This window comes from Monodelphis domestica, chromosome 3, assembly GCF_027887165.1.
Source record: "Monodelphis domestica isolate mMonDom1 chromosome 3, mMonDom1.pri, whole genome shotgun sequence".
Classification (NCBI taxonomy): domain Eukaryota; kingdom Metazoa; phylum Chordata; class Mammalia; order Didelphimorphia; family Didelphidae; genus Monodelphis; species Monodelphis domestica.
The window spans coordinates 114,448,641-114,520,729 of NC_077229.1; positions in this window are offsets into that span (position 1 = coordinate 114,448,641).

Below are 72,089 nucleotides of genomic sequence, written 5' to 3' on the forward strand. Positions count from 1 at the left end.
CTGACTGCTTTTCCCTGCTAGTTAAAATGTGTCAATGATACTCTCCTCTCTCTTCTTTCCTTCCTTCCTTCCTTCCTTCCTTCCTTCCTTCCTTCCTTCCTTCCTTCCTTCCTTCCTTCCTTCCTTCCTTCCTTCCTTCCTTCCTTCCTTTCTTCCTTCGTTCCTTCCTTCGTTCCTTCGTTCCTTCGTTCCTTCGTTCCTTCGTTCCTTCGTTCCTTCGTTCCTTCCTTCCTTCCTTCCTTCCTTCCTTCCTTCCTTTCTTCTCTCTCTTAAGTAAAAAAAAAAAACAAACTAAAACAAAGCACTTGTAAGAATTATGCATAGTTAAAACAAATTCCCATTTTGCCTGTGTCTGAAAAACAAGTTTTCATTGTGTGGTTGGTGGTAACTCTTGAGGGGCACTGTGGTTGGTGATGGAATTATGGTTTCTCTTTCTTGATTTTAGGTAGCTGCTTTTTTGAATGTTCTCTTCCATTCATCATGGTTTTCCAGCATTTTGGCTTTTCTCCCAGGTAGGAAATGTGTTCTTTAAAAGATGAATATAATCGGGACTTTTTTTTGGTATCTGGTAGATAGGGATATGTAATATGTGTATATATATGCCTAAAGATGCTGATAAGTGATATGACAGAAACAGTAAAAACTGGAGCCACAGACATTATCATTTTGCTCTTCAGATACAATTAATTTCTTCAGGCCTCTAGAATGTGTATGAGGCTTTTAAGATCAACACATATGTACAGGAAAGGAGATTAAATATAAATGTCTTAAGGTGATTTAAACTTAACCACTAACAATTTACCTTATCCTAAGGTACCATTTAGTTTTTAAAATTTCTATGTTAATTGTCAGGTTTCAAACACTTCTTCTGAAATCTTCCTTTTACTCATATATAGTGTGGTATGAAGTTATCTATTAAAATTACAAGTTGAGATTTTCCAATAAGGGATAAAGTGGCCAGTTATATGGATTATTGGGGCAGAGGGAATAGGAATCTAATTTAATTTAATTCAGTTCAAATATTAAGTACCTATTTTGTGCACATGTCCCAAAGAGTCTAATGTATCATCATACTGTCATGGATTCTTGAGGCCAGTTGTAAAATGAAAGCTCTGTCAGAGTTTACCAGACTAAGAAGCCTTCAAATAAGGTCTTGGTGGCAGAGAGAATCTAATTTCTAAGGACCAATTTAAATAACTCCAAAGAATCTCATTATTTCTTCCTATTAGGTGGTGAATTCTTGATCCCAGGCCTTAGTACCTTTGTACCCGTCCTTCCAACTCTAGAGTGATGGTGTCAGAATAGTAGGAGAGAAAGCAGAGGTTTTTATAAATTATAGTTATTAGATTATAAGTATGATATTTATTCTCTTGGCATTCTAAATTCTTATCTAATGTTAATTAACTAACATATTAGTGGGTTTCTAAAAATGAAACTAGAAAATATACAGGTTTTGTAGGTACATGGAAATATAAAAGAGGTTCTTGGAAAAGTTAGTAAAAGTCAAAATAACTATTCCATGGAACATTTGGTCATCATGTCTTACAATGGACACAGTGAGAATAATAATAATAATAATAATAAGAAGAAGAAGAAGAAGAAGAAATAAAAAAGGAAAAGGCTGCTGTCCTCCATATCCCTAACTGTCACAGTTTGTGACTAGACTACTTTCTCAATCCTTCATTTAGATTAGGGACTTCCTCATCCCTCTTACCTCAGTTTCCCATCCTGTTATCCCAATAAACCCTTTGACTTGAGAAAGGGAAGGAAAAGAATATCTTTATAGTTTACTCAAGTGGAGAGGGAAGGAGCCAAAGGCTTCAAGAAGAACAGGGTGGAGAGGGTTGGTTAAGGGAGGGAGTGAGGGAGGAAGGAGGTTAGGAAATAGATTGATCCATCAGCTATCAGTAGGGATCAGTAGGCAGATCCCAGAGTAAACCTCAGAGCAGTCTGCTGTGTGGCAGTATTCCTGTGTGGCATCCCTCACTATTTCTCATTTCTATCTCCATTACAAATAAACAGCTTCAGGTTCCTATAGGCAGCCCTCTCTAGACACAGCCAGCCAGAGAACAGCAGTCATTGTAAGGAGAAAACTGTTTCCCTTTAGTTTACCTTCACTATTTCAATAAGTAATAGTGTTCCTTCAGTTTACCTTTTCTATTTCAAATATTAATAAAATAACACAATGAAGATGATTACAGCTTAGGTAGTCACACTTTTGCAGAAAATAAAGAGGTAGAGAAATTCTTTAAGGACTTCAGCAAGTTTCTCTGAGATAAATAAATACTTTGCTATTCAATGACTTCAGTACACAATGATATTAGTTGAGGACAATTAGATAATATGGCACAGAATCAAGAAACAAAGAACAAGATTTATCATTTTCACAGAAATCTTATAGGGAATATTTTGAAAAATGTTTAAATTATTTCATTGATATTTACCCATTAGTTGTAAAAAAATTAACAATCATTAAAAAAATTAGTTCTGAAGAAGACAAGTCATTTGATATCATTTGTAACCATGAAGTCATTCAAAATAAATTTCCATTGTAAAAGAAAACACAAAATAAACCAATAAAGTAAAAAATATATGCCTCAATTTGTACTCAGTTCAATTCTTCTTTCTATGGAAGTGTATAGAATTTTTTGTCATGAGTCCTTTGTAATTGTCTTGTATCATTGTTTTAATTAGAATACCCTAGTCTTTTACAATTGATCAGCCTTACAACAGTGTTATTACTGTGTACAATATTCTCCTTGTCCTGCTCACTTCACTTTGCATGAATTGATTATGAGGATTTTGTGCCCTAATGCATAGTAATTTTTGTGAAGGTCATATATAGATAGATGAGAAAATGTGTATTCTTTCCTATTCCCATTCATTTTTCTCCAGGAGCCTGCCATATTTAACTTTTCTAAGATTATATTAATCTATCCTTGACTTCTCTCTTATTTATTGAAATGGGAAAGTTGAGGTGTTCCATTAGCATAGTTTTACTTTCTATTTCCTCTTGCAATTTATTTAACTTTTTAGGATTTTGGATGCTATGTCATTTGCTGCATTTCTGGTAGTCTTACTATTATTTCATTCTCTAGTTTCTTGTCATAAGTTGTAGTTTCTTTGCCTTTCCCTTTTAATTAGATCTAGTTCCGCTTTTGCTTCATCTGAGATCATGATTGCTGTTCCCCTCCGCCCTTTTTTACTTCAAGTGAAGCATACTAGATTTTGTTTGAGCTCCTTATTTTAACGTTGTGTGCATGTGTCTCTGTTCTAAGTATTTCTTTTAAACAATATATTGTGATTTTGATTTTTAATCCATTCTACTAGCCACTTCTGTTTTATTGGTGAATTTATCCTATTCACATTTTTGAATGCTAACTATGAATTTGTATTCATCCTATTTTCTTTTCTCTCTTTTTCACTCTTGGTCTCTCCTGTTCCTTCTCTAAAGTGGTTTGTTTCCTTGATCTGCTGTTTTTGACTTTGGCTTTCAAGTAGCCCAATGATTCTTAGATTATCCCTCCCTAACCTACTTTTCAAGGTCAGTGAGATTTTTTCACATTTCCCCCCTATTTTGTCATTCTTTTGACTTTGTTTTTATTATTTCTTGATATTGCATAAATCCTTTAAGTTCTACTCATCCAATTCTAAATTTTAAGGAATGATTTTTGTCAATACTATTTTATATTTGGCCAATTCTTTTTATTTTCATCAGTAAATTTTCATACATTTTTTAAATTTGGCCAATTATGTTTTTTAAAATGTTATTTTCTTCAGTATTTTTGCACACCTTTTACTAATATAAGGGTGATATTAGAAAATAAGTATTGTTTTATTAGTTTAGAGATAAGAAGTAAAGAAGCTGGCTTGAAAATGAATTGCAGTTTGAATTAGAGCTGAGAGTATATCAATTCCAAATGCTGACAGTTATAATCCTTATTCTGTGTCAGTTACTTTCTTTGGGAGTGGCAGTTGGTCTCTGGCAATTGGAAGAGTCACACATACAGAGATTCTCTCTCAGGGCTGGAGGAGGTAACATCTTTGCCTCTCTCTGTGTCTGAGGGAAAGATCTGAAGGAGCTTAGTGGGGTTTTTTTCCAACTTGGGAAACACTATTGACTATCTATTTCTGTCTTCATAAATTGAGAAGACCAAAGAAAGACCTGGTATTTGGTCTGGACTCTGAGTCTGTTAAGGCTCAGAGTCCTAATGTGATTCTTGTTGAGACTCAACCAGCTAGCCTTTGCTATCTTATAATTTGAAGTTGAAGTTAAGATTTATAAGGATGATAGTGGTATTTTTCCTTAGTACAAATTTCAGTTAGTCAGATCAGGAGGATTAGTGTAGCCTGTGAAACACAGGATAAGTGATTCCTTGCGGAACCAGGGAATTTATTTGGGGATTTAGAATTCCTTAGAATTAGAAATCCTTTTTGTCCTTATATATTTCAATAAATTATTTTATTTTTTATAATAAGAGTCTCTTTAGCGTCCTTGCACCTGGCCATGAAGGGAAGTTCACATTTGAGCTTCACTTCATTTTATCACTGAAGATACTTTTGATTACATCTATCAAAAGTATCTGAACAGTTTTGAATCTGTATTGGCATAGTTTCCCCATCTATTTTTATAACTCTCCATTATTATTTTTACACCAAGCTATTCATTATCTTTTCATAATTTTCTTCCTTTGCTTTCATTTCTTTACCAAAGTTTTCCTCTACCACTTTTCTTCTACCATTTTATAATTTGATATTTGATAATAAGAATAATTTTATATTCTTCTAAGACTTCTTGTACTGTATACAATTAATATTTGTTTACTTTGAAGATTATAGTTGTTTAGACTTCATTGTCTTCTGAGTTTATGTCTTGATGTTTCCTGTCACCATAGTAGAATTTTATGGCCAAGATCATTTTGGGGAGTTTGTTTTCTCATTTTTCTACCTTCTTTCTTGAGTTGAAACTTTATGCTACTGTTGGGCACTGTTCCTGGCATGGTGGGAAAGGGGCACTGTTTCAAGCTTAAGGCTTTCTTGAACTCAAATTTTCAGAGCTAGTTCTGGGGAATTTGAAGTTTTTCCAAAGTGATGTGATCTCATGAGAGGTGCGGTCACTGCTTTCTTGGTGTAAAACCTTTCCCAGCAAGGACCACTGATCAATGGGATTACAATCAATGCTACTTCTCAGGGCCTTCCCCCCCCCCCCCAACCAACCTCAGGACCAGAAGTTATAATATTCATTAGGATCTCTGATCCCTTGAGACTGGAAGTGATACTTCCCCTCAGAGCTTCCACTCCCTCTTAACCAAAAGTGCTCTTCCATGCCCTTGAACTATGATCCAGAAATGCATATTGGCAATGGAGTTGATAACAATGACTGATTCTGAATCCAGTGATAGCATAGGGATGCTCTCTCATAGCTTTCTAACAAGCAGTAAGGATCCTTTTCAATCTTTGGCTTGAGACATTCTGAAACTACTGCTGCTTCTGTCACCACCCCCACCTAGTCCCACTACTGGTGCTTCATCCATGTGGGTTCCAGGCCAGTCTCTTCCTTACTCCTGTCAGAAGTCTCTCTTTCCAACCTCTTTTGTTTCTTGGGCAGCAATATCATCTCACTCTAACTTTTTATTGATCTTGCCACCCTAGAAATCAATTTGAGGCATTATTTTAAAGCTGTTTGGAGGGGAATGTTGAGATATAGAATGTATATCCAAAATTCAGCCTTGGATTACTCTTGCCACCCCCTGTCTTCAGTCCTACTCATATGCTGATAAATGAAGTTGGAGAAAATCATTAAACCATGCTGACTGAGTCTTCTACAAGTTTATGCTACATAATTGCAACTAAGCCCTCACTGTGGCTTGGGATTCCTTTTGCATTGCCCCAATCAATTCACCATCCCAATTACCACAGGGACTTTGCAGAGCCTTTTAACTTTCCCCCAAACCTCCCATAACTTCCCATCTCTCTACCCTCTCAACTAAAAACAATTGCTTCAGATTTCTCTGAACAACTAAGATTATTCAAAAAGTTACCTTTTCTCCCCATTCCATATCTTATTTTTGCCTTCAACAATATTTTACAAAAATAGCATTCCTTTTGCCAAGACAAGCATTTCTTCTGCTAGACTTTTTTTATGTATAAGTGATCCTATTCCATCCCATCTTCTCCAGCATTCTTATTCCTCTATCATCACTTCTCTATTGCTAACTTTGTATTGCTTCCTGAAAATGTAATCTTGGTTGGTTTTCACAACAACCATAGAAAATAGGTACTGTTATTATTCCCATTTTATAGTTGAGGAAACTGAAGCAGACATATTAAATGGTTTGCCCAATGTCACATATCTAGTAAGTGTCAGGAGAGGATTTGAACTCAGCTGTTTTTCAGTCTTCTAAAAGGGTGCTTCCACTTTCTTTCTTCTGACTCCCTTATCAACTCTTTACAGTCTGACTTCTGACCTTACCATTCTGTTTTCTAAATGTAAAGACTTTCTTAATTCTACTTCTTCTTGACATTTCACAACATCCATTGACCCATTTTCCTTGAAAGATGACTCATAAATCTCTCTGTCTAATGCTAAACTGTCTTCTCACCTCCAGTGTCATCTTCAATCACCTAGTAAACATCTCATACCGAATATCCTGCAGACATCTTAAATTCCATGTTTTCAAAACTGAACTCATTATTTTTTTTACATAAACTCTCCTCTCTTCCTGTGAGTGTCAAGAGTATCACCATATTCCCAGTCACCAAGGTTCACAAAGTAAGTAGCATCTTCAATTTGTCAATCTCACTATACCTTATAACCAATCAGTCACCTGTTCTATCATTTCTACCTTTGCTACATGGCTTGTTTTACCCCCTTCTCTTTGGCACTGCCACTTTCCTGCTACAAGCTCTCATAGTCTAATGCATGGGCTATTGGAATGGTTTATTTGTTTCTTCCTTCACCTACTTTTGAGTCTCTCTCTACTCTTATCCATTATCCACTTGGCTATCAGAACAATAGTCCTAAAAGCACAAGTCTGCCCCTATCACACCTCCTGCTCCTAAACTTCAGTGACTCCCTATTACTACTGGGCTCAAAAATAAAATCATGTTTGACTTAAAAGAAATGATTGTATTTTTCCCCAATTACATTCAGAAATAATTTTTAATATTCATTTTCTGAAATTTTGGCATCTGAATTCTCTCCCTCCCTTTCCTCCCTCTCTGACATGGCAAACAATATAAGTTTATGTGTACAATCAGGCAACACATATTTCCATCTTAACCATGTTGTGAAAGAAGACACATATCACACATTTAAGGAAAAACTCACAAAGAAAATAAAATGTAATGCTTTGATCTGCAAGTAGATTCCATCAGTTCCTTATATGGTAGTGGGTAGCTTTTTTTGTCATGGATATTTTGTAATTGTCTTGGATCATTGCCATGATTAAAGTAGTTAAGCCACCAATGATCATCCTACAATACTAGTAAATATTATTCTCCTGGTTTTGCTCACTTCACTTCATCAGTTCATATAGGTCTTCCAGGTTTTTCTAAAACCATCTTTGCTATTTATTTATTTTTTAAAAATTTGAAATATTTTCCATGATTACATGATTCATTTTTTTTCCTCCCTCCCCACTCTCAGAACTGGCAAGCAATTGTACTGGGCTATATATGTGTTATCACTTGATACCTATTTCCATATTATTCAAAGTCAATTACATTTGATCATTCCACAATATTCAGTTTCTGTGTACAATGTTTTCCTGATTCTGCTTATTTCATATGACATCAGTTCATGGAGGTCTTTCCAGTCCATAAAGAAATCAAGCAGTTTACCATTCCTTATAGCACAATAATATTCCATCATCATCATATACCACAATTTGTTTAGCCATTACCCAATCGAGGGACACCCCCTCATGTTTCCATTTTTTTTTTTGCCACCACAGAGAGCGTGGCTATGAATACTTTTGTACAACTCTTTTTATTATGTCTTTGAGGTATAGATCTAAAAGCGGTATTGCTGGATCAAAAGTATGCATTCTTTTAAAGCCCTTTGGGCATAATTCCAAATTGCCTTCAAGAATGGTTGGATCAATTCACAACTCCACTGGCAATCTGCTTGCTGTTTCCTGTTTCTTATAGCTCAATAGTATTCCATTCTAATCATATACCACAATCTTTTCAGCCATTCCCTAATTGATAGACAGTCCCTCCAACTCCAATTCTTTGCTACCACAAAAAGGTGCTATAAATAGTTTTCTATAAGTAGGTCCTTTTCCACTTTATTTGATTTCTTTGGGGATATAAACCCAGGAGTGATCTCTTTGACTACTAAACTCCATAATTTGGCCCCATTTCCCCTTTCCAATCTTACTATACCTTATCTCCACCTACTTTTCAGTCCAATCACCCTGGCCTCTTTGCTCTCTCTCACATGTGACATCCCATTTCCTAAGTCCAAGGATTTTATAGTCTGTGTCTCATGCCTTAAATGCTATTCCTCCTCATCTCTGATGCCTAATTTCTCTGGCTTTAGGTTTAACTCAGTTAAGTCCCATTCTCTTTAAGAAGTCTTTCCCAGTTTTCCTTAATCTTAGTGCCTTCCCACTTAGGGAACCCTCAATTTATTCTTACTTTCACATAGTTGTTGCTTCCTTAATTAAACTGTGAGTTTTCTTGAGAACAGGGATAATTTTTGCTTTTCTTTTTAACCCCAAGACTTAGTACAATGCATGACACATTGTATGTGTTATTAAAAATCTAACTGATTAGCTGGATTGCTGCTTATTGACCAAGTGAGACTCATTGGGATATGTCACAAGGACACGATATTAATATTCAGAGATATATTCACTTATCCAAAATTTAAATGCCTCATAAGGTCTAGAAATGGGAGTGTCAGGAGAAATGTATAATGGCTCATTATCTGACAAATGATGGATTGGGAATAAGGAAGTTGTTATTTGCAAGAAAAATAATCTTGACTTCTGAGATGGTAGAGTAGGTAATACAAAGGAGAAATTTTCAAAAGAAACATGGGCAATAATGATACAGTTTGAATATTTAGGTCCAAAGCCTAGCAGTTATTTATAACCACATGCCTTTGTCAGTATCTAAGGTGCACGAAGCATCTTACAACCATGAACAATTTTATTTTTTTTTTCACTTGAATACCTTTGTTCTTCCTGGGAGAGTTGTCTTGTTCATTTTTTTTTTTTACATACAGGTCAGCCATCTCTTGGTTTCTCTGATTTCTCTTTTTAACACTTCTTGCCCTACTGGCTCATGTTTTCACCAAAAGAGTTTTATTATTTGCCCCAAATCCTAGAGAACAGGACACATTTCATGGATAGTATTTGAAAATGCCATTGGATTCTACAGAAACATTGCAAATCATCCATTGGCTTCTGGTGCTAAGCTACCTATGGTAACACTGGTGTGTTCACCCTCAGACTCTTCCTTATATAAGTACAGTGTTCATAGGTTTGGTTATAGCAGAATGGAGGATGACTAAAGCCATTCTTGAGTTTGCTTTTGGTTGCAGAAAGGATTCAACTAGTTCTCCTCCCCAAAAGACCAATACTGTTGAAATAAGGCAGAAACCATCTACTTGTTGGTACTTCTTGGATTTTATTTCCTAGATCTAGCAGTGATAGCTTGGTCCATATTTTTGCTACAATATTCTCTTTTCCTGCAGATTTCAAATGCTTAGTTTTATGCTTTCTGTAGATAATAAGACCCCAATGCAGCTTGTTTTTTCAGTCTATATTTCTTTACCTACAGAATCAGACTCCATTTTCTCTATCATTAGGTAGAAATTGCCCCATTCCAACTTGAGTGTTTTTCTAATTATACTCAAATATTCTCTTTGCCTTAGGCATAATACTACATCATACTTCCATCCATCCTTCACACTGCCAAAATAATCTTCCTAAGGCATATATCTCACCTTGTAACTCTCCCACTCAGAAACCTTCAATGGGTAATTTTTGCTTATAGGTTAACATGTTACTTACTTCCTTTTGCTTACATTTAATGCCTTCCAAGCTCTCTCTTCAAATTTCCTTTCAAGTCTAGTTAATCCAGTCAGTATTTATTAAGTGCCTACTAGGTACCTGGCAGTGCTAGGCATATAAAGAAAGGCAAAAAGATTTTCTGCTCTCAAGGAGCTTCTCTAAAGTAGGACACAACCTATCAACACTTCTGTACAAACAAAATACAAATAGGAAAATAGTAGACAGTTTGTGGAAAAGCACTAGCATTATGGAGGATTGGAAAGGCTTCTAGAGAAGGTAAGATTTTAGTAGAGAACTGAAGAAAGCAGGAGGAGGAAATGAGGAGGGAGAGAATCCCAGGGATGAGAGACAGCTAGTGTAAGTGCATGAGTTTTATTTTATACTACTGTCTTTCATCTAGTTTTTTACTAGACTAGTCTCATTTCCCTGGCTTCCTTCTCTTCTATTATGCCTGTATGTCAGAATGAAAGCCTTCCCTAGGTCTGAGAATGTACAGTATCCTTATTCCTGTCTATCAAAATCCTTTACTTCATTTATGACTCGTCTCTTGTGTCACTTCCTTTGAAAAGCCTTACCTGATTTTTTCATCTAAAAGTGGTCTTTTCCTCCAAAGAGTTTCTCAGAGTACTTTTTTATGGCCCTCTTCTCCTTCTTTATCAATCCTATCATGCTGTTTAATTTATAATTTTGTTATAACTTAACTCTGTCTCAGTTTCTCCTCTTCAAAATGAACTAGAGAAGGAAATAGCAAATCATTCTAGTATCTTTGTTAAGAAAACATCAAATGCTATCATGAAGGATTGAGAGATGGCTGAAATAACTGAAACACCACAACAAAATTCTATGTTATGCTTTAACTTTTGCAATGCACTTTATAGACATCTTCTCCTTTTGTCCTTACAACGCTGGGAGTTAAGAGCTATTATCTCCATTTCACAGATAAGAAAACTGAGACAAACAGAAGTTAAGTGATTGGCCCAGGGTCACATAGCTAAGTAAGTGCCTAAAGCTGGATTTGAAATCAGGGCTTCCTGACTTCAGGGAGTAGCATTCTATTTACTTTGCCACCTAGTTGTCACATTTGTCTTATGGCACAAGTATGAAAAGAGTATATTTTATATATACATATATATAATATAAATATAAATAAAACATATAAGAATAAAAATAAATAATTAAAATATGAAATATAAATAATATATAAATAAAATAATATGCAAATAAAATATATAAAAAGATATAAAATATAAGCATAAATAAAAATATATAAGGATATATATTTTATATATAGTATTGATATCACGGCAAATATGTTTTCATGTATTAATCATGTATATCTTTTCATATAATGATTTATTTCAATTATCTAGTTTCATCTTTGCTTGCTGGTTTGTATATATATGCACTCATATGTTTTGTATATGTATATTACATGTACATAGATTTTTTTACATTCTTAATTTTGTTGTTGAATAATTATATGTAATATTCTTTAAGATTTTATTTCTTCCCCTAAATTTGTGGTATCTCTTTTACCATTTATAATTTTTCTCTCTTCATTTTATCTAGTTCATCTAATGGTTAATTGATTTTATTCATTTTTAAAAAATCAATAACTGTTTATCATGCTTATTAATTCAAGGTCACTTTTTTTTTCAGTTCCACTCATTTTTCCTTTGATTTTAGTAATTTCATGGATATTTGAGGATCATTAATTTCTCATTTTTAAAAATTCAACTGTTCATTGATTTTTTTCATTTTTTGTTTATGTTAACATTCAGGGGAATAACTTTGACTCTAAGAATTATTTTGGCTGTATGCAATATATTTTTATTTGCTGCAAGTTATTGTTACAGATATCCTTCTTTTGCTTCTGTAATTTAGAATTTGATGCAATTTTCTTAAGCAAGTCACAATTTAGTGTCTATTAAAGTCTATATTTTAATCCCACTTCCCTTATTGATTACTAGACAAACTATTTTCTCAATAAAAGTTTTATTTAAAATTTCGTTTTTGCATTTATTTAACTGTTCCATATGGTCAAGACTGTTACTTAATTGTGGCAAATATCACTTGTACATATGAATGAAAAATAAATTGTCCAATAAATCTCTTCAGTTTTATCCATAAAATCTCTTTTCAGCACTTTGTACCTTTTAAAAATATTCATACTTGTTTAACATATTATGTATAAAAGGGAGATATTAAAATCTTTCACTATTGATGTTTGCCATCTATATATTTTTCTAGTTCAGTTACTATTTCTTCTAAAAATCTATTGCTATCATTGGATACCACTATAAATAATAAAAATATAATATTAATGTACTTGATATTGTTTTCTTTGTGATATAATTAAATCCTTTTTTTCTTTTAGTGCTTTTAAATTCAATAGTTTTGCCCCCCCCCCCCCCCGAAATTTTAAATACAAATCTGGCTTTTTCAATAGTCTAGATATTTATAATCATTTTTTCACTGTCATTTTAAATGTATTGGTGGGAGACTGATTAAGAGAGACAATGATGAATTTAATTTCTTTAATTGATAACTACATTTATTTAAAGGGCACCTCCCTTGGAAGTAGGCATGTGTCCTGGCACCTTGCTGAGAGGACACAGAGAATGCAACTAATTTATTCCCACTGAAAAGAACTGCTTCCAAAGGAAGAGGCTGTTGTCACAATAGCTTCCCCTTTGAACCTAAATTAAAAGCATTCTAGGGGACTCAGGTCATTCTAGGTGGCTCAGTGGATTGAGATCCAGGCCTAGAGAAAGGAAGGTGTCTGCCTTTAGACACTTCCTAGCTGTGTGACCCTGGGCAAGTCACTTAACCCCCATTGTCTAGTCCTTACCATTCTTCTGCCTTGGGACCAATACACAGTATTGATTCTAAGATGGAAGGTAAGGATTTTTTTTTTAACTACTCTATTCATTCCATAATTCTCCTTAACTCTCCATCACTAATCACTTTGAAGGCAGGCCCACTTAGTAAAAATCAATGAGAGGCATCTATAAGGTTGTTTATTTTTTCAGTTTTGGGAAACATTTTATTTATTTTGTCTTTTTTTTTAATATTTTTTTTTCAGCACTGGTATACATCTGGGTTGTATTTTTTATAGATAAGCCCAGAGAAGTTTTTCATTCAAATGGACCCACAATATTTCCTGTGTTTTATCATTAGATTATCTCCAGTATTTGAAAAATCTTATCTTCAAATTAATAAAGTTGATATATAGTTTATGCTTTTGTGCAGGAGATTTGGGTTTACTGTGATTAAATGGATAATTGGATTTGGAGTAGAACCTCATGATTATGAATGAATGAATGGAGGGACATAAGGCAGTAGAAATAAAGCTGTGTGTGTGTGTGTGTGTGTGTGTGTGTGTGTGTGTGTGTGTGTGTTGGTGGGGAGAGGGATAACTGTGCCACTCTATTAAGGCATAGGGAAAGTATTCAGCATCTAACTGGGGCCAGTTCTGTCCACCCCAAACTCACCTGGGACAAAGACCCAAGCTGTGTATTTTAAATTATCCAGTGAATCACTTTGAGATCCTGCCTGCAAGAAAACCACCATCAGAAGGGAATAAGTTAGAGATCAGAAAGTGAGTAATAGGAACAAATAAAGAAAACCTTTGGGGGAGGAAGGGACTGAGATTGCTGAAGATCTCAGGAAGAGGAAAACTCAAAGACTTTGAATATAAGCAAATAAATCAACAGCCAAACCATTAACGGTAGAATGAAATATAGCCTCCAGTCCCAGTAAATGAATGCAGTTATCTATGAATAAGTACTTCAAAACAAAGAAAATACTTTATAATATTTAATATATTTTATAATACTTTATAAGATCCAATACTTTATAACAGAATGCCCTGTGGAACTTGAGGAGAACATAGAGCCACATAATACATTGTTCAAAAGAGAAATAAAAATTATGAGAGCCGAATTTATGACCTTTATAGCAAAATAATGGCCAGAATAGAAAAAGTGGAGACTGTTATAGCATGTCTCATCAAATAAACAATCAGGGGTTTGACTTCCACCTGAAAGAGAAGACCTTTTCCCCTTCTTCCTCACCTATCCACCTATTTGTCTGGTCCTGCACATATCCGTCTGTCCATCTGCACTTGGAAACTGCTCGTCTGTCTCCAACCCCCAATTGTCATCTGTCGTATACTGTCTGTTTCCATGTCTGGCCCCCACATGTCTCCCTCTTGTGCACTTTTCCTCTCAATTCCAGCCAGGTCCCCTTGTGGGTGCTCCACCTTCCTCCTTCTCTTGCTTCTCTTTTTCCAGTCCCCCATGTGCCCTTTAACCATTTGGTGGCCCCCTCCTTTCATGGGTTCATGGTCCTTTTTTCCTTCCCCATGTCCATGGACAAATTTGAATTAAATAAAAGTCACTTTACTGAGAGGTCTATTGAAAGGTCATTTATGTAAAGCAAGAACTTATTATTAAGTAGTGAAGGAAAATGTAGAAGACGAAGAAAAAATAACATTAAAATGTTCTTATTATGCAAGGAAAACATACTCATCTTGAGGATAGGTTGCATAGATACAACCTAAGCAGCCTAGGTTTCCTGGAAGAATATGACAGGACAAAATACCTTAAAACCAAAATGAAGTAAATGATAGAAGAGAAGTGTTCAGCACTTTTGAATATAGAAAATGAAAGTGAAATAACAATTGAAATAATTCATAGTCATTAGAAAAAAAACCCATAGCTGCAAACTCCAAGACACAAAGTGTTTAAATCAAGCAATTCAATTCAGAAATAAATTCTGGAAATTGTTTGTAGAAGATCTTCAAATACAAAGCCAAAGAAATTTGAACAAGATTTTTGTGCATCTACCAGAAAAGATGGGAGGGAAAGGAATAATATATTCCAAAGAGCTTGAGATCTAACCTAATTTGAATTATTCTGTAAATCTCAGTCTTACCATACCTTTAAAAGGACATTCAATAATGAAGAGGTATTTGAAATATTTTTTAGTAAAAAATACCACACCTGAAGAGATTTGTTTCATAAAAAACCCAAACAACAGAAAAGTAGGAGGAATGGATTAAGGGCAGCAGCCAAAGACAGCAACAGTAACAGCATGACAGTAGAGAGAACAATAAGAGACTTCTTTCTAAATATATGTAAGGAGACCGGTGTGAATGTGTGAAGGTGCATCTCATGGATAAAAAACTCAAGATTGGTATATTCTGAATAGAATCCAGCAACACTCTGACTACAGGCGAATCGATGTTTCTTATGGGACATTACAACATGGGTGTCTACATGAAAGGAGGAGGTTTAGAGAGGAATATATAATGTGGCCAGGTCAAATCAAAGGTTTCCAACTAGAGGGAGATGACCATTATGTTCTCAGTAAGAAAAAAGACTACAGGAGAATATTCCAGTGAGGATAAAAGGGGGTGATTTAAAAAGGGAAAAAGGACAGACTTCATTTGGTGGTAGGAGGAGATTCCACTGCTGAATGCTCCTTTAGATGAAGAGAGACTGTGAAGGGAAATGGGAACCTTATGTTGGATGTGGTCTGGGGAAGTTGGTGTTTGACAAGTTCATTCATCTTTCATCAGGAGAGGGGGAGTTGGAACTCCTGTGGGCAATTGGTACCTGGGGGAATGGGAGGACATGGACTTTGGGGAGATTTTGAAGCAATTGGAAGAAAAAGGTAACCATGAGAAAGCAGAGACCAGTGATGGGCCAAATAATGAAGGCCAAGATAAGGAAGGGATAGACACTGGGGCAGTATCTTCTCTGACATCTGTAGTAATTGGCATGGTTCCAAAAGTGAAGCATAATGGGAACAGAAAAATTCACAGGTCAAGTTACACAAATAATGGGTAAAACTTCCTAGAAGTGATAACCTAGAATGAATTTCTTAGAAGTTTTAATTATAAGAGGAATCTAGAGAATAGACAGAAACTAGAAAATTACAAGACTTATGAATCATGAAATAAGGATTTTGAGTAGCAGATAGAGATGATGGATAATGAAGAGTGAGAGAAATCATGTTTTGGAAAGAAGTGTAAAAATGAAATTAAAAAAACCCAGCTACTATTGAATGGAAGTAGAGGAGGAGGGAATCTACTTGATTAAGTGAATATAAAGATGAGGGGGACTATAAAAATAGACAAAATCAGGAGATAGAAAAGAACTAAAACCTCACATGGGAAGGCATAAAACTGAGAGAAAGGAATAAAGGCAAAGAGGAAGAGAGCCAGTGGGAATATGGCTATTTTTAAAAGATTAAGATAAAGTAACTGAAGGCATGTATTATTGTGTTTACAGCAGAAGAGACAAAAATATTATGAGTGGAAAAACACAGTAATAGAGACAGATGGAGAAAACTATAAAATTGACTTGTAATTTCAAAAGTGAATGGATTAAACAATCCAATAAAATGAAAAAGAGTAACAGAGTAGATAATAAAATAAAACTTGACAATCTGTTACTTATACGAAATGCATTAAAAAAGACAAAATAAAACTGAAGAGATGGAAAAATTTTATGATCCATCAAATGAATAAAAAACAATATCTGCAATTATGTTATCTGACAAAGGCAAAAGAAACATTTAAAAATAAATAAGGATAAATAAACTGTGTTATGCTGAAATGAACCATAGGAACAAACCAATATTAGTAATAAACCTATATTTTACAAATTTCTTAGTATCCAATGCATAAAGGAAACAATATTTGAGCTATGAGAAGACATAGACACTAACATAATACTAAGAAGAAACCCCAATATTCCTCTCCCAGGGTTTGATATCTAATTGCAAGATTAAAAGGGAAAATATGGAACTGAACAAATTGCTAGAAAAAATTGCTAGAATAAATCGCTAAAAGAATATATACATATATATATATATTTCTCAGTACCACACAGAACTCTTACCTAAATTAATGACCATATATTAGGATAACGAAATATTGCAAACAACTGGTAAAGGGAGAAATGTTTAATATATCATTTATAGACCATAATGTAATAAAAATAGTAATTCATTTAGAACCACAAAAGATAAGATAAACAAAAGATAAGAACCTAAATAGAGACTTGATAGTGAAATCCTAAATATGGAGTAAGTCAAAGAGCAAATCAAATAAATGACTAATTACCATAGAAAAAAATTTAATGATGAAATGACGTACCAAATTTTCTGAGATGCAGCTAAACCAGTCTTCAGAGGAAAAATCATATTCCTACAAAATGTTAACAAAATAGAAAAAGAGAGGATTAATGAACTGAACAGGTATTAAAAATTTTAAAGTTAAATAAACGAATGTAAAATAGACACAAAAGAGGTTTTATTAAAGATTAGAGGGGGAGTAGATAAATTTCTAATCATCTTTAAAGTTGATAAATAAACATAAAAGCTGATTCTTTGAAAAAACTAATAAAATTGCTAAACCCTAGTCTAACTTGATTAAAAAGAAGAGGGTGAAAATTACGTCAATAAAGTAGTTTAAATGGTCAAGGTGAAATCACAATAAAACCAGATTTATAAATATATAGTTTTTATGTCTTGGATATCTAACCTTTTTCAGATAAATTTGATACATATTTTTCCCTTTTAACCCGTTCCCTTCCTATTCTAGGTATTAATTTTGATTGTGCAGAAACTCTTCAACTTCATGTTATCAAAGTTCTATATTATCTTTTGTAATTGACTATATCTCTAGTTTGGTTAAGAAAATATCTCTTACTCATAGCTGTAAGAAGTATCTGATCTCTTTCTCTTCTAATTTTTATAGTATGACCTTTAATATTATGGTCACATATTATTTTAGACTATATTATAGAATGTGGGTATTATTTTAATTTCTATCATATTGTCATAGCCTAGACATGAAAACTGAATATTCCTTCAGCTATTTAAGTTGTTCTTTATTTTTCTAACAAGTGCTTTGTCACTGAATAGAAAGAAGTCTTTTCAGTGCTTTGGTAGATCTATATGCAGATATTTTATGTACTTCATGATTACTTGGAATGGGATTTTCCTTTCTATTATTGCTTCTTGTTCTTTGTTATATAGAAAATTATGATTTTTGAGGATTTATTTTGTATTTTGAAACTTCAATGAAGTTGTTAGTTGTTTCTGTTGATATCTTGTTGATACTCTAAGATTTTCCAATTATACAAACATATTATTGACAAATATGGATAGTCTTATCTCACATTTACCTGTTTTTATTTCTTAAGTCTCTTTCTCTTGTCTTACTGCTTTTGCTAGCATCTCTATATCAAATAATTGTAGGGAGAGTGAGTATCTTTGCTTCACTCCTGTATTTATTGAAGAAAAAGGATTTATTGTATCCCTATTGCATATGATGCTCATTTAAAATTTTTGTATAGATGTTTTTATGATCAAACAATATATATTTTGATGCTCTGTGAGGTTTTTAGCACAAAATAATGTGACAAATAATAGTCACTTAATAAATGTTTGTTGATTGATGTACTTAACCAATGACTCTTCCTGTATCTATTGAGATTATGTTGTTTTTGATTTTTGTTTTTTAGTATGATTAATAATTAATATTTTGATTATATTTCTAATATCCAAACATCCTTGCATACTGAGCATTAATGCCACTTGTTCATATTGAATGATTTCTTTAATACTATATGATTCCCTGAAGGAATTCACTGTATGAATACTATATATTCACTTCATGAAAGATTTTATTTAAATAAATTTAGTCAATATAAATGAACTAATTTTGAAATAAAGTTTCCATTCTGTGTTATCTTTCCCAATTTTAGTTTTAGGACTATATTTGTCTCATAAAAGGACTCTTATAAGGTACTTTCTCAGTCTTTGAGAATAAATTATGAAGTATGGATACTAATTGTTCTTTGAAAGTTTGATAGATTCTCCTGTGAATTCATTAGATACAAGAGTTTCCCACCCCACTCCCCCAATCATGGTAGTTCTTTTATAGCTAGCTCTATTTCCTTTTATAAGATTGAATTACTTACAATCTTTTCCTGATCTTCCAATAGTTTAAGTATTTAAAATTTTTGAAGGTGTTACTCAAATTCCTATTCCAAATTTTGTGTGTTCAGTTTTGTGCAATATATAATTATTCTTTTTATTTCATATAGTTTTGTTGTGATTTCACCTTGATAATAAGCTATTTTATTGATATGATACTCCATTTTCTTCTTTTTAGTCAAATTATATAAATATTTATCATTTTTATTAGCCTTTTAAAAGAATCACCTCTTCATGTTATTGTTTCTATGGATTTTTGGCTTCCAAATTATCTACTTTCCCTCCAATTTTAGAAATATTAGTAATATATTAAAATGTGTGTTTTTTCAGTTAGCAAAAATCTGCCTTCTAATCTTGCCACATGAACTTCCTTCCTCTGATTGGAGAACTAAAGAAAAACATTTTATCAATCAAACAAATGCCCACATTGGGCATATTAAAAAAATGTCTCGTATATTCTGAGTCTTTCCTCTCTCAGTATCAGTAAGTGGGTATCATGCTTTATCATTAGTTCCTTACAATTGTGGTTGGTCATTACCTTTATAAGAATTTTTGTCATCATATGAATTATCCTCCCGTATCTTCTTAATTTGGTTGAGAATCAGATCATACAAGTCATTCGAGGATTCTCTGTAACCATTACTTTCATCATTTCTAGCAATACAATAACATTCCATCATATTTATGCAACTTATCTTGTTCATTTATTCACTAATTTGTGGGTACCCCATCAGATTTCCCTTTTTTGCCACCTGAAAAGATATATATGTAATTTTGTACAAAATTTAGTTTGTTTGGCTTTGGACTCATCTCTACCTAATTTGCCCCCTCTAATTCCCCTTTTCCTCATCTTTCCCTGTTGAATAAAATATATTTCTGCACCTATTTCTGTCTGTTTATTCCTTCCTTTAATCAGTTTCGATGGGAGTCAACTGTTCTCTCCATCTGTCCTCCTCATTAGTATAAACGTCTGCTTATGCAAGCTAATTATGTGAAGTAATTTCTCCTAATCTTAAAAAAACAACAACCTTTATCTTTCATTTTAGAATGGATACTGTATATTGGTTCTAAGACAGAAGAGTGGTAAGGGCTAGACAATGGAGATTGAGTGACTTACCCAGGGTCATACAGCAAGGGGAGTGTCTGAGGCCAGTCAGGACCTCCCATCTCTGGGCCTGGTTCTCAATCCATGGAGTCACCTAGCTGCCCATTCTCCTAATCTTCTTTAGCTCTCTCCTAATCCCAAATATTCCCATTTCCCTTTTTACATTCCTCTCTTAATATCATCAAGATAATACAAAATTATTGTCAGGTCTTGTCTATTGAGAGTTCCTCCATAACCCCTGATGATGATAGAATTCAGAGGGGACACATGTATCATTTCCCTATGTTAGAACATAAATACTTTATCCTTATTTATCAATTATTATTCATGTTTACTCTTTTATGTCTCTCTTTACCCTTGGGTTGAACTTCAAAGTTTCTACGTAGTGTCAATTTTCTCATCAGGAAGTCTGAAAATCTTTTATTTCTTTAAAGGTCAATTTTCTCTCTCTCCTGTAGCATTCCACTTAGTTTTATTGGGTTTTTCTTGGAAATAAGTCCATCTACTTTGCCTTCTGGAATATCATTAAGTTCCCTTTTCTTTTATAGTGGTGGCTGCCAAATTGTGTATCATCCTAAGTGTAGTAGAAGGTCCTTGCATTGTTTATTTGAGGCTATTTGAGTATTTATTTCCTTTGACCTGGAAACTACATTTTGGCTGTGATGTTTCCAGAAGTTATCATTTTGAGGTTTCTTTCTGGATGTTTTCTTCTATTTCTACTTTGCTTTCTAGTTTGAAGAGATTTGGGTAGTTTTAAGATTCTTTGAAATCTTATGGCTAGATGTTTTTTTTTTTGTTGTTGTTATGTTGTTCAGACAGTACAGTAATTTTTAATATTTTCTCCTAGATTTATCTTTGAAGTTATCTGTGTTTTTTTTTTCCTGTGAAATACTTCATATTTTTAAATGTGTTCAGCCTTTTGGCTCTGTTTTAATATTTTTGTTGTCTCAAGGAGTCAATGACTTCTATTAGGTCTATTATAAGTTTTCAAAAAGTTTGTTGCTTGGGCAAGATTTTGTATCTCTTGTGCCATGCTGCTGATTCTCTAATTCTTTCTTCTATAGCTCTAATTCCTTTTCCAATTTTTTCAAACACTCAAATTATATTAAAACATTTTTAATTTGTAAAACTCTTACTTCATCTCAAAATGTAATTTTATTTGAATCTCCCCACCCAAGATATATTATTTCCTAAGCAATTGCCTTTTGATGTTTTCAAGTCATTCTCCTGTTTTGGTGTTTTGAGCCTGTCTGCTATCATAAAAGTTCGTAGTGTGGATCCAGAAAGTCTGGGCTGTTCCTATTGCTGCTTTCTTGGGAGTATTGAACATTGTATTAATCCAGATCTCAGGAACAGGCTGGATCCCTGAAAGCTATCACTACTCCCAAAGTGTTCTGATACAGTACAAAGTCTGATTGTTGTGCCCTCGTTCTGAGATATAAAATCTTGAGTTTTACTCAAAGCAACTATAAATTACTTCTGGACTCAGTCCCCATCAAACAACTAGGAATTTCTTCTGGTTCAAACTGACAAAAGTGCAGAGTCTTCTTTGGTCTAGGATGTCTGCCCTGATTGTTCCTCTGCAGATTGGTCTGCATGCTGGCTTTTGTTTCATTAAAAAACCTCTTCGTGTTATTTGTTTATTACTTTGTTGGTCTCTTTCCACTCCAAATTCTTTGCTATTTTAATTGTCACATTATTTTGTTATTCTGTGTTGAGACTAATATCCTGTCCCTTCAAAACAATGGGAGATCTCACTGCTAGTATTTTGCAAGTTCTGCACAACATTTACATGGGGCTTTCATCTTGTGTCTGTTCCTGTTCTCTCCTTCCCCTTGAAGGGCATTCATGCTGGGTGTGCTAGCTAAAACAGGACATAATTGATGATTACAACTGCAGAGTATAACAATCACTCGACTTTTTTTTCACCCTGAATCACATTCATGATCAGGTCTCACCCTGTTCTTTTACTCTACCCTTTGAAACAATTTTGGCTAATAACATCCCAAATGTTTTGAAAATGCTACAAAAGATTTATTGAGAGCCCTTTCATAGTGGTTTATTAATTCAAATTCAGTGTTTGTCTATAAAATGTCCAAGCATTTCCCCATGTAAATCCTTTTATATAATTTTGTTTTGTTTTCTTCTGCTTCATGCTCTAGCATATAAATTTTATTTCCCATTAATCTATTCTTTATCCAAATTTTCTTCTGTGCTCTCCATTTGGTTTATTTTTTGTTATCAATTTATCTTGTTCAATTTTACTTATAATAGAATGTTACACAATTGACACATTATGTAATACACAGACATTTCTTTTGTTGCATGAGAGGTTCCTTCACTTCCTTAAAAAGCTTATTTTCAAAATTTGATGTTTTCTGCCAGGATCATCTTTGATTCATGGGTAGTTCTTGAAGTCAACCTATTCCTTTTCTTTCTAGTACATTATTTTCAGGATATTGTAATCCATAATACTTATCTTTGAAATTCCCCCCATCTTCCATATCAAATTTCTTTTCTTTCATTTTCCTGAACAAAGATCCTATTCTTTAGTTTCTTTGGTTACTCCCTTTCTTTCCTCTATTTTTTCCCCTTTTATGGAATTTCTGGCTATTTATATAGATGGGGATTGAAAACCTGGGCTCTTTAAAAATCTCTAACTCTTCCAAGCTTCTTCTTTCCCCAATTTTTTAAATTATCTAGTTGATTGCCCAGGAAAACAAGTTTGGTATGATAATAAAGATAATCCCCTTTCTTGGCATGATGCATTTTTATCTGACCTTTACAGCTCAACTCATATATTACTTTTGGGAGAAAGCCTTTCTTGATTGGTAAATATCTTTATAATTTGTTTTTTAACTTTGTAAAGTACTTATGTAATGCTGTGTATTATATGTTTATGGAATTCTTCTTGTAGATGGGTGAGCTCCTTGAGGGCAGGTACCATATATTATGAATACATTTCATCTCTCCCAGAACCTAGCAGCACAGTGCTCTGTTAACAGTGAGTATTTAACAGAAATATGTGAAATAACCCGTTTGAATCCCCCAAATCTAGGATCTTTTTCAATTACTGCCCAAGTTTATATAATGAAGATACCAACAGTAATGCAAAATGAGGAAGAAATTGAGATGACACAGAGAGCATGAGTTTCTTGGTGTCTGTGTTGGCATTCCAAATCAAATACAAGTGACTTTTGAATTAATTATTATTTTTTGTTATTCATATTAATCATTTCCCTTAGAATACTTAACAGGTTTAACAAGTCAAGAATATGAATAATCTCTGTCTGTCTGTCTGTCTGTCTCTCTCTCTCTCTCTCTCACACACACACACACACACACACACACAATCTGGGTAATAGATAATGTAAGTAGCACAAAGGGAAAAACAACAACCAAGGCAAAAGAGTTTATATATGTCTTGGCCATAAAGAACCAGCAAATATCAGTAACCCAAAGTAAAGTCTTGTTTCCTGACCCCAAGTCTAATGCTCTTTCACCTGAACCCCGCTTCCCCTCAATGTAGACCAAAAATAATACTTTGCTTATACTTTAAAATTTTCTAAATCTATTTCTGCCTTTGCTTTCATTGGTTCAATGCACTTTAATGCTACAGGGGAAATCTAATTCCTTCCATTTTACCAAAAAGAAAACTGAAGCCTAGGGAGGTGATGATTCCTTATCTATGAGACTAACTTGAAGCCCATGTTTTTTTTTCTTGATACCACAGACCTATGTAGATAATGTTCCAAACAAATTTTAACTAGACATTAAAGAAGAGATCATAAATAAATTTGAAGAACAGGGAACATGTTACTTATCAGATTTATGGATAGGAGAGGAACTTATGAGTCAACAAGAGATGGAGAGCATTGTGAAATGAAGAATGGATAATTTTGAGTACATTAAATTGAAAAGTTCTGTACCAATAAAACAAATGTGACAAGATTACAAGGAAAGCAGAAAATTAGGGGAAATTTTTTTTTATAGATAGCCTCTCAGATAGAGGTCTCATATCTAAAATATATGGAAAACTTTGTCAAATTTATAATAATAAGAGCTATCCCCAATTGATAAGGAAAAAATGTGAACAGAATTTTTAGTTGAAGAAATCAAAGCCACATATAAGTATTTGAAAAAGTACTCTAAATCACTACTGATATTAAGAAATGCAAACAAAACCAATTCTGAGATATCATTTCATACCTATCAGTCTGACTCAAATGACAGAGCAGCAAAATGACAAATGTTGTGAGAGGATGTGGAAAAATGTGGACACACATTGTTGGAGGAGCTTTGAACTGATCCAACCATTTTGGAAAGCAATTTGGAATTATGTCCAGAGAGTTATAAAAACTTAGAAAACCCTTAAACCAGCAATAACAGTGCTAGATCAGTTTCCCAAGGAGATCAGGGAGAAAATCAAGGAACCTATAAGTTCCAAAATATTCATAGCAGCTTTCTTTGTGGTGGCAAAGAATTGGAAACCAAGAGGATATCCATCAACTGGGTAATGTCTAAACAAATTGGTATGGAATAGTATTGTGCCATAAGAAGCAATGAGCAGGCTAGTTCAAAAACAAACAAACAAAAAAACATTGAAAGAACTATATGGGATGAAATGAGTAGAATCAGAACAACCTTATACACAGCCAGGGAATTAGTAGTGGAAAAATGACTTGTGAGTGTTTCCTCCAGAGAGTGAACTGAAAGGTGAGAACATGAAAGACTTAATTTGTTTGAGCATGCAACTCCTCTTGAAAATACCTTCTGAGATGCAGGTATGATGGGAAGGGATCAGGAATCTTGTGGGTGGGATTAATTATGTGGAGATGAAGGAAATTAAGCAAAACATATAACACATTTGTGATTTCATTAATGTATAATCTTTTTCATTGTATGTGGAAATTCTTGTTATATTTGGTTTTGTGAAATTAGAATAAAACAATTTAAAAAATCCAAAATATTTAAAGAATACTTAGCTGTCATTTTGATATAGGATGGATTGAAATAACATTTATTATACTTTGTACTTGTCTCCGTCTGAAAAATAAAGAGGTTGTATTAAATGATTCCTTTCAGCTCTAAGTCATCTTCTATAATTATGATCATGTTTGAGCTCATGCAGACCCTTGCCATAATTCCTTGCTATAGTTAGTAATATTTTTCTTTGAGAATAGTAGTAGTATGTTCTTGTGCAAATGAAGAGGACATGGGATTTTGAGTGAGAGGGCTTGTATATTTTTTAAATCTTTATCTTTTGTCTTCGAATCCATACTATCAATTCCAAGGCAGAAAATAGATAAGAGATAGATAATTAGGGTTAAGTGACTTGGTCAGGATCACAGAGTGAGAAAGTGTCTGAGGTTAGATTTGAATTTAGGGCTTCTCATTTATAAGCCTGGCTCTCTATCTCCTGAACCACCTAACTGTTGAGGTCCTGGTTTTAAGTCTAATCGTGGGACCTTGTCTAAGGAAATTAACCTCTATGGGCTTCATTTTTTTGACATGAAAAGGAAAATGGTTGAACTAGATAATGTTAAAGATCATTTCTGGCTCCTCATGAATATTCTGTAATCCATAATTCTCAGAAACTCCTTATTTTTGGTTCTTGAGTTATTGGTGTTCATTTTAAAAAGTCATGAAACTAATCTGACATCTAAGGAATGGGCTCATAGGTCCAATGGTCCTATAAGTTGGCAGATTGTGTTTAATGCCTTTTATATCATTTTTAACAGAGACAGGAAAGTAAACAATTTCTCTCATTAGGATACTTTGGTTGGTCCAGGTCTGCTTGTCTTCCATGGCCAGAAACAGAAAATGTAGATTTTGTCAGTAAAGTAAGGAATGATAACTTGGGCATTCCCACAAAATTAGAGAAACACAAATATCTCACATATAGCACCTCCTACATCACCCAGTTTAATCTCTACCAGAAGAGCAATTTTCTCTGCAGCATCTCTTAGAAGTAACATGGCCATTTAGTTTTGATTAATCCATGTATCAGTGCATAGATTAGGAACCTACTTTGTTCCAGGCATTCTTCTAGGTACTGCGGAAACAGAAAAAAAATTTAAACAGCCCTTGCCTTCAAATAATGAAAAAAAAATCACCAAATATAAATGGAAATCTCTTATTGAAAACATACAATGATGGGGAATTCAGTGTTCCTAGTGTTAGTTCACTCCACTTTGTGATACATATAATTGTTAGATTTTCCTTATGTTTAGCAGTGGTAGGAGAATACTTTAATAAGCTTAAAATCAAGTAAAACTAAATGTAGGTCAAATCTATGAACAGAGATCTTTGAAAGGAAAAAAAAAGGAATATAGGAGTATATTGAGGAATACAAACAAAGCAAAGTGAAATCCCCAAATAACAATTGTATATTGCTATGCTAAAATAATACTATCAAATTTGTTTTAAAATCATATCTTTCTATTCAAACAAACTTGTTTTCTTCAACATCATTCTCTCCATCTTCATTACTTTTCTTGTCATTCTGTTTATACAAATTTTCCCATAGTATGGTATGAAAGGAGATTCTTGGTTCTCTTTGTCCTTTCTGAGTTTGCACTAGTGAAAAGGGAATCCTTTGTTCTCTTTGCCTAGTTGGAGTTAACACTCTGGAATAACAATAATTTAAGTACCACTACTTAGTGAAGTTAGGATTAACTCTCTTCTTTTAAATTAATCAGCAAAAGAAAATACACCCATACTTAATTCTAAAGTAAGGGAAGTCCACAAACTCTTACTCCTAGGAGGAGAGTTAACATTTTTAGAGGTAAGAAACCAGCAAAACACTTGGAAGAGCTCAACCCTTCTTTCTAACTTAAACAGACAGAAACTTTTGAATTCTTTTAAGAGTTGACACACTGGGAAACATGTGAATCCAAAGGTGAGAACTCAGAGGTGTAATAATCATGGAAACTGTGATTGGGGTGGGAATAGGAAACCACCATAAAACCACAAAAATCCTTGGGCTGGGAGTCTGGTGAAGTTGAGTCTGGTGGAGAGTGTCTCCTGGAGATAGTCTTTGAGAGAACCTCATTGGAGACTGAAGAGTGGATCCTGACTTCAACTTGGACTCTGACTCCTGGACTACATGGTTGGGTGAGTGAAAAGGCTGACTCCCTTCCTACTTTCCCAAGAGACCAGCTTCCATCTTGGAGGAGGCCATGTGATTACTCACTACCAGCCCTCCTGACTGAGGACTAGTATAGGTATTTTCTCCAACCTCTTTCACATTTCTCTACTTTATTGTTTCCCCTCTATTTTGGTAAATAAACTGTGTCCAACCATTAAATTTAACCTTTACGTTGGTACCCTGACTTTCTCTTTCTCTCTTGTAAATATAAGTAGGCAATATACTTTGAAATCAAAAGTGAAGGATTCAGGAAATATTACTTAAATAATGGCAACCCAATGGAACATAGGGTCCACCTAAAATCTTAATTTTCTTTTTCTGCTTGTATGTGAGTCTGTCCTTCTGATCAGAGCATAATTATTGGATGTTATCAAGGCAACTAGTTAGCACAGTGAATAAACTGTCAGAGTAAAAAAAGACTCATCTTCCTAAGTTCAAATCTGGACTTATGAGTCTATCACTTACTAGCTGTGTGACCCTAGGCAAGTGATTTAACTCTGTTTGCCTCAGTTCCTCATTTGTAAAATGATCTGGAGGAGGAAATGGCAGACCACTCCAGTATTTCTGCCAACAAAATCCCAAATGAGGTCATAAAGAGTTGGACATGACTGAAATGACTAAATAAGAAGTTGGATGTCCACAGGTTTTTACCAAATCAGATTTTGGGGAAAAACATGATCAGTATTTGGACAATTAAACCATCATTTAAATATTTTTCAAATGACCTGACTCACATTTGATGATGAAAGTTAAATGAGAAATTAAATTATTTTCCCAAGATCCAATTCACTGATAGAAGTAGGATCAGAATCCCAGTTTTCTCACTCAGTGACAATAATTATATCTGCCTGTGGGATGCTTGAGAGGATAAAATGAGACAGTAAATGTGAAAATGCCTTATGAGGTTAACAGCCATATGTAAAAATGGTATTATTATCAATAATAGCAATAATACTAAGAATTATAACACATAATCCTGACACCCAACATTTAGTGATGGATTTAATGATATAATTGACACAGCACCTCCTCTTCCATCCTTCTGTTCACTGTATCATTGAATTCATATATATATATACACATATACACATGCACATATACATACATATACACTTATTTACACACACATTACAGATAGACATTATCAATAAACTGGGGACAGAACTTAACGGGGAGAATGAACCTGAGTAAAGTACCTTTAGAAAATCACACAGTGCTTTCAATATATCTAGGCTCAGTGCTATAAAAATATGTCTTGTTAACTAATAGCAATATTTGGAATATTTTGAAATTATGAAATATTATGATTTCAGAAAAATCATAGTCAAAAGTGACCCAAAAGCTAATAAATAGTGAGCTTATTTTATTCCATTTCATTATTGGTATATAGGAAATAGTTTTTCGTACTGAGCTGGCCCTCCCTGTAATTCCTTCTGACTCCTTCATTGTTCTTACTTGTGTGATCTAGTAGTAGTAGAAATCTAAATCCTCTTTTAACCCAACAGCCATTTATTTCTTGAAAGGGATCATGCTCCCCCTGAATTATTTTTTTTCTCCAGGTTAAATACCCTTCATTTGTGTAAAGTAAGGAAGAGAGACCCTGGGGATGGGATGAGAAGCCAGTCTGATGGACAGATCAGTGTGAGAAGCAAGAGAATCCTGGCAATTCTGAAAGCTGGATAGAACTCTGAAGCCAAGGGTCAAGGACTTCCAGTCTAGGAAGGGGAGGAGAAGGAACATTTTCCAGAGGCTGAGAAGGAACTCAACCAGATTTCTCTATATGTTGGGACCTGACTCCATTCAGAGATCCTAAATACCTCTGCTGAGATTCATCAACAGCTATCTGAATTCTCAAGAGGGATTTTGTTGGATTCACTCTGGTCTGAGCCAACCTGAGCCTTTTCCTTGGATCTCTCTCCCTTACCTGTCCCTTGGACTGAACACTATAATCTAATGAGTCCATTAAATATAGGGACAAGAAGCAGTTGGTGGGAAAGGAAGCCAAGTCCCAGAAGCCTCTGGCCTCCAGACTTTGAAAGCCAATCTGCAAGGGGGGAGGGTGCAGACCATAGGGCTATACTTCACCCTCTTACCCTTTTTCCTCATTCCTCAGACATTGCCTTCCCCTTTGATATCAAATAAATTGTACTAGAAATAGATAGATCTGGGTTTGGGCCTGTCTTTATAATTTAAGTAAAGGGATAAGGTTAGACTAGTTAAAGACAGGATTTCAAGCTGAAATCCTGGCCTTAGCTGTGACGACCCAGACCTGGGTTTGTCATACTCTCCACAGAGTATGGCTCAGTACAGCTAGCTAAGGAACACTGTCATCTTTCCTTACCAGTTGGTGCCATACAATACCCCCAAAGGGCTGACAGGTAAAGGGTCTTTGGGAGGTGGGATTGAAAGGGGTCATCTTACCCCACTGAAATATTATGGCTGATCCACACTCAGGGGTCCTGAACTCCACTGAGGGAGACATATTGCCACCTTAACTGAATCAACCTGCTTCACATTCTGTCTCCTGCCCCCACTTCTTCCTTTCAACACCTCACTGGAGTTATATTCTTCCAGTTGAGATGGTAGCTGGTTTACTCTCCCCATTAGTAAGACAAGAGAGAAATCCTCCATTCTTTCTTTCTCTATTTCCTCCTCCATTACATTTGTCAGACCTGGAATGAGACCTTAGTATAAATGGATTCATTTGTTAGAATCTTGATGTTCCAAGGAACAGAAGTTGGGAGAGGTTTTGAAAATGGAGTGTTAAAGTTAGAAGGAACTCTAGAATTTGGAATGCTGGAGCTGGAGGGGATCTTGAAAATGGAGTGTTAAAGTTAGAAGGAACTCTAGAATTTGGAATGCTGGAGCTGGAGGGGATCTTGAAAATGGAGTGTTAAAGTTAGAAGGAACTCTAGAATTTGGAATGCTGGAGCTAGAGGGGATCTTGAAAATGGAGTGTTAAAACATAGAACATGCAAGCTAGAGTTAGTTAAATAGAATATTAGGACATTGATCATAGAATGTTGGAGCTAGAAGGGAACTCAAAATATGGACGTTTCCTTGAAAGTGAAACCTTATAATTTAGAACATGAAATATTAGAACTAGAATGAACCTTAGAAAACAGAATTCTAGAGCTTTAAGGGACCTTGAAAAAAAGAAGAAAGGTTAGAACAATGAAGATGGAATGTTAGAGCTACAGATGCCCACAAATATGGAATTCAGGAACCACAAGGACATTATAACCTAGTTCCTCTCAGTCATGAGAATGTAGTAATAAGCAGTCTTCCCATCTGAGATGTGTTGTGCTTTGGGATCTTTTGAGATTAAAATGACAGTGTAAACACATGGGTACTATTTTGAGGGGGGAATAAATAGATTCTAAAATGAATGCAGAATATTTTTGCCACAAATAGGTGCAGGAGTGATGTCAAATCACACTTCAGCCTTGGGTATGCTTTGCTTGGCTTTGTTCTGGCAAAGGCTGCCTTTGTTGAGGGTGCTGCTCCTTGAACTCTCTCTGGGAGTTGTGGTTTCCATCCCCTGCCTCATGCTACCCTTTGCAAAGGAGAAAGGGAGGCCATTGCAATCCCCCCCCCCCCCCAATCAGACAAAAAGCCCACCCTGGGCAACAATGCCAAATCCATTTAATGGATAAAGATAATCACCTTTAATTAGGTTTCTAGTACTGTAATTTCCATTTGCATACATTGTGAAAATGTTCATATTAATTTGCATCATCAAAGTAGCCTGCAATTTATTATTCACAAACCCTGAATCTATCCAAATGCTTGGAGGAGGCACATACCAGGGAATTCAATGTTTCTAGCATTCAGAGCACCACACAGTGGTTGTGCTACCAATCATTCCATAAACATTTATTAAGTGCCTACTATACACCAGGCACTGTGCTATCACGGAGATTGCTAAATGCTCAGAGTGGGTAGGAGGTGTAGAAAAAGAACCATATATTCCTAGCACTTATCTCAGTGTTTGGCAAAAAAAGATAGGAAAAAGACCTATGATTTTATTGGTATAGAGACTTCCAGAAGAGCAAACTCCGTCAACATAGATACGTGTTGTCTCTACAATTTTTAGTCTTAAAAGTTATCTAGAAAACTCAGAGGTTGAGTGACTTTTTTTTTTGTCACACAGGAAGTATATTATATGCCAGTGGCAGGACTTGAATTCAGGTCTTTCTGGCTAAAAGGCTAATTAATTATTTACTGTGCTGTCACTAAATCAGGGGTTCTTAATCTGAGGTTCAGAGATACCACAGGGTTCCATGCATTGATTTTAAGGGGTCTGTGAACTTGGATTAGAAAATATTGCATTTTTGTTTCAACATAATTAGTTTTTAATAATCTTATTTATTTTATTTTATATGTTTAAAAATGTTATTCTCAGAAAGTTTTACCAGACTGCCTAAGGAGTCCATGATACATGAAAAGGCTATGATTATTGGTTGTTTTATTCCCAAACTTGTCCATTGTTTCTCTACCTTTGCATTGCTCTGTTCTTTATGATTTGCCTTTCTTCTCTATCTCTTGACAAGCTACCCATCTTTAATGGCCCAGATTCATTCCTGGCTCAAGTATTTACTTTTGTGTTATAGTTTTAGACAGAAAAAAGCCTCAAGAAACTAAAATTGTCACTGTGGAGTCAAAACACATACATATATTCCTTCAATCATTCAATAACTATATATCGAGGTCATTGAGCTGAAGATGTTGCTGGGGTTAGTTCTTCCATTTGTCTCATAAAGTTGATGCTCAGCATATCTTTTTTTGCTGGGTTGTGATCCTGAAGGTCACCTCCAAAGCTGGAAGATTACTACTTGCTCCTTGAGATATTAATGCTTTGCTAGTTTCAAAACCCAATCTAGATTCCAGCTCCAGTATTTATGTAACCAAACCTCTCCTTAAATGCCAGTGATTACATTCTCTTCATTTAGAAAATAAAGGAATAATTAAAAAAGCCAAGGACCAAGACTCAGTTTTTATGGGCCATATGGCCTCAGATGGAGGAGAAGGCACCAAGAGTTTCTTTAAGGAGGGAAGAAAAGAAGGAAGGAAGGAAAGAAAGAGGGAAGGAAGAAAGGATGGAAGGAGGGGAGGAAGGAAGGAAAGAAGGATGGAAGAAGGGAAGAAAAGAGGGAAGGAAGAAGGAAAGGAAGGAGGGAAGGAGGAAGGAAAGTAAGGGAGGAGGGAAGGAAGGAAGGAGGGAAAGAAGAAAATATTTTAAAGTATCTATGTGCCAGGTACTATATTGTTTCATAAATGTTATATGATTTAATCTCTGCAATGGTTTTTATTATTCTCTGTACTTCACATTTGAGGAAATTAGTGTAGATAGTTTCAGTGACTTGCCAAGGGTAACACACCTGAAGTCAGGTGATTCAGGCCTTCCAGATTCCAGGTTAAGTGATCTGTCCACTGTGTCACCTAGCTACTTCCTAGCAGAGTATCTTGCTGAATGACTAGAACAGAGTCCTTAAATTAAGTAGAGTGGCAGCTGAAGCTGACTTGTGCCTGTTTTGAAGACGTGCTTCTGCACACACACTCACACACACAAGGGTCCTTCTATCCATGGCCTTTTCCAATTGGACCCAGTTACAGAATATCTATGCAAACTCCATAATTTTTCCAAGATAATTCCCTTACATAGCATTATGAGTCTCCTAGAAGCAAGCTAATAGAGTATATACATATAGCTTATTACCCTGCCCTTTTTTTTTGCGATTGAGACATGTTATTTACCTAAATAACTATAATACAAGTATAACTAGTTTCCAAAGTATGTGTGGATATATAACAAATATATGTACACACATATACATACATGCATGCATACACACAAACAAACATACATACATACATACATGAAACCCTTCCATATTGCAATTTTCCCCATTGTGGTTTATGATATATTGAGGTTTGGTATAAGAAATTAAATGGGAATATTGGGGGGCTTTGCAGAGAGCACAGACAACACTCAAAGGCTAGAGACTAGAAATGGAGAGATATATTAACAGTGACCTACATATAACATGACCAAATGTTTAATACTTATTTTACAATAAGGTACTATAAACATCCCTATAAAATGAAAAGAAAAAATTTAGACATCTTCTCTGGTATGAAGGGAAGGCCAAAAATATTATGCATATATATGTATATAAAGATACATGTATATGTTTATGGAAGTTAGTAATTCTTGTAACATAGTTATATAGCAATAGAGATTATTGTTTTTTATTTATATATATGTCTATATGCCCAGTGTACCTGCATGCATTCTTAATAGAATTAAAAACTCATATATATGTATGTGAACATATATCTACATGTATTTATATACATGATAGCCACACAGATGTATATACATGCACATCTATATGCATAATTGCTTTGAATTAGTTGATATGTAATATGTAATATGCACATATATGCATTTTATATGTATATAAATGAATGTTTTATTTGGAGAATACTTTTACAGCAATCTTGTGAACCCCACAGTGAAAGTATTATTCTCCTTGATTCCATAAGCAATGAGAGGGAAAGTGATTTGCTCCCAGACTCCCAGTTAGGAAGTGATAAATCCATGTTTAAAAATCCAAATCTTCTCAGTGCAAATTGTATTCTTTCTAACATTGATCCTCAAAGTACTAATGCAGATTAGAGGTGTGGGATATTATTTCTGGATGTTGAGGAACAGAGAAAACTTTATGACGAAGGTAGAAAGTGATTAAGGCCTTGTAGAATGAGTTAGTTTTGAATTAAACAATTTTTAAGGTAAGGATTTTTAACCTGACAGTCACAAATTAAAAAAAAAATATTTCATAGTTGATTTCCTTTTAAATCTTACATATTTTATGTATTTGAAAACATTATTCTAAAACAGAATCTGTATACTTCACCAAATTACCAAAGAAGTCCATGCTCTAAGGCTTTTCCAACTCCAACAATCTATGGTCTTTATCAGAAGTCCATGTTATCCTCAATTCTTCCACTCCTACCTTCCCTGTTCCCCATTCCAGGGAAAAAAATTATCAAACAATGTACTCTCACCAAGTCCACATAGATTATAGAGTGAGTGGATGGTTGCCAAAATGTGTTTTCTGTTTTGCTTAGGGGAGAAAAGGACTAGAGAGGTTGGGGGGCAGACAATGAAGGACTCTGAATATCCAACAGGATATGACTCAAAGAAAGCTACCAGGAATTTGGGGGAAGAGAAGGTTGATGAAGTTCATTGGAGAGAAGGAAGATAATATTTTTCTTCGTCCATTTCCAACAACTCTTGGTCTGGTCACTCTGTTTTAAGTGGTTATTTGTGAAATTTAATCTTGACAGTAGAAGGATAAGAAAACCACCACATTAATTAAACAATGGGCATGTTTCCTGCCCTGAAGAACAATTCATGAAATATTTAGGAGAAAGGATGACCTGTTGCTCCCTTGAGCATGCTGTAGCGATGCAGTGGATGGATGCCTGGAAGCCCTGGCCATTTGGTCAGTTCTGCACAAGTGGAGAGAATGATCCTAGCTCTTTTGAGACTGTTTTCCTGACTTTGGAACTGACATTTATAAGGGAAATGAGCCAAGTGCATCCTTTCCAGAAGGGCTGCAATCTGGCTACCCAGGACATGTGGGTACCAGTGCTGAACTTTTGCCACCAGTGGCAAAGCCTCTTTGGAAAGCACTTTATGCTTCTTAAAGTAGTCGCATCTGTTATCATATTGACTCCTCACCATAACTCTACATACCCCCAAAGTATATAGGGTATCTCCACATTATTGATGAGGAAATTGAGACCTACACATCTCTAGGAGCTATGATTACATAGCTAGAAAGCATTGGGACCTTGATCCATGGTGTTTTCCATGAGTACTTTTCCTTTTCAGCCACCTACCTGGTGTAAACTGTCATTTTCTTATGCCTCATCTATTGCACTAGTCTTCTGGTTGGTCTACTTGCCTCAAGCCTCTCATCCTCTACTTGTCTGCCAAAATGATTTTCCTAAAGCAAAAGTTTGCCTATATTATCTTTTCTTTCCCCTTAATAAACTCTACTTTTTCCCTAATACTTACAGTAATAAATATAAAATGCTCTATTTGTCATTGAAAGTCCTTCACAAATTAGGCTCTTATTGTCTTTCTAGTCTTGTATTTTCTCCCCTACACACTGTGACGCAGCTACACTGGCCTACTTGCTATTCCTCACATATGGACATTTTCTTTTCCTTTTTTTAAAACCCTTATCTGGGGCAGCTAAATGGCTCAGTGGATAGAGAGCCAGGTCTGGAAAAAGGAAGTCCTGGGTTCAAATCTGGCCTTAGACCCTTCTTAGATGAGTGACCCTGGGCAAGTAACTTAACTCCAATTGCCTAGCTGTCACTACTCTTATACCTTGGAACCTTAGTATCAATTCAACTTAGAAGTAAGTATTGGGGAGAGGTGTAGTGAAGATGGCAGCTTAGATGCAACAAAAATTTGGACCTCTATAAATCCTTTCTAACCACTTCCAGAGGACTGAAAACCAAATCTAACATCAGGAGAGAACTAGGGAACCCTCCCCATGGACCCAACTTAAAATGTACACCCTCCAAAAAGCCTGAACTCTAGAACAAATGGCTTTAAGGGGAAGGAAGAAGGAAGGTCCCAGGACCCCTCCCCAACCTACAAGGCTGAGCCTTCAGCAGTGGTTGGAATCTCTGGGCAAGTAAGGGCTCTAGTCCAGAGGGAGAACCTTGCCAGAAAATTTATGGCAGGCTCAGGGCTTAGAACATAGGTGGTGTAGAGGCATCTGGAAGAGAAGCACAGAGCAGGCAGCCCAGTTGCAGCTGAAATGTTCCATATTGCCCCTCCCCCCTTTTCTGGAGGTTTTGGCCTCAGGGAACAGCCAGATTTACAGATCAACTCCACCCTGGCTCAATCTCATATAGGACAGATAAGAAGACTTCAGAGGGAAGAGAAGCTTAAGTTCCAACACCCCTCTCCCACAGACTGATCTGAGAGTCTCTCTGACTGAGCTCCAAGGGGTAAAGTTTGCAACAAACTATAGGCAATGACCTTGACCACAGGGCAGGAAGTGCAGCTCTTTCTCAGCTTCTGCTGTCAGCTGGGGAAGATCAGGACTGCCTCATCAAACACAGAAGAGAGAAGTCTCTTCAGGACAGAACAACCCAGACTGACAGATCCAGCACAAAATGAGAAGAGCAAGACTACAGGCAACTACGGGGGTGGGGGGGATATGAGTAACCAACAGAAAAAGAAAAAAGAAATTATAATTGACAGCTTCTATCCCGGCAATGAACAAATGTAACAGAGGAGGACCAAGAAACACCAAGCAAAAACACAGAAACTCCAGCAAATTGGATACAGGCTTTGGAAGAACTCAAAATATGCAATTCAAAAATCAATTAAGAGAGGCTAAAGACAACTGGGAAAAGAACTTAAAAAGCAAAATAAGTTATCTGTAAACAGAAAATAGTGTCTTGAAAGCCAAAATTTATCAGCTTGAAAATGAGGCAAAGGAGATAAAAGATGAGGCAAAGAGGATGAAAGATGATCTACAAAGAAAATCAGAACAGAAGGAGAAGGATGACCAAAAAGCCAGGGAAGAAATTCAGTCTTTAAAAACTAGAACACAACAAATAGAAAGAAATGACTTCAAGGCAACAGGAAACTATAAAACAACATTTTAAAAAATGAAAAAAATTGAGGAAAACATGAAACACTTATTCCACAAAATGGAAGATTTATAAAAACAGGTCCAAGAGAGACTACTTAAGAACCATTGGTCTACCAGAAGATCATGACAAAAGAAAAAGCCTGGACTTAATTCTGCAGGAAATTATTCAAGAAAACTGCCCCACCATTCTAGAGCAAGAAGGAAAATTGCAGATTGAAAGAATCCATAGATCACCTCCTCTATTTAATCCCTAACTGATCACACCCAGGAATGTTATAGCCAAATTCAAGAATTACAAGACCAAGGAAAAAATATTACAAGCTGCTAAAAAGAAATCTTTCAGATACCATGGAAGTACAGTTTGGACAATACAGTATCTGGCTGCATCTACACTGAAGGACTGAAAGGCATGGGATATGATATTCCAGAAAGCAAGGAAACTAGGCCTACAACAAAGAATCAACAACCCAGAAGTAGAAACACTGACTATATTCTTGCAGGGGAAAGTATGGTCATTTAATAAAATTGAAGACTTCTAAGCATTCGTAAGAAAAGACCAGACCTGAACAGAAAATTTGATGCCCAAACACAGAACTCAAGAGAATCACCAAAAGGTAATTAAGAAAGGGAAAACAACAACAACAACAAAACACTTTTTAAAGGTATCCAATAAGTTAAAATGATATGTATCCCTATAAGAAGAGAGGATACTGGTAACTCTAAAAAATTGTTATTATCACCTGGGTAGCTAGAAAAACTATACTTGGAGGAAACAGTGACAAACTGTATAGAATGAAATGCCAGTTTCATATGTGTATATATATATATATATATATATATATATATATATATATATATATATATATATATAACTAGAAGTAGGGGAGAACACAATACACTAGAGGTTGAAGATAGGAAATACTTAATTCTTATGTGCTTGAAATTGACTCAAAGGTGGAAGAACAATCAAATCCATTGGGGCAGATAATTGATTTGAGCCCTATAGAGAAGTAGAAGGGTAACAAACAGACTGGTGGGGAGGGAAGCAATACAAGGGAGGGAGTGGGTTGGGGGGTAGTTTAAAAAGACTGAAAAGAAAATAAGAGGAATTTAAGAAGGGAGGGGGTGGGTAGAAAGGGAAGGAAAATAAGGGTGGGAATTAGGGGGATTGATTAAAAACAAAATACTTGTGTAGAAGGAAATAGTGAAAGAAGAAAGGGCAGGACTAGGAGTGGAAATCAAAATGTTGGGAAGTTGACAGCTGGCAATCATAACACTGAATGTGAATGGAATGAACTCACCCATAAAACACAAGCGAATAGCAGAGTGGATTAGAAAGCAAAAGCCTACCATATGTAGTCTACAAGAAACACACATGGGGAAGGTAGATACACATAGGGTAAAGGTAAGTGGATGGAGCCAAATCTATTGGGAATTAACTGATTAAAAGAAGGCAGGGGTCCCAATCATGATATCTGACAAAGCCAAAGTAAAAATAGATCTAGTAAAAAGAGATAGGGCAGAGGGAAGGAAATTACATCCTGAAAAAAAGGTAGTATAGACAATGAGGAAATATCAATACTCAACATGAATGCACCAACTTTCTAAAGGAGAAACTAGTAGAGCTCAAGGATGAAATAGATAGAAAAACTATACTAGTGGGAGACCTGAACCTTCCTCTATCAGAACTTGTTAAACCAAAAAATAAATCAGAAAGAGGTAAGAGAAGTGAATGAATCCTTAGAAAAATTAGTTAGTAGATATGTAGAGAAAAATAAATAGGGACAAAAAGGAATACACTTTCTTTTCAGCAGCACATGGTACATTCACAAAGATTGACCATGTACTAGGGTATAAAAACATGGCAAACAAGTGCAAAAGAGCATAAATAATAAATGCAACCTTTTCAGTTTATAATGCAATAGAAATAATAATTAGTAAGGGTACATGGAGAGGCAAATAAAAAATTAATTATAAATTAAATAATATAATTCTCCAAAATTGGTTAAAGAACAAATAGAAACAATTAATAACTTCATTGAAGAAAATGACAATGATGAGACATTCTATCAAAATTTATGGGATGCACCCAAAGCAGTACTCAGGGGGGAATTTATATCTTTGAGTTCATATATTAACAAATTATGGAGGGCAGAGGTCAATGAATTGGGGATGCAAATTAAAAAATAAGAAAGTGAACAAATTAAAAATCCTCAGAAGAAGACTAAATTAGAGATCCTAAAAATCAAAGGAGAAATTAATAAAACTGAAAGTCAAAGAACTATTTATATAAGAATAGAAGCTGGTACTTTGAAAAAGACAAAGTACTGGTCAATCTAATTAAAAAAAAGGAAAGAAAAAAGAAGAAAACCAAATTAACAGTATCAAAGATGAAAAGGGAGACCTTACCTCTAATGAAGGGGAAATTAAGGCAATTATTAAAAATTATTATGCCCAATTATATGGCAATGAGTATGTCAATCTAGGTGAGATGGATGAATATTTACACAAATATAAATTGCCTAGATTAACAGAATAAAAAATAGAATACCTAAATAACCCCATATCAGAAAAAGAAATTAAACAAGCCATCAAAGAACTCTCTAAGAAAAAATCTCCAGGACCAGATGGATTCACAAACAAATTCTATCAAATATTCAGAAAACAACTAATCCCAATATTATAAAAACTATTTGACAGACTAAGCAAAGAAGTTCTACCAAATTCCTTTTATTACACAATTACGGTACTGATTCCAAAGCCAGGCAGGTCAAAAATAGAGAAAGAAAACTACAGACCAATCTCCTTAATAAACATAGTTGCAAAATTCTTAAATAGAACAATAGTCAAAAGACTCCTGCAAGTGATCATGAGGGTTATTCAGTATGACCAAGTGGGATTTATACCAGGAATGCAAGAATAGTTCAATATTAGGAAACCATCCACATAATTGACCATATTAACAAGCAAACCAATAAAAACCACATGATTATCTCAATAGATGCAGAAAAAGCCTTTGACAAAATGCAACACTCATTTCTATCAAAAACACTAGAAAGCATAGGAATAAAAGGGTCGTTCCTAAAAATAATAAACAGTATATATCTAAAATGATCAGCAAAAATCATTTGCAATGGAGATAAACTAGAAGTCTTCCCAATAAGATCAGGATTGAAACAAGGATGCCCATTATCACCCCTATTATTTAACATTGTACTAGAAACACTAGCAGTAGCAATTAGAGAAGAAAAAGAAATTGAAGGTATTAAATTTGGCAATGAGGAGATCAAGCTATCACTCTTTGCATATGATATGATGATCTACTTAAAGAATCCTAGAGAATCAACTAAAAAGTTAGTGGAAATAATCAATGACTTTAGCAAAGTTGCAGGATACAAAATAAACCCACATAATTCATGAGAATTTATATATACCTCCAACACATCTCAGCAGCAAGAAATATAAAGAGAAATTCCATTTAAAATCCCTCTAAACAATATAAAATACTTGGGAATATTTCTGCTGAGACACACACAGGAACTATATGAACAGAACTACAAAACACTCTCCACACAATTAAAACTAGAGATAAACAATTGGAAAAACATTGATTGCTAACGGGTAGGACAAGCTAACATAATAAAAATGACAATCCTACCCAAACTAATTTACTTATTTAGTGCCATACCCATCAAACTACCAAAAAACTTTTTTTACTGAATTAGAAAACAAAAACAAAAACAAAAAAGTTCATTTGTATGAACAAAAGATCGAGGACATCCAGAGAAATAATGAAAAAAAAATGTGAAGAAAGGTGGCCCAGCAGTATCAGATATCAAACTATTCTATAAAGCAGCAGTCATTAAAACAACATGGTACTGGCTAAGAGACAGAAAGGAGGATCAGTGGAATAGACATGGTGTAAGTGACCTCAGAAAGACAGTCTATGATAAGCCCCAATGATCCCAGCTTTTGGGACAAAAATCCACTATTTGATAAAAACTTCTGGAAAAATTGGAAGATAGTATGGGAGAGATTTGGTTTGGATCAACATCTAACACCTTATACCACGATAATCTCAGAATTGGGTGAATAACTTGAATATAAAGAATGAAACCATAAGTAAATTAGGTGAACACAGAATAGTATACATGTCAGATCTTTGGGAAAGGAAAGATTTCAAGACCAAGAAAGAGTTAGTAAAAAATCACAAAATACAAAAGAAATAATTTTGATTACATTAAATAAAAAGTTTTTGTACAAAAAAACCCAGTACAACCAAAATTAGAAGGGAAGCAACAAATTGGGGGAAAAATCTTTATAACAAAAACTTCTGACAAAAGTCTAATTACTTAAATTTATAAAGAGCTAAATCAATTGTACAAAACATCAAGCCATTCCCCAACTGATAAATGGGCAAGGGACATGAGTTTGCAATTTTCAGATAAAGAATTCAAAACTACTAATAAGCACATGAAAAAAGTGTTCTAAATCTCTTATAATCAGAGACAGGTAAATCAAAATAATTCTGAAGTGTCACCTCACACCTAGCAGATTGGCTAACATGACAGCAAAGGAAAGTAATTTAATGCTAGAGGGTATGTGGCAAAGTCGGGACATTAATGCATTGCTGGTGGGTTTGCGAATTGATTCAACCATTCTGAGGGTAATTTGGAATTATGCCCAAAAGGCGCTAAAAGAATGCCTTCCCTTTGAAACAACCATAGGACTGATGGATTTATACCCCAAAGAGATAATAAGGAAAAAGACTTGTACAAGAATATTCATAGCTGTGCTCTTTGTAGTGGCAAAAAATTGGAAAATGAGGAGATGCCCTTCAATTGGGGAATGACTGAACAAATTGTGGTAAATGTTGGTGATGGAATGCTAATTTGCTCAAAGGAATAATAAACTGGAGGAATTCCAGGTGAACTTGAAGGACCTCCAGGATTTGATGCAGAGCTTAGAGGAGTAGAACCAGGAGAACATTGTACACAGAGACTGACAAACTGTGGCACAATCGAATGTAATAGACTTCATTAGTGGCAGTGTAGTGATCCTGAACAACTAAGAAGGATTTATGGGAAGAACACTATCCACATTGAGAGTAAAAAAATGTGGGAACAGAAACACAGAAGAAGAACAATTGCCTGAGTACATGGGTCGATGGGGATATTCTTAGGGATGTAGACTCTAAATGATCATATTAGTGCAAATATCAACAACATGGAAATAGATTTTGATCAAGGACACATGTAAAACCCCATGGAATTTTGTGTCAGCTACAGGAAGCGGTGGGGGAGGGAGAATATGATTCTTGTAACCAAAGAATAATGTTCTAAATTGACTAATAAAATAAAATAAAATAAAAAGATGTAAGTATTAGATCCGAGTTAGAACAGTAAGAGCTGGGCAATTGGGGGTAAATGACTTGTTCAGGGTCACATGGAAACACATGGAACATTCTTCTGGCTATCTCCCATGCTTGAAATGCTCTCTCTCCTTTATCCTGCCTATTGGTTTCCCTAGCTTCCTTTAAGACTTGGCTCAAATCTCAGCTTACATTTATCACTCTCTCATCTTCTCTGTACCTTTGCTTTGAGATTACCTAGCATTTGTATTCTATGTATCTTGAATATACATAGCTATTTGGAAGTCATCACTCCTTTTAGAATATGAACTCATTCAGGCCAGTGACCATGTTTTTGCCTCTCTTTTTATCTACTGCATTCAGTGAAATTCTTGCACATAGTGAGTAAATAATAAAAGCTTGTTAACTGACTGACTAGCCTGAAGTTCCTTAGATAATTTATGTAGGGCATTTTAGAATGATCCTAGCTCCTCTTCCCTTCCACATTTATTATGTATATCCATGTTTCTAATCAGTTTTTCCTACTCCCTTCCCTTCCCTTCCCTTCCCTTCCCTTCCCTTCCCTTCCCTTCCCTTCCCTTCCCTTCCCTTCCCTTCCCTTCCATTCCATTCCCTTCCCTCCCCTCCCCTCCCCTCCCCTCCCTTCCCCCCCCCCCATTTATTACTGAAGATACTGGAAGTTTCAGGGACCATGATGTGATTATTGTTTTAATCTGGAGTAGTATATGCCTGCTCTCTTCTTTCTTGCCTAGGTAAATTCATTTATCTTTTAAAGCATGACATTCCCTGGCTGAGACTATGATTAAGCTTCCTTTAGAAACACTCTACTTCTTGTACAGGCAAGTATTCCAAGTTTGAAAAGGGAATATGAAAATACATGATTCACTAAAGTCTTCGTTTGATACTCCCTATGTTGTGGACTTGACCCTGGATTCCTGTAGCTTATACTAGAGGAACATAGGAATGGCTTGTTCAAGCCTGCTCTGGGACTGTGTTTCTGTTGTCCAAGAATGAGCGTAGCCATGAACTTAAAGCAGTGGCTCTCAAAAAGTGTGACGTGGTTCATTAATCTTAAGTTTTGTTAGGTGCTTTGTGAAATTTCAATTTTATGCTTTTATAGAACAATCAAAGAATAGGCTAGATAGATATATGGACTGGACCCATGAGTTCATTAGTATAGGGCATATTCTGATATGGAAATTCTCTGTACAAGTGAATCAGCATCCTTTTTTTTTTCTTCCACATGGGTTTAGAAAATTGCCTGGAATACTAGGTTGTTAAGTAATATGCCCAGGTTACACAAAAGGCAATTTGTAAATAACTTTCATGTATTTTTCCCTTGCCTAGGAGACATAGTATAGTAAGTATAATTTGCAAAATAAACAACTTTCCTGTAGCACATACACACATTCTAAGATATGGCAGGACTTGACTTCACAAAATTCAACAAAATGATTACTTTTACTGAAGGGAAATTATCCATATACAAATCTTTTGACTCTCCTTTAGTGTTGCCAATTAAATGTTCATCGTGTTTCAATTCATACAAAGAATATTGTGTCATAAACAAAAAGGTGTTTAAGAACTCCCACAGTAACACTGAATCTCAGAAGGCTAGATACTAAGCAGAGATTTATTTTGGACACAGCAACTTATGGATTTTGATAAAAAAATAATACTAGTTAACATTTGGATAGTGTTTTAAGATTTGCAAAACACTTTTACATGTTGTCTCATCTTAATACAATAACACTGGGAGGTAGGTACCAATCTTATCCCCATTACACTGATGAGGAAATTGGGACATAGAGGTTAAATGACTTGTCCAGTGTCATATGGCTAGTAAGTGTCTGAACTAGTGATTTGAATGATTTGAACTCATGTCTTCTAGATTCCAAGTTTTTCACTCAATTTCATCACTTAGGTGTCTATATTACAGTGCAGAGGAATCATCATCTATATCTGTAATGGGAGGACCCATACTTAAGGAAAGTAAATGACATTAATTAAGGAAATTATGTAACCTGTTATTAATCATTATAAACAAATAGGCCAGGAGTGATCATTTCCATAAGGCTTTCTCTCTTTTCCTAAGGCCCTATATCATTACATTCGCTTGTGTAGTAGCCTTTATTGTGTTGGAAGATAATTTCTCTCTCCATTATGTCACTAACTTAACTCTTTTACAGTTTTTGCTGTCCCCAGCTGTTCCCTGGCTATTGGAGAATCTAAGTTTTTCCAGCTAGTAGCTTGTAGCAAAAAATGAATATTTTTCCTCTATTAATGTTACCTATGAATGGAGAGGTACTAAACCTATGGTTTCATTGGTTTAGGGAACTCCTAGACAAGGAATAGCCTTCTACTAATATAGGTCTGAACCCTTTTTGCCAAGTTATGGTCTGGATGAGTGTTTTAGTAGATTAAATGAATTGTCTATGGGTCAGAGGTAGGAGTTGAACCTAGTTCTTCTGTCTTTGGTCCCAGCTCCCTATCTGTCACACTATATTGTCCTCTCCTCCCTCCTTCTCTTCCTACAAATGAACAAATAACACATGTCCTGAGCACTGTGGTAGGCACCAGCTAAAATTAAAGTTGAGATTCATAAATCTATAGGTAGAGAGGGCTTCAACTGTCCTCTAATTAGACACTTCCTTTTCATCTTATTGAATTAAGAAATGGCTTTCACCATCAAATAACTCACAGTGTGAGCTCCGAGAACCATATTGATTACATCTTCACTCCAGGGTTCGAGAGTTATCAATGAAAATGCTTTATCCCTGTTCAAACTTTCAGTGACCCACTTCAGCATCTGCTGATAGGGTAAGAGACAAAGCTTCCAGATTTTCATTCAATGACCTCAAATCTGTTCCAACCTACCTTTTCACTATTGTTTCCCATTGTTCCACTTGCCACATTCTATTAACAAAACCAAATAGTAATACTTTCTTTTTCCTAAGCACTTCCTTTCTTCTCTTGCCTCTATATATAAATGACACCCACTTGTCATGTATGAAACCTCTTCTCACAATTTTACTAGCTAAAATCATTTTCTTCTTTGTAGGACCAGTTCATGTTCTATCTTCTATTTCCTGCCTTCTTCCCTTTCTCTAGCTGAAAATGAATCTTCTGCTTTCTAATTTCTTACTGAAATTTCAAATTCCCTTTTGTACTTAATGTATTCTATCATTAGATAGAAGGGAGGCCATCTAATTGTATTAATACCTAAAATTAAACCCTAGCACCCAGGCACACATACATTATCTAACCAGAAGAGTCACCAAGTGTTTAATGAAGACCTTTAGTGAGAGAGAAACTTATTACTTCCTGAGGTAGTAGAGCTCTCCACTTTGGGATATCATCAATTACTAAGAATGTCTTTACATACATTGTGCCAAAATCTCTCACTCTACACTTCTTCCTTTGCTTCTACTTGCTCCTATACCCGTTGGAATCAAGCATTCAGGTATAATCCTTCCACCTGAGAACTATTCAAATATTTGAAGACAGCTATTATGTCTCCTCTATGTATTCATTGTGTCATATTAAGTATCAAAAGTTGCTCCAACTAATTCAATATGGCAATGCTCTCAGGCCATTCACCATTATGTTCACTATCCATCAGATATTCTACTCATTTTTAGTGTATTGCCTAAAATATGGCACTCAGAACTGAACATGACTCATTTGATGTAGTCTGACCAGGAAAGAGTTCATTAGGCCTATCATCTATTTATGGATATTTCATGGCTTAATGTAATCTAATTAACATTTTTGAGCTACTATATCACATTATTGTTTCATATGGGGCCTTCAGAACAGTAAAAGTCCCAGATATAGGACTTTCTCACCAAGTCCTCCCCATCATCATCATGGGCATTTTTTAACTTGCCCACTGAGTGTTCACATTCTCTCTCCTTTCCTTTCCAGTGCAAAGATTATTTTCTTTCTTGGAGAAAAAAGAATAGAAGAAAAAAATAAGAATTTAATGGCTCTCTTTCTGATGTCTTATCATTATCCCATTTATTCTTAGAAGAAAACCTATATCTACATTAAACATTTTTCATACCTTCTGATATAACTTCACTGATGAGGGCCAATTTGAACTATCAAAATTTTGTAAAATTAAAGAAATCTCCAATAATTCCCTTCCACTTAGCTTTCTTCATCAAACTCAGCACAATTTGACTTTCACATCTTGTGACATAATTACACTGGTCTATGCAATTCCTTTGTGTTCATCTTTAACCTGTTAACGTTGCTTCTATCTTCTTTACATGTCTTTTAAAAGTCTGTTTATCATGAGTTACCCATAACCTATGATAATTAATTTAGACAGCTGCTTTCCTTCTGTGAATTTTAGATTTACTCCACCCTGCTTAGACTTAGAATTCTAGCAACCAGGAATGTATACACCCTACTTATGGATTAAGTGTTGAGGAGGATGGCCTATGACCAACATGTGCTAGCAAGTGACAAAAAAGAAACAACTGACATTCCCCCTGGGCTGTCCTATGTCAAGCTTAAGCTACCATTGATACATGTGAGATGCAGGAAGTGATGTAAAGAACTGCCTATATATTTCACATTACTTCCTCTCACCAGTCTCTCGCTCTTGCTCTTGCTCTTGCTCTTGGAGATGTTGAGTTTTTTCTGCGTTGGGAGCTTGTACTGGCATTCTTGGCGTCTTGGCAGGTTTGGCATTTGTGGCTTGACTGATTCCTCCTTTCCTACTTTCCTTGACCTCCAACTCCTATCTGGTTTGCCAGAGCAATCCAATTCCCTTTTCTCTCTCTTTTCTTAATTTCTTCCCTCTATTGTAATTAAACCACCATAAAAATCCCAAAGTGACTTGAGTATTTTATGGGGATTGAATTTTAATCCCTGGCGACCACTAGTATAATATATTCAGTCAACAACCCTAATTTTACCCTTACACTTCTCAGAATTGTTTTTATTTAAATCTTTAAAATTTCATTCATTAGAACTTTATATCCATCCTTATCTAACTTCTATAACATTTTCAATTCTTTTGCTAAACTTTTTGAAATTTGGCCTGCAAAAATCTAGGTTATTAATTCAAACTATGCCTGGCTTTCAACTCCTCTCTCTCAAATTCTACAAATCAGAGTGATTACTTACTCCAAAACTTTTTATCATTTCTACCCCAGGTTCATTCTTATTGACCACAATAAGGTACATAATAGCAAATCATCTCATTGGCCAATTTGCCTTTTGTAATATGACATCATTACTAAGACAGGTCAGGAAGTAATGAGCTGCTCTAATTTTTCAGTAGAGTTCCATCAAACATTAGGGCAATTAAGATTTCCTCATCATCTCTATGCCATATGACAAATGTGACACCCAAGCCCTAAATCTATTTTATGTCCTGTTGGTCTTTAACATAATTCTGTGACAAGAGAAATTCTCTTTTGGTCTCCATCTCTCCAGATGCTTTTCACCAAGCAATCACCTCTCATTTTTATATTTCCTCATATGACTTGTATTTTTAATATATAGTGTATTTTGCCCTTCACCTTGCATATTATTCTTTTTGAATAAAATAATCATTCCCTCCCAGAGCTACATTTTGGTCATGAATTATTATGTGATTCACTGACTATCAGTATATTATAAGCTTCCTGAGGGTAATAAATATTTTGTATTTTTGTATCCCTAGTACATAAGTCTTATTGTATATAGATACTTAATAAATGCTGGATGAATTAAATTAAATGAATCTTATATCATCAAATCCCTAAAATTCCTATGACATCACTTGCCCTTTTTATTCTGTTTTCTATCTCCTGTTGTCAGCACTGAGACATTATGTGGGTCACATCTGAGGTCCTGGACTTCATTTTTGTCTTCTTCATTGTATATTATCTCCTAGCAATTTCTGAACATTTCTGTTATCTTTTTATTAATACATACTTGTATTTTTATATGTTAAAACCTCTCTCTTTAGAGTTTAAGCTTCTTGAAAGCAAGATACAATATTTTTCTTTCTAGTATCTGCTATTTACCTTCATCTATTTGTCTGAATTTTGACTCTAGATTCAACCTATAAGTCTTCCACCTCTACTCTTCCTTGATATATTAAGAACTTTGCAGCTAAGTTCAAATGACACTTTTAAAACATTGGACAGATTTTCTATTTGATGAAGTACCTATTTAATGTATTTTTCAGTGGGTTCATATAACTTGATATTCAGGCTTTGGAATGCTACTTTCTTTGATTTGAAAGTTCTATTCTCTACTATTAAGGAGAAATGATAGGGGATTTAAGGTTAGCTAGATCCACAGGGGTCAAACTGTTTTCCTGGAAGATAATTATATTTGAAAATCATTGTTCTCAACAGAATTGTTTCAGAAGCATGCTTTAAATAGACAACAATTTACTTTTTTTTGTCATATCCCTTTCAGATGCTCAATTTCTTCTGTCCACTATCTCTCCAGTTTGCACTCTTTCTTAGAAACTTATCTTCTCCTCTTGTCCTCCTAGTGCCAAATTGATCTACCTTTCTGAAGGTCCTTCCCCTTTCCTTTCCCTCTTACCTTTTAGTTCTTATTCTATCTTTCCAAAAGTTCCTTCCTCCCCCCCCCACCATGTCTTTCTATTTCTTGATTAGTTCAGTTTAAAAAATCTTTCCCATATCTTGTTCTATGAGTCCCTCCCTTATCCCCATTACCTTACCCCCTTATTTACTGATGTGTTCTTCCTGCTTATGTATCCCCCTTATAAAATCCCATTTCCTACCTTTCTCTTAATTTGCCTTTTCTTCTTTTAGTCCTTCAGTCCATTAAGGGTACTGTCTCTCTCTTTATATCCCCTTTTCCTCTTGCTTCTCTTTCCATTAAGAAGATTTTACCCTTCTAGTTACATATGTTGTTCTCTCCTCAACCAAGCTCTGAGGAGTATCAGCCTCAGTACTCACTCCTCCCCTTCTCTCTGACAGTTCTTCTATTCACTCCTCTATTATATGAGATAATTATTCCATTTTGCTTTTCCCTGATCTATTTTATTGTGATTGTAGCTCATTCCTTATATTCAACTTGACCTCAAGTTTTCTATCTACATACAGCCTTTCAAAGTACTTAGGTAATGACTTCATTATTAAGAGTTATAGATGACATGTTTCCATAGCAAAGTTAAGCAATTTGACCTTTAGGCTCACTTATAATTGGTCTTTAATAACTACTTTTGTATGTTTCTGAAAGATCAAATTTTCCACTGAGTTCTGGGATTTTCCCCAAGAATAGTTGAAACTACTTCAGATGATTGAGTCCATTTTTTACCTTGTATAATTAGGCTGTTTTGCCGGGTATGTTATTCTTGATTGTAAATCCAGTTCTTTTGCTCTTTGAAATATTATGTTCCACGTCTTGCATTATTTTAATCCTGAGACTGCTAAGTCTTGTATTTTTCTGACTGTAGCTCTGCAGTATTGAAATTGTCTTTTTCTTCTTGTTGCTTGTAGTATTGTCTCCTTAACCTGGGGGTTACAGAAATTCACAATGATGTTCCTATGCATTTTCATCTTTGGGTTTCTTTTCGGTGGTCATCAGTGGATTCTTTCAATTTCTATCTTTCCCTTTGGTTCTAGAATTTCTGGACGGTTTTCCTTGATTTCTTGGTGTATGGTATCTAAACTCGTTTTTTGATCATAACTTTCTGGGAATTTAACTATTCTTCTAGTGTCTCACCTTGATCTATTTTTCATCTCTGTTGTTTTTGTGACAAGATGCTTTATATTCTCTTTTATTATTTTATTCTTTTGATTTTTCTTTAATATTTATTGGTTTTTAGAGGAAATTATTAGCTTCTCCTTGTCCCATTCTATTTCTCAATGAATTATTTTCTTTTGTGAGTTTCTGTTTTACTTTTTCCATTTGGACAATTTTTCTGTCATCATTTCCTTGATTTTCTTGCATTTGTGGTAGAGGCATGGAGAGAAACTGAGAGAACTTGTAAACCAAGATGCAAGAACCAGGGTTCCAAATGGAATGTTTCTAGGAGTTGGCAGTTTGAGCTGACAGGGGGAGGGGACTGGGAGTCACTCGCTCTCTCTGGAGGTTGAAAAGCTGGCTCAAGGACCCTTGTGGGGCTGACTTGATTTTTGGGGTTCTCTGGCTTTGGACACCTGAAGTTGACAAGAAGGAAAACCTTGGCTTTTGAGTTGGTGGTCTATATGAGAGTTGAGCTGGCTAGGAGAAACTGAGAGACTTTGAACTTGTTTCTCTCTGGGGTTGAAACTGAGAAAGGAGACAAGCCAGGCTGATTTTGTGAAGAAGAAAAAAGATTTTGAACTGCTGTTGTCCTCCATCTCCCTAACTGTCTAAGAGTCACAGTTTGTGACTGGACTACTTCCTCAAATCCTCCTAAAAATTTCCCTGTAGTTTAGGGAAATCCTCATCCCTCTTACCTCAGTTTCCCATCCTGTTATCACAATAAATGCCTTACCTAAGAAAGAAAACTACAGTATTTTATAATCCATTGGGGGTGGGGTGGGGGAGGGAGGAAGCCAAAGATTTACAGAAGAGGGTGGTTAAGGGAGAGGGTGAAGGGGGAAGAAGGTTAGGAAATAGATTTGTCCATTAGCCATCAGTAGGGATCAATAGGCAGAACCCCAGAGCATTCTCCAGAGCAGTACCCTATGCACCAGTATCCCTGAGTGGCAGCATTCATCAGCATTTCTCATTTCTACCTCCATTACAAATAGCAGCCTCAGGTCCAATTAGCAGCAATCTCTCTAGTCATAAACCAGGGAACAGCAGTCGTAAAAAGAAACAGGTTTTCCCTCAGTTTACCTTCTCTATTTCAATAAGAGAAATAGTTTCTTCAGTTTACTTATTCTATTTCAAGTGGTACCTTTAGTTTGACTGTACCCAACATTCCCACAGGCATATTTTTTTCCTAATTTTTTTTATGAACCTCTCTCATCCTTGTTTTGGGATCTTTCTAAAGTTCTTACAAAAATTCTTGCTGAGCTTGTGAAAATTTGTTGTTTTTCTTTGTTGTTTTGGTCTTTTTATTTCACTGTTCTCTGGATTTGAACCCAGTTCTTTTCTGACCCCATATTGACTACGAATAGTTGGGTTCATTCTCCTTTGCTTGCTCATTAAAAAAAATAGTGGGCTGTCCAATACTCTTAATTATTTGTTTTATGCTGGAGTTCCACAGTTCCTCATGTTTTAGAGGATAATGTCTTTGTCTTTGTCATTTCCTGAGCCATATTCAGTTCTTCCAATTACTATAATCCAGAGTCAATTGTAATCCCCATCTCCCACTTTAGCCCCAGTCCATGCTTGACCTCATGTACTTCAACTAGGGCCCCTGGGCAGTTCTGCTACTGTAACTGCAATCAGATAGACCACCTCACCCTGTGGCAGCTACCAGGGATTACATTATCCTAGAGGTGATAATAGCTATAGGCCCTAGGCCCTTAGCAACAACATTCACCAATGTGTGCTCCTTCCTTAAAATTCCTCTGCTAATGCTGTACTCTGGAATAGAGCAGGTATCTAGTCTGAGTTCCTTGAGCCCCCACATGCCCTCCATTGTCAGAAGAGAGGTCTTGCCCACTGGCCTGGCATCCTTAGAATCAGTGGTGCCCACTCTTTAAACCACCCAGTTGTGGTTGAGCAGGGGTCACTGGCTACAGGGCCACAGCTGATACCCCAGGTGGTGATTCTATTGGCATCCTCTGGCTGTAGGTAAGATTCTAGGTTCAGCAGATATAATGAGGTTATGGGTGCTGCCCCCAAGGGCTGCCTTGTGGATATCATTTTGTTTCCTCTGGTCCTGCTCTGAGGGCCCGAGGCTTACTGATACTGTATTATTTGTTTAGGGATAGTTGTGCTACCTGTTGGGAATGAGTCCAGGGAAGTCAGAAACCTTCCACTCAGCTTCACTCCTGACACATGTTTGTTTTTTCTGCTTTTAGCATTGATTCTGTGGAGTTATTTTTTATTGTTTGTGTGGGGTATTAGGAGGTCAAATCCTCTGCTTGTAGATAGTGTTTTTTAGATCCCTGCAGATTGTTCAGGGACATTGCATTGACACTAATGGAGAAGTCCATTACCTTTGATTGTACCACAATGTATCAGTCTCTGTGTATAATGTTTTCCTGGTTCTGCTCCTTTTGCTTTGCATCATTTCTTGGAGGTCGTTCCAGTCTCCATGGAATTCCTCTACTTTATTATTCCTTTTAGCACAATAGTATTCCATCACCAACATATACCACAATTTGTTCAGCCATTCCCCAATTGAAGGGCATCCTCTCATTTTCCAATTTTTGGCTACCACAAAGAGTGCAGCTATGAATATTCTTGTACAAGTCTTTTTACTTATTGTCTCTTTGGGGTACAAACCCAGCAGTGCTATAGCTGGATCAAAGGGCACTTTTATCACCTGGCATAGTTCCAAATTGCCCTCCAGAATGGCTGGATCAATTCACAACTCCACCAGCAATGAACTAATGTACTTACTTTGCCACATCCCCTCTAGCATTCATTACTTTCCTTTGCTGTCATGTTAGCCATTCTTCTAGGTGTGAGGTGATACCCCAGGGTTGTTTTGATTCACATCTCTCTGATTATAAGAGATCTAGAACACTTTTTCATGTGCTTATTAATACTTTTGATTTCTTTGGCTGAGAACTGCCTGTTCATGTCCCTTGCCCATTTATCAATTGGAGAATGGCTTGATTTTTTGTACAATTGATGTAGCTCTTTGTAAATTTGAGTAATTAAACCTTTGTCAGAGGTTTTTATGAAGATTGTTTCCCAATTTGTTGCTTCCCTTCTGATTTTAGTTACATTGGTTTTGTTTGTATAAAACCTTTTTAATTTGATGTATTCCAGATTATTTATTTTGCATTTTGTGATTCTTTCTGTCTTTCTTGGTTTTAAAGCCTCTCCCTTCCCAAAGGTCTGACATGTATACTATTCTGTGTTTGCCTAATTTTCTTATAGTTTCCTTCTTTATGTTCAAGTCATTCACCCATTTTGAATTTATCTTGGTGTAGGGTGTGATATGTTGATCTAAACCTAATCTTTCCCACACTGTCCTCCAATTTTCCCAGCAGTTTTTATGAAATAGTGGGTTTTTGTCCCAAAAGCTGGGATCTTTGGGTTTGTCATATACTGTCTTGCTGAGGTCACTTACCCCTAGTCTATTCCACTGATCCTCCTTTCTGTTTCTTAGCCAATACCAAATTGTTTTGATGACCGCTGCTTTATAATATAGTCTGAGATCTGGGACTGCAAAGCCCCCTTCCTTTGTATTTTTTTTTTCATTATTTCCCTGTATATCCTTGATCCTTTGTTCTTCCAAATGAACTTTGTTATGGTTTTTTCTAGATCAGTAAAAATTTTTTTTGGAAGTTCCATGGGTATGGCACTAAACAGATAGATGAGTTTGGGTAGGATGGTCATTTTTATCATATTGGCTTATCCTAACCATGAGCAGTTAATGTTCTTCCAATTGTTCAAGTCTAGTTTTAGTTGTGTGGAAAGTGTTTTGTAGTTGTGTTCATAAAGTTCCTGTGTTTGTCTCGGGAGATAGATTCCCAAGTATTTTATTTTGTGTAAGGTAATTTTGAATGGGATTTCTCTTTCTAGTTCTTGCTGCTGAGCTGTGTTGGAAACATATAGAAATGCTGATGACTTATGTGGGTTTATTTTGTATCCTGCAACTTTGCTAAAGTTGTTGATTATTTCAATTAGCTTTTTGGTTGAATCTCTAGGATTCTTTAAGTATACCATCATGTCATCTGCAAAGAGTGATAACTTGGTCTCCTCATTGCCGATTTTAATGCTTTCAATTTCTTTTTCTTCTCTGATTGCTACTGCTAGTGTTTCTAGTACGATGTCAAATAATAGAGGTGATAATGGGCATCCTTGTTTCACTCCTGATCTTAATGGAAATGCATCTAGTTTATCCCCATTGCAAATGATATTAGTTGATGGTTTTAGATATATACTGTTTATTATTTTTAGGAAAGACCCTTCTATTCCTATGCTTTCTAGTGTTTTTAATAAGAATGGGTGTTGTATTTTACCAAAGGCTTTTTCTGTGTCTATTGAAATAATCATGTGATTTTTGTTGGTTTGCTTGTTGATGTGGTCAATCATGTGGATGGTTTTCCTAATATTTAACCAGCCCTGCATCCCTGGTATAAATCCAACTTGATCATGGTGAATGACTCTTCTGGTCACTTGCTGGAGTCTTTTTGCAAGAATCCTATTTCAGATTTTTGCATCTATATTCATTAGGGAGATTGGTCTATAATTTTCTTTCTCTGTTTTTGGCCTGCCTGGATTTGGAATCAGTACCATGTTTGTATCATAAAAGGAATTTGGTAGAACTCCCTTTTTGCTTATTATGTCAAATAGTTTGTATAATATTGGGGTTAGCTGTTCTTTGAATGTTTGATAGAATTCACTGGTAAATCCATCAGGCCCTGGGGATTTTTTCTTAGGAAGTTCTTTGATGGCCTGTTGGATTTCTTTTTCTGATATGGGATTATTTAGAAAATCTATTTCTTCTTCTGTTAGTCTAGGCAATTTATATTTTTGTAAATATTCATCCATATCACCTAGGTTGGTATATTTATTGCCATATAGTTGGGCAAAGTAGTTTTAAATGATTGCCTTAATTTCCTCTTCATTGGAGGTGAGGTCCCCCTTTTCATCCTTGATGCTGTTAATTTGCTTTTCTTTTTTCCTTTTTTTAATTAGTCTGACCAGTAATTTGTCTATTTTGTCTGTTTTTTTCAAAGTACCAGCTTCTAGTCTTGTTTATTAGCTCAATAGTTCTGTCACTTTTGATTTTATTAATTTCTCCCTTAATTTTTAGGAACTCTAGTTTGGTTTTCTTCTGGGGGTTTTTAATTTGTTCATTCTCAAGTTTTTTGATTTGCATTTCCAATTCATTGATCTCTGCCCTCCCTAATTTGTTAATATATGCACTCATGAATATGAGTTTTCCTCTAAGTACTGCTTTGGTTGCATCCCATTAGGTTTGAAAGGATGTCTCACCATTGTCATTTTCCTCAATGAAATTATTAATTGTTTTGATAGTTTCTTCTCTAACTAACCGATTTTGGAGTATCATATTATTTAATTTCCAATTAATTTTTGATTTGGCTCTCCATGTACCCTTACCGATCAATATTTTTATTGCCTTGTGATCTGAAAAGGCTGCATTTAGTATTTCTGCTTTTCTGCATTTGACTGCCATGTTTCTGTGACCTAGTGTATGACTTATTTTTGTGAATGTGCCAAATGGTGCTGAGAAGAAGGTGTTTTCCTTTTTGTCCCTATTTATTTTTCTCCATATGTCTATTAACTCTAATTTTTCTAAGATTTCATTCACCGCATTTACCTCTTTCTTATTTAATTTTTGGTTTGATTTATCTAAATTTGATAATGGTTGGTTCAAGTCTCCCACTGATATGGTTTTACTGTCTATTTCCTCCTTTAATTCTCCTAGTTTCTCCATTAAAAATTTGGATGCTATACCATTTGGTGCATACATGTTGATTAGTGATATTTCCTCATTGTCTATACTCCCTTTTAACAGAATGTATTTACATTCTGTTAATGTGTTTGCAACTGTGAATGATTGCAACTTTTGAATGATTGTAACTCCTGCCTTCTTTCTATCAGTTGAGGCCCAAGAGGTCTTACTCCATCCTTTAATTTTAACCTTGTGAGTATCAACCCTCCTCATATGTGCTTCTTGAAGACAACATATGGTAGGGTTTGGGGTTCTAATCCAATCTGCTATTTGTCTATGTTTTATGGGTGAGTTCATCCCATTCACGTTCAAAGTTATGATTGTCACTTGTGGACTCCCTGGCATTTTCATATCTTCCCCTAGTTCTGACCTTTCTGCTTTAGCTGTATCCTTTTGAACCAGTGCTTTACTTTAGGTCAGTCCCCCTAGTCCCCTCCCTTGGTATGCTTCCTTTTATGGCCTCTCCCTTTTTATACTCTCTCCTCCCTCCCCCTCCTTGATTTTCTTTCTTTCTTACCCTGTTGGATAAGATAGAATTCAGCATCCCACTGGATCTAGATGTTCTTCCCTCTCAGATTTGATATCACTGAGAGTAAGGTTTAAGTAATTCTACTTCATGCTCTCTTCCTCTCCTTCTCATATGAGAGTTCTTCCCCTCCCCTTCCCATGTGTATCTTTGTATTGGAAAGATTATTCTATTTACCCCCCCCCCCATTTCTTGAGGTAAATGTTAGTATTATCAACAATTCCCCCGTCCCTTTTTCTTTCTTTGTCCCCCCTTTCACCAAATCTTCTTGATGCCCCAATCTTTCCCTATGCATGATTCTTCTAACTACTCTTATGCATAAAATTTTTGAGAGTTACACAATACATTTTCCCCACATATTAATATATATAATTTGATATAAATGTAGTCCTTATAGAAGAGATTTTGACTTAAAGAAAAAGATAAGGTTTATCTCATTTTCCATTTCTTTCATATTTACCTTTTCATGTTTCTCTTGCTTTCTGTGATCAGATGTCAAATTTTCCACTAAGTTCTGGTCTTTTCTTAGCAAATGCTTTGGAATCTTCTATTTTGTTGAATGTCCATACTTTCCCCTGGAAGTATATAGTCAGTTTTGCTGGGTATTGATTCTTGGTTGGAGACCCAGCTCTCTTGCCTTTCTAAATATCATGTTCCATGCTTTGCGGTCTCTTAGTGTGTTAGCCGCTAAGTCATGTGTGATCCTTATGGGAGCCCCTCTATATCTGAAGCTTCTCTTCTTGGCTTCTTGTTGATTTTCTCCTTTTCTTGGAAGCTCTTGAATTTGGCAATTACATTCCAAGGGGTTGTCTTTTGGGGATTTAGTATAGAGGGTGTTCTATGAACCCTTTCTATTTCTATTTTGCCCCCTTGCTCCAGAACATGTGGGCAATTTTCTTCTATAATCTCCTGTAGAATAGCATTAATGTTTTTGTTTATCTCTGTTTTTTTGGGGAGACCAATAATTCTGAGGTTGTCTCTTCTCCCTCTGTTTTCCAAGTCTGTGACCTTTTTAGTGAGATATTTCATGTTTTCTTCTAATTCATTAATTTTTTGGCTTTGCTTTATTGATTTTTGCTGTTTTTAATCTTGCTTTCTTCCAGTTGCTTAATTCTGGTCGTTAGGGACTGGTTTTGCTTTTCAGCTTTGTCTGCCCTTCTATTAGATGCTTTCAGCTCTTTCTCCAATTGTGAAGTCTTGTCTATCAGACTGCTGATCTCTTTCTCCCATTTTTCTTTCCAATCCAGAGCTTGTGGATAGTTTCCATTTTGGGTGTCATGTTCTGATTTTGTTTGGATTTCATCCTCATTCTCTTCTTTCCCTTGGGTACTCCCTCCATAAAAGTTTTCAATAGTCACTTCCCCCCACCCCCCTTCTTCTTGGAGGCTTGATTTTGGGCCATGAGAGCCATCCCTTTGGTGGTTTTATTCCACTTTCTTTTTTTGTTCTGGGGTCTGGGTGATATGGGCGGGTTTTTTTGTGAATTTAGGTTGCCTCAGACTAGTTCTTCCCATCCTCCAAGGTTTCTTAGAGCGTGAGGCCCCTGTGTTCAGCCCAACCACCCAGGTGATCAGCACAGCCTGCCCAGGTGTTCAGCTCCGCTCAGGTGCTCAGTGCAAATGCCTCAGAGTTCAGTTCCGCAGCCCCCTGTGCTCAGTGCAGGATTCTCCCGTGAAACTTCCTTGAGAAGTCATTTCCTTGCAGAATTTCGATCCCAAGGACCCTGGTGTGCCCTCCCTCCCCCAGACAGAGATGCTCCTCACTCACTTGCTGTCCCAGTGAGCGCTCTGATAGCTTACTCTGGTTTGGTGGTGGTGGTGGGGGGGGCTCAGTTCACGTTTTTGTGTGCGCTTTTCCTCCTCCTTATAGTGTGGAAATGTTCAAACCCCACATACCTTTGTTTCTGTGGGGGTAATGGAGAGTCCCTCCATTCTACCAAAGGTGATTTTTATGCTCTTTTGAAGTAGTCTATTTCGTTTGGTGCTGGGGAGGGGAATCAAGTCCCGTCTAGATTGTAGCCATGTTTACCCGGAAGTTCCTCTAAAGTATTTTCTAAAGAAGCCTTGATAGTACATTTTTGATTTAGCATAAATTGTTTATATTGTTCTTTATATTGCTTTGATTTCTTGTTTCATCTTAGTCTTTCAGTTTAAAAAAATTATCAAGAATTTGTGATATCTTTTGTTGTTTAACTTCCCTTACACATATTTCTTTTTCTTTTCTATGAGTTTAGAAGTATGATTTTAAAATATTCCACCATGGCTAAATATTGATGTAAGTTTTCATTGTCTTTTGACAGGCTTTAAAATTTTTCTCAAGTTCCTTTGGCCATGGTGATATTTTATGCTTGTCATTTAGGAGTATTCCTAGATAGTTCAACCTTTCTTCTTATATTTACCTCGTTCCAAGTTTTATAAAATACACTATTGTGTTCAGGTCTGAAATGATGCTATACCCTTTGTTAAATAACAGTATATATATATATATATATATATATATATATATATATATATATATATATATACATATATATATGTTTGCTCATCATCCATCTTTCAAAATTAATTTGTTTTGGTATAGTCATTTTTATTAGCTGGCTTCTTAGTTCTTGGATTTGTGTCATCAAACACAAATGAGGCATTTAAAAATTACTTTTTATGTAGACTCATCTCCTTTTAAAAATCACTTAAGAAATGACCTTCATTTCTAACCATTCATCTCATTACTAAATAGCATTTCTGGAATATGTGTTTAGTGCACATTTTTAAATGTCTTTAAATTTTTCCATTTTTTACTCTTTAAGTTTAAATAACTCAACTTTGCACTTTTATTTCATCTAATCTGGGCTTAGGTTTATCATTTCTTATAATTTGTCTATATTAACATATTGTGAGTTTACTTGAAGATGAGAATTATTTTAAAATATCAGTATGAACTCCTTTCCTATAATGGGTAAAATCTGATTTGTGAGGGAGAAGAAATGGAAGCAAAGTCAGATTTTACATTCTTGGGCTCAAAGATCACTGCAGATGCAGACTGTAGACATGAAAATCCCTTGGAAGCAAAGCTATGGAAAATCTGAACTATATCTAGTTGACAAAGGTCTATATATTAAAACTAGTCTTTTTTCCAGTAGCAATGCATGTCTATGAGAGCTAGACTATAAGCAAAGCGAATACTACAGAACAGATGCTTTCAAATTGTGGTGCTAAAGAAGACTTTTGAAAGTCCTTTGGACAGAAAAGGGATTTAAATCAATTAATACTTTAAAAACATTAATTGAGTCTATTCATCAGGAGAACGAATACCAAACCTAAAGCTTAAATGCTCTGGTCATATAATGAAAAGAAATGATTTATTGGAAAAGATCTTGATTTTGGGAAAGATTGAAAGTAACAGGAAAAGGGGAAGGCAGATGATGAGATGAATAGTGTCGTGGTTATAACAAACATGAACTTGGAGAGACTTCAGAAAGTAATGGAGGATTGAAGGGCCTATTGTGTTGTGCTCCCGGGAATCATGAAGAGTCAGATATTACTGAATGATTGAAGAACAACAAAAACTAAATAAACTCCTAAGTGAAGTCTTCTTGTGCACTTGAGTTTCTCCCATTTTAGTGATTAGCGTCATCTAATTAAAGTGTTTCCAGCATGTGGAGTTGGATATTTCTATACTGTTCTGACATATCTTGACATCCTGTGGTACCAGAACACAAAGGAGTGCTACTTAGTCCATTGTCCTCTATGCCAAGATGACAGCCATGAGTATTTCAAACAGAACCAGTATGCCATTCTATCCATTTCTTTGATTCATAGGAGTAGTTTCATCATTCATTTTCATTGCTATGCTATTCCAATCAGTGGTATTACCAGAGCCCAGTTGGACAGCCACCATAGTTGCTTCAAGGCATATTGTGTTCCTGCTACATAAGATGAATATTCCATTCTTTCTCTCCCTGCTACCTCATGAACAATGACTTGGTCTTGATTTGATTTGAACTACTATATTTGCTCTTACTACTACTGCTACTGCTGCTGCTGCCGCCACTACCACCACTACTACAACTACCACCACCACTACAACAACAACAACCACCACCACCACCACCACCACCACCACCACCACCACCACCACCACCACCACCACTACTACTACTACTACTACTACTACTACTACTACTACTACTATTACTACTACTATTACTACTAATTCTAGTATTAGAGCTTCTTTCTTACAGGAGTAAAGGTAGAGAGTGAAAACAGGCTGGGATTCTTGTTATATATACTCTTATCATTAAGTACAAATACAATTTTGTTTGCATTCAAGAACTTGAATTTCTATAACCATATGGCTTCATAAAAAATTGAACACAATTATAATATATTTTTCTTCTGATAAATCAAAATATCACAAGTCATGTTAGAGGGTAGTGAAAGTTTTATATCATTCACTTTACATTTTATTACCATTGCAGTATTATTAACCTCTATGGAGCTATTTTAACTTCTCTGGAGGAGATTAAGAAGCCTATTATTTTCACCTCTGGCTTCCTATAATATATTCAATTTTGTAGGACATGGGTATATTGAAAAATAGAGAATTACTAAAGATTTAGAATTACCTGAAATCTGATGGAAAGTATGCTTGATTTTGATTCATTAAATATGATTCCAGTTGTTAGCTTTAGTATTTATTGCTGGTTTGACCTTAAACAAGTCACTCATCCGTTTTGAACTGTTTCCTTAGGTTTTAAATGAAAGATCAGGATTAGATAATCTCTAAGTACCCATTCAGATTGAAGCTCTATGACTTCTACCATCTTGGGAAAGAGTAGCTAGGGAATACAAAGTATTTAGACAACATTTCTGGAGGCCATATTTAAGAATTAGGCTTAGAACATGTTATCATATGTCTGTTCTTTTATCTCAGAAAATTTCCTTAATAGATGAATCTGTCAACTTCTCTGGCCCAACTAATGGGTTTATTTTATGTCAAACCTGGTCCCTCCCCAATTTCTGAATTTAGCACTTATATATTATCAATTTTCCATCCACTGACAAGGAAGAAACACTTCAAAGAACAAAGGAATTTCTTCACAGATTCTATGGAAAATCTTGTGGAAATATATCTCTCCTCTTCCCTGATGATGAATTATATAGATTAAGACTTTTAAAAAATCAATGTTTTAGATAATTAGGTTTTCCAAATAAACATTCTCATTCATAGATGATATTATGTTAATTACACCTAAACTCAGAAACTAAAAAATCTCTTTATTGGAATTCATAGTATTGCAAAAATGATTGCCCTTATAATTTTCCTTGGGAAACCAAAATGGATGAAAACTCTGTATTGGCTAGGTGATTTTATGCAGCACCTGTATGAAAAACTTCTTGAATTAATCCATCAGCAAATCATTGGATTTAGTCTCAGAAGAAATTTTAAAATAATAAAATGAAATTCAAAGGAGATATATATAATGTATTTAAGTAGTATGTAACAGCTTATGAACAATGACTAGAATATGAAAACATGCAAAAGACATGTTTCTGAAGACATACAATAAAAATAGAAATTGAGTCAGTCCTGCAGTGAGAATGAGAAACAACAGATTATATAACTTGAGTGATATATTGTCACCACTAAGATACCAAATGAATTAAAGGAAGACTTCTGCATGATGCTTAGATTATCTATGAAAGAATTATGAATTATCAGTCACTGAAGGGACATGCAGAGGCATATTGCTAATGAACATACATAAGAAGCAGCATAAAGAACATTATATGTATATACACAGATTTATATATAATTTATATATTCATTCACGTGGCAAGACAGGTAGGACTACTCAATGGAAAATAGAGCATTTGATCCATTATTATCTATATAATGTTAAATTAACTAGAAAGACTTGGTCTATTTAGTGGATTTCTAAGTAGAATTTGCTTTTTTTGTTACATTTTAAATCCCAATTTGTCTCACTCCCAACTCCATGTCAGAGAGAACCAATGTTTCATATAGGTATATATGTGGAGTCATACAATATATACTCCCACATATCAGTTCTTTCTCTAGGGATGAATAACATTTTCCTCCATAAGTGCTTCATAGTTGATTTGAATGATCATTTTACTCAGAATAGCTTAGTCATTCACAGTTACTCTGAACAATATTGCTGTAATTATATACAATGTTCTCTTGTTTCTACTCATTTCACTCTGCATTATTTCATCCAAATCTTTCCATATTTTTTAAAACTAATTTGTTCATCATTTCTTATAGCACAGTAGTAATCTGTCACAATTATATGCCACAATTTATTCAGTCATTCCCCAATTGATGGGCATTTCTTCAATTTCTAGTTCCTTGCTACCACAATGAAGATTGCTATAAATATTTTAAAATATATGGTATCTTTTCCTTTTTCCTTGATCACCTTGGGAAATAGAGCGACTAGTGATATTACTGGGTCAAAGAGTATATACATACTTTTATGAGTCTTTGGGCATCATTACAAGATGCTTTTCCAAATGTCTGATCAGCTCACAATTCTGCCAACAGTGTATATCCCACTTTTCCACATCCCTTCAACATTTGTAATTTTCCCCTTCTATCATTTTAGCCTATCTGATATATGTGAGATGGTACCATAGAGTTGTTTAAGTTTGTATCTATTGATTATTTATTTACTGTTCTATTGATTAAATAATGATTTAGAGCATTTTTTCAAATACCTATATATAGCTTTGATTTCTTTTCCCAGGAACTCCCTGTTCATGTCCATTGATCATTGATCAAATTTGACACATTTCTCTCTCTATATATGAGATATTAGCCCTTTATTTGAGAAACTGGCTATAAATTCTGCTTCCCCCTACCATGTATAATTATATGTTTTCCTTATAATCTTGGCTATATTGGTTTTATTTGTATAACCCTCTTTTCATTTAATGTTTCCAAGTAGACTTTATGGTGAAAAAGTATGGATGGGTTGACCAACATGATTTCAAGAAGTATCAGCATTGATGAGATCATGGTTACATAAACCATATCCAAGTAAGTCATGGAAGAATTGTGATTTGTATCAGGGGAAGAGATAAATTTAAATTCTTACCAAAGTTTCCATTTTGATTACCCAAATATGATTGTAGAGTAATGTGATTAGTGATCTCAGATTTGTACTGTTCTTCATCCATGAGGCATTTCCCTTCAAATATGAATAGAGACCAGGGGCTCTTAAACTTTATGTGTACTTTTGGAAATTTGGTAAAATCTTTGGACCCTTTCTTAGACTGAGGTTTTTTAATGAATAAAAAATACATAAATTATAAACAAAATCAATTGTTTTCTAATATAAATGATCAAAATATTAAAAATATAATTTCATGGAAACTACATTAAGAACTCCTGATATTGTGTGTCTATAGTCTCTCCTTTGATCTTATGGATATTAAACAAATAATAAAAACTTTTTTTACTTTTAACAACATATAACAATAGTAATAATAGTACAAATAACACGTTTAGGAGTACAAACTTTGTGAAACAGGTAGTATAAGTTTGTTATGATTTTGTTTTATAGATTAAGCAACTGAGACTCTGAAGGGATATAGGACTTGTTCAGATCCAGGATTTTAAATTATTTTATTTACTTTAAATCCAGTGTATGACTTCTCATATTAACTGAATATGCCATGTGGGGACTTTATGTTTCAATGCATTTCAGCTAGTACTGTAATATATTGGATAACTGGTTACAAATTAAATTTAGAAAGTTTGACTCTTATTGGTGTGGGTATGTGCATGTGCCTGTGTGTGTTCTACCCCATTTGGCCTGTACAATGAACTAAATTACTCAAGATTCTTTGAGTTAAGGCCAAGGCATTGGCACTGATCAGATAAATTTCTTCATAGCTTGGCACTAGTCTATCTGGGCTCATTTTTATACAACACAATCTTTAAATAGACCCTTTGCTCAATCTAGGTCATTATACTTAAAAGGACTGGAGCTCATCCAATATTGGGACTTTCGTCCCTTGCATATAATCTTCAGGCAGTTGAAATATGCAACTTCTTTAATATGAATATTATAATAAATAATAACTTCTTTACTACAGATATTATAAAAAATGAACTTCTACTCATACACCAAAAATCCTTTATGTTGCTCTTTTTTGATCAGTGATGTGATGGTGTTTAACAATTAGCTCTCTTAAAATGTACTCACTATACACTTTTAAGTTTAATCTGTTTTATTAACATTTTATCCATCATTTTATTAAGTCTAGATGATAAAGCACTAAATTTGTTGGTTTTGTCAGCTTCTGAGGTATAAAATCTTACACTGAAAATTTAACAATCAGCTTCCAGGAGCCTATATGAGTTGGTTCCATTGCTTTCCTGGACTTTCTGAGCTTTTAAGGCTACCTATACTCTAGCTTCTCCCTCTTTGGGAGATCCCCTCCCTCTTTGTTTTTACCTATCCAGATCCTACCTTTCCTTTGAGGTCCAATTTGGGCTTTGCTCCTTCATTCCCTGGCTAGTTTTCCTTCAGCTTATAAAATAAGTAGTTTGAGCTATATTATTTCTACCATCACTTTAGCTCTATCATTTCATGTTTTCTCTATTCTTTGTACCTTTTAATTCCCTCATTCTATGATTCCATATTTATTCTATATTCCATCTTCCCAGACAGACTATAAGCTATGTGAGAAAAGAGAATAGGTTTTCTTTTTTTTTCCCCTAGGGCAACAATGGGGCCTCTTCAGTTGATAAATGCTTGTAACAGTACTGAAAAGAATCTATCAAGCCTCATATACAGATGGGGCAAACTGTGAACAACTTCAATATGGCCCATTTGTGGCCATACCCATATGCTTTTATCCGGAAGCAGTAAGTACTTAATACTGCATAAATAAGTCATCTATAAAGCAAGTGAGAATTACTAGAAAAGTGATATTACTTTCTCAGTAGTCAGCAAACATTTGTTAAGAACCTTCTCTATGCCAGACACTATGCTAAAGCTTGGGGATGCAAATGTAAAACATAAAAAATAAAGACAGTTCTTGTTCTCAAAGATGATATGATGATGGTGGAAGATGATATGCAAAAGGAAGTTAAAACTCATGTGTAATGCCTAGCATTGTGCTTAGTTCAGAGAACAAGTTCTGCTCTTTTCCTTGATTGCCTATTGGGAAGCTCAAGCATCAATTCAGAGGCAGATGGATGACATAGTATGTAGAATACTTAATTTAGGAAGCCCTGAGTTCAAATCTAGTCTCCAATGTTTACTAGCTATGTGGTCCCAAGAGTCACTTAATTTGTATTAGAATCAGTTTCTGCAGCTCTAAAATAGAGATAACAGCATTTACCTTGCAAGATTGTTTTGAATATCAAGTGAGATAATATTTGTAAAGCTCTTAGAACAGTGCCTGGCATATAGTAGGTGCTATATAGATATGTATTCCTTTCCTTCCCTTTCTCCAAGAAATAGAATACCATTTGCATTATTGCATTCCTCCTCCCTACATAAGAATTCCAGCTACTTGTAATTTCCTTTTAAATCTTTTCTGTTTTTGTCAAATCATTTCAGTTGTGATGTATTCTATTTGAGGTTTTATTGGCAAAGATACTGGAGAGGTTTGCTATTTCCTTCTTCAGCTAATTTTATAGATGAGGAGCTGAGGCAAACAGGATTAAATGATTTGCTCGCTCACACAGGTAGCAAGTGTCTGAGGTTGGATTTGAACTCACCAGCACTCTAACCCCTATTACCTCATTACTTAAATCCTTTCTACCACATAAAAATACATAGACCAGCAGAAAAAGGAACACATCCTATTTTTGGAAGAAAATTGGGATAGTCTTTTATTCATTTTTGTTGTCATACAAAAAGCACTTCCATATTGGTCATTATTGTAAGAGCAAAGTCATACATAACCAGAACCCACACATAAAAGCTAAAATACATTGATAAGAAAGTTGACTCCAACAGTTCTTTCTCTGGAGGTGGATAGCATTCCTCATCATAAATCTTTCAGGATTGTCTGAGATCATTGCATCACTGAAAATAGCCAAGATTAACAGATAATCATCATCCACTATTGCTGTTATTGTGTACAATGTTCTCCCAGGTCTGCTTATTTTATTCTGCATCAGTTGCTATTAAAACACTAGAAAGCATAGGATTAAATGGGTCATTCCCTAAAAAGGTAAGTAGTATCTATCTAAAACCTTCATCAAGTATCATCTGCAATGGGCTTAAGTTAGAAGCCATCCCAATAAGATCAAGATAAAAGTAAGGATGCCCATTATCAACATTGTTAGGTAAGATTCTATTAGAAATGCTATAAGAGAAGAAAAAAGAATTTGAAAGAATTAAAGTAGAAAACAATGAAACTATCACTTTTGCAGATGATATGATAGTATACTTAGAGAATCCTAGAGAATCAACTAAAAAGTAGTTGAAATAATTAATAATGTTAGTAAAGTCACAGGATACAAAATAAATCCAGATAAATCATTAGCATTTCTATGTAATACCAACAAAGTTCAGTGGCAAAAGACAGAAAGAAAAATTTTGTTTAAAATAACTCTAAACAATATAAAGTACCTGGGAATCTACTTGCCAACACAAACCCATGAATTATATAAAATTTACATGTAAAGTTAATATAAAGTTACAAAGCACTTTTCACACAAATAAAGTCAGATCTAAACAACTGGGAAGATATTAATTGTTCATGGGTAAGCTGAGTTAATATAATAAAAAAATGACAATTTGATCTAAATTAATATGCTTATTCAGTGCCATGCAAATCAAATAACTAAGTAATTATTTTATATAGCTAGGGAAAATAATATTCAAATTTGTCTGGAAGAACAAAAGATTAAGAATGTCAAGGAAACTAATGAAAAAAATGTGAAGGAAGGGGGCCTTGCAGTACCATATCTCAAACTATACTATAAAGCAGTGATCATCAAAACAGTCTGGTACTGGCTATGAAATAGAATGATAGATCAATGGAATACATTAGATTCATGCTTTTCAGAGGAATCACTTTAGCAATCTATTGTTTGATAAACCCAAACACCCCAACTTTTGGAATAAGAACTCACTGTTTAACAAAAACTGTTGGGAAAATTAAACAGTATGGCAGAAATGAGGTATAAATAATATCTTACACACTATATATATACCAAGATAAGGTCAAAATGGATATATTATTTAGATATAAAGGTTGATATCATAACTAAATTAGGGGAACATAGAATAGATTACCTGGCCGATCTTTGAAGAAGGGATGAATTTATGATCAAACAAGAGATAGAGAGCCTTATAAGATGTAAAATGAACAATTTTGATTATACTAAATTAAAAAGCTTTTGTACAAACAAAACTAGTATAACCAGGATTAGAAGGAAGAAAACAAATTGGGGAAAAATTAAAAAAATTTTTCTCTTATAAAGGCCTAATTTCTAAAGTTTACAGAGAACTAAACCAAATTTACAAAAATATAAACCATTCCCCAATTGAAAAATCATCAAAGGATGTGAAAAAGCCATTTTCAGATTAAAAATCCATCAATAATCATTTAAAATGTAAATAATCTTTATTAGAAAAATTCAAATTAAAACAATTCTGAGTACCACCTCACTCCTATCATCCTGGCCAATATGACAGTATTGGAGGGATTGTGGCAAAATTGGGACACTAATGCATTGTTCCTGGAGTTGTAAAATAATCCAATCATTCTGGAGGGCAATTTGTAACTATGCCCAAAGGTCCATGCCCTTTCATTCTACAATACCACTCCTAGGTCTGTATCCCAAAGATATTTAAAAAAAGTAGAAATTACTTACTTGTACAAAAATATTTATAGCAGCTCTTTTTTTTTAGTGGCAAAGAATTGGAAATTGAGGCTATGTCCATTAATTGGGGAATAGCCAAACAAATTGTGTACATGTTGGTGGTGGAATATAATTTTGCTATAAGAAATGACAAGCAAGATAATTTCAGAGAAAGTAGGAAAAATCTTCAGGAAATTATGCAGAATGAAATAAGTAGATATGGGAAAACATTGTACACACTAATACCAATATTGTATAATGACCAACTATGAAAACTTGGCTACTCTCAGCAATGCAATGATATGGAACAATCCTGAAAGTTGGAGAATACTATCCACTTTCAGAAAATGAAATGGTAGAATCAGATGGATGCAGTTCAAAACATACTATCTTTCACATCAGTGTATTGTTTTATTTTGGGGTTTTGGTTTTTTATGAGTGTGCTCTTACAACAATGGCCAATATGGAAGTGTGTTTTGCATGATAATAAAAATAGATTTAAAATAAGAATACATAGAGAATAGTAAGAAGATTGGAACATTAAGAAAGGATCAGGTTATGAAGAGTTTTGAATATTAAACATAGGAGCTTATATTTTATCCTAATTGCAACATGGGACTATTGAGGTTAATCGTAAGGGAGAAGTGAAATGATTTAATCTGTGTTTTGGGATGATTGATGACATCTGGGAGATGGACTGGAGTGGGTAGACATTTGAGGCAAGGCTATAATAAAAATAACCAGCAATTTTAGTTACCCTATTGTGATGTGATGAGGGCCTACATAAGGGTAGTGGCAGTGTCAGAGCAGAGAAAGGGAAATGTATAAAATATAGAGCAGTTATAAATGATAAGACTTTGCACCTGATTGGAGAGAGTGAATGAGGAGTGAAGAAGTGAGAACAATACCTAGATCATGAACTTTGGAGATTAGAATGATAATGGTACTTTTGAGAGTAATAGGGAGATAAGGTAGAGAAGATTTTAGGGGATAGATAATGAGTTTAATTTGGGACATATTAAATTTAAAATGCCTATGGAACATCCAGTTTAATACATAAATGAAGGGCAATTGGAGATAGAAGAGTAGAGGCCTGGAGAGATATTTAAAAGTCTGGGTAGATAGATCTGAGATTCATTTGTATTGAGATCGTAATTGAAATTGATAGAGTTGATGCAATTATCAAGTGAAATTTTGTAAAGAGAGAAAAAGAGAGGGCCCAAGACAAAGCTTCTAAGAATACTTATGGTTATTTGGCATAACACTGATGGAGATCTGGAAAAAAAGGCAGTATATGCCTAGCTGACTTCCTCTCTTGGAAGAAAAGAGTCACAGCAGAACATAAGAATCCATAAACATGAGAAAACATTGTTTTGAACCCAGAAAAATGTGATATCTGACATGATACTGGACAAATGTAAAAATGGAGATTTGAACCCCAGACTTCAATCCCCAAAAGTCCTTGCTATTTCCCAGAATTCCCTATAATCTCACCTGAGTCCTCACCTGAGTGCGAGAACACAATTTGTATTTAAACTGGCTATAATGCCTACTGAGGTCTCTCTTCCTCTTCTAAGCACATGCATCTCTCTACATGGCAGGAATGATGTAGTGAGTAGGTTGTGAATGGGTTAATGTGCCCTAGGCATGTGCTTTTCTTATTTTGTATTTCTTTATCCTTGATTTCTAAAAATCTTAATAAACTTCTAAAAATATAATAACTTTTATTACAAGAGACTAAATTTAACTTTTACACAAATCACTTAACTTCAGATGCCATCATGTCCAAACTTTCATCTGGTATAAAGGTAAACTACTTGACTTCCTCTTGTTTTCTTTTTCACTCTTTACTCATTTTAGAAAGTCTGTTCTAAAGATACAAACAACATGTTTATTTATTATTATTATCACTCCTGCTGGCTACATATCCCAAGTGCTCTTTCCTCACTTTTTCAGTGCCACAAGACTCCTTTCCTTGTGTTTTCATTGGTGCCATATAGTTTCCTTGTTCTGGCTTATTCAGAACCACAGACAGCTGCTGCCTGCTCTTGTGTTCTATAGTTATGGTTGACTAATATGAAACAAAAAAATGGAAAAAGTGAGCTTGTTGACCTCACTGAAGTTACTTTGTCCTCACAAGAAAACTAAATTTTCTCTAAATGAATCTATATATAAAACTTTTAAACTAATTCATCAAATCTGTATTATTCACTTATGGAATAATATAAACTCGAGACAAGGTATGGTCACTGTAGCCATGGCTAATTACATTCTAATTAGGGAACATGAAATATGCACAAATAACTCCAATAAAATGAAATATAAGTGCTTCAGTGATTTGCAAGGCATATTCTAGGTAAGATAGAAAGAGAAGAAAGTCAATACAAATTTTGGTCATAAGGGAATACTTCCTGAGAAAGTTGAACTTGATTTGGGCTTGGGTTGGATTTAAATAGTCAGATTGTGTATAGGGTAAGCATTTCAGGCAAACTATATCCAAAATTAAAAAGGCAGAAAAACATTGGACATGACTATAAATAATTCCTTTCAACTGAAGACAGAGTACAAAGAAGGGCTTAGCAGGAGATAAGGTTAGAACAATAGAGACAAGTGCCAGATAATGGAGAGTGTTCAATGCTGGTTTAGGAATTTTAACTTTACTTTGTAGGCAATGGCATCTAACATATCTCTAACAATGATAGTTTACTCATATGTAATTTGATTTAGTGATGAATAGGGAGAATAGAATCCCTAGAGTTGGGCTAGATAGGATACTGAAAACTTAAATCCATTAACAAGATATTCATTGGTTACATTAGAGACAATTTGAGATGAATCCATTTCCAAAAGAACATGTAGCTACTAATGAAGCCATATTTATACACATTAAAGAGTTCAGCCTCACACTATGCTTAGAATTTTCAGAAAGCAGAATTGGAGAATTATGGGAAACCAGTCTCACAATAAAATTTCTATAAAAGTTAGTTCATTTCCTATGAGAGGTGATTGACCGTTTCCCATTGAATTATGTAATCATATTATGGAAGACATTAAAAGCTTATGAGAAAAAACTGAGAAATTCAATGATTGGGCTCATTTTAGATGAAAAAAGGGCTTATTTTTGCATCTCTTCATTCAGTTCGTTACAATACCTCCATAAACTTGATAGATTGAAACCTGGCATATTTCCAGCCCATTAGGGATCACTTTATATGAATTATGTCATTGCATGATTCAAAGATTGTGATTAATTACATGAATTGGAAAAACAAAGTTTTATCTTTTCACCTGCAAAGGACCTTATTTAACAGGATCATAGGAATTTTCAAAGAATCTTAGTGATCATTTAGTTCAATTTCCTGATCCCATTTTACAGATGAGAAAAATGTGTCACAGAGTTTTGTGAAGACAGGATTAACTCTCCCCTGACCATTTTTTAGATTTTAGCCACCAGGAGTGTAAACACCCCAGGTGGGGGGCAGAGGTCTATGACCCACGTGTGCTAGTGAGTGACAATTCAAAAATGATTGACTGTCCCCTGGGCAGTTTGAAGCAAAGCTAAAGCTGCAATTGGTCCACATAAAAGTGGAAGAAAGACACAAGAAGTGATGCAAAGTACTGTCTTTAAAAATGGTGGTAACTTCCTGTGACTAGTTTTTTCTCCTTTGAACTTGGTCTTGAAGGAGCTCTGACTTGGGACCTCAGACTACTCTTGGATCTTCCCTTAGGATTGCCAAGTGGGTGAGGGAAAGGAATGACTCCTTTTCCTGGCTTTTCTGGAGGAGACCTTGTGGCTAGAACCCTTGTTTAATTTACCTCTGGACCCC